This window comes from Polistes dominula, unplaced genomic scaffold (genome assembly GCF_049000335.1).
Source record: "Polistes dominula isolate Pdom_NZ unplaced genomic scaffold, Pdom_raw_medaka contig_23, whole genome shotgun sequence".
NCBI lineage: Eukaryota > Metazoa > Arthropoda > Insecta > Hymenoptera > Vespidae > Polistes > Polistes dominula.
In genome coordinates, this window is record NW_028300963.1 from 5,975,860 (window position 1) to 6,038,319 (window position 62,460).

Here is a 62,460-nt window from a genome sequence, read left to right on the forward strand (position 1 = left end):
TCAGAAAATTCCACGAACGGAACTTTCACGCCGATATGCAGACTACCCTCTATGTCCTTAAATGACAATTTTGGCTCATCGACGGTAAGAATCAAGTGTGAAGAATCGTACGTCATTGCGTACGTTGCATTTGATTCTGTACATCCGGCATCCGATGTAAAATGGGTGATTTACCGGGCTCGCGATGCAAGAAGCCATCGCATTCTCCCACATAGGAGAGGATTTTTTTGGTCCAATCTACGCGAAGGAAAGGAAGTACCGTAATAAGGGTCGCGTTAAAATATACAGGCGCATCTTCGTCTGTATGACTATAAAGGCTGTAGACATCAAATTAGTCAGCGACCTGACTATAGATGCTTTTTTAGCCGCTTTCCGGCGATTTGTGAGTCAAAGAGCTTTTCCAACTCACGTTTATTCTAATAACGGAACCAACTTCGTCGGGGCTAATAACCAGTTAAGGGAGTTATATGCCCTGATTGAGTCGGACAAATATAAGACAAAGGTCCATGATTTTGCGGTAGATCATGGAATATCATGGCATTTCAATCCACCTCTCTCACCTAATTTTGAAGGTTTGTGGGAGGCTGCAGTCAAATCTTTCAAATATCATTTTAGGCGAAACGTGGACGAACTTTTCTTCGCATACGAAGAGTAGACCACATTTTCGATCAAAAACGAAGCCATTTTTAAATTTACACCCGCTATGTCCCATTTCGTCAGACCTAAATGACTCAACAGCACTAACGCCTGCACATTTCTTTTAGATTAAAGAAACGTTTACGACATTGTCGGAGGAAAATTATATTAAGACTCCAGCCAATCGATTCTCTTCATAGAAACTCATTACAAGGAAAGGCCTAGAATGGATCCCACTACAGCATAAAATCAAAGAAATACCACCGTCATTCTTATTAACAAAATTCAACTATACATGAGATGGCCGTTAGGCTGGATCGTGAGCATACATCCAGGAGAAGATGATATAGTACGAGTGGTCACCTTGAAGACGGTCCACGGAGTTGTCAAGAACAATGCGACAACTATTTGTCCATTGGTAAACCATCCTTAATTTTTCATATTGTCTTTAAGACCCAACTATTCCCTTGTACGTACAAGAAGATCGCCTAGCCAGCGATTATCCAGATATGCTGAGCAAGTCAGCGGAGATAGGCTGAGCGATTCAACGAATATGTCGCGCGTCTTATGCTATAAGCAATGAAATGAACATGTTCAATAACCTATACAGCTAGCGGTATATTTAACTGATTAAGTGACCTAGGTCGAAAGTATTGTAAAATTGATTGTAACAAGCGCACAACACCAACACATGTATCATGAATATTATTGATCGTTACACTCTCAACGGGGGGAGTATGTACGATCCGAAATGTTCGTACGATAATTAGATGTAGTTAAATCGCGCGCGTCCGATTCTATCGATTAGAACTATAGATCGATACTCATTGTGAGCATCGATACTAGTAACTATCAAAGCGTTCTTTTTTTCCATCACTGGACGCCTGTAAATATATATCTAAATCTAAGGAGTTAAGTTAAATTAGTTAAGAAACGTAAGCGAAGCGAGGGAGAGGTGAGATCTTTCCTTTGTATACATTTCACATCGACGGTATTTTCCCGCGTGGCAACACCGCGTGGTGAACTCTCCTTGTTATAATCAAATATTATCCAGGGTTTTTATGCCGCAAGGCTTTTCCCTGACGAGCCAATAAAAAAGGCATTGTTTCTTTGTTTGGCTCAACCACGTGTTTGATTAATTTTATTCTAATCCCTTCTTCCTCATCCCCAGCAACTAATTACCAGAGGACTCTTAATTGAGGAATTTGGTCATAACAAGAAACCTTAAAAAAGATATTTTTTGAATAAAAGTATAATTACAATAGACGATACGTAATAGAGTTTCAATTGCAAAAGCAAATTGCATAAATGAATATTTCAAATAAATATAATCGTGCTGGTAAATCCATTCATTCTTAATGAATATTTTTATATTTACTTTTAAAGAAATTATTTGTAACTTATTCTACTCTGTTTAATCTTTGGGTTTCTTAAAAATAAGTAATTATTTTTATAATTTGAAGATGTCATAGATAACCTGGATCCTGCTTCCGCATCACCGTAATAACCTACTTTTTTCTTTTTTGTTGAATTTGCCTATGAAAGCAATATTTATAATTGTCTATGAATTTACCAAGTATTACTAATTAAAAACACTTTTTAAAAAATATTAAATAAAATTTAAATTTATATTTCTTGCGTATAAATAATCTTTATTATTATAAATTCTTCTCTCTATTTTACTGTAATATTAAAAGTTTGATTTTTCATTAAAAATATTCATTAGGTATTTCTAAATGATTTACATTAGATAATAGTATATTTTTTTTCATGTCTGTTTAAAAGATTTCTAAGACAAGAAAAAAGAAATTAAAGTCATCATTCATCGGAAATTTTGAAAAAGATATGTAGGACTTATTATGATAAATAGTATTTAATTATTTATACATTTTAAGAAATAATATTTATATGTAAGTATCTATAGTATAACATAATACACTTGTAACACATTCCTAATGGCACAGAATCATAAAGGCACCCGCTGGTTGCCTTCATTGAACATATTTACCTATCATCTCTCATCATAAGTTTTCGCTACTTCTTACGTTCCTTCTCGATGTCTCCAGATCATTCCTGATAAGCCAAAGACTAGATCTTCCGATACTTCCGGACCGAGAATATTCGAGAGACTTCAGCACTTTCATAATGCACAAAGCAATATTATCAGGTGGTGTAATATTTCAAACACGATAAAACGCACTTTTATTAAGTAATTAACGTTCACATTTGCATCCCATCCACATTTGATTGCCGAACGCACACAATAAGGTCATTTTCCGACGCCTATCGATACTCCCAGAAATATTTTGGCATAAACACGCACACGTACTATTTATCTCTCATCTTTTCTCTCATCTTAATATATATATTTTATGTATTAGTGCATTGACAATAAAGGTATGCGTTTTTATGCATACTATATGCATTTAAATGGCAAAAAAAAATTGCATAAGTGATTATTTTGTTAAGACGTATCTGAATGTCTATAAAAAAAGCGGGCTACAATAAATAGTTTATTCTACAAATGAAGTATCTGTCGACAATTTCGCTGGTATAGATACATTAAAAAATATAAAATTAAAAGTGTTGCAAGATACTGCAGTTGTGTTCCAATTTCTGAAATGTCTTAAAGATTCTCCAGCAGTAACGATTTCAATGATTATATGGCGAATTTAATAAATAGAAAAGATTACGTGTCTTTTAATTAGACAAGATAAAAATTAGGTTAAAATCAGCTTAATTCTTTTTTTTTTTTGCATTTTATATTACATCAAAGTATGTTCATAATGGTTTCCATAAATTATTATTTTTATATCATTCGACTAAAGTACCATTAGGCTAGGAGCTAGCAACCGATTTTGGAAAATGACTTTCCCTACAGAATTGTTTTTCTAGAAAAGGTTGGAACGGTGTCGGCAAAAGAGTAGCCCTATCATCAGAAGGCGATCAGAAAGATTAAAGGGAGGGCTCGGCTCCTAAATTTGTTAATTTTGATAATAGAAAAAATAACTAGAGAAATGGGTAAAAAATTTACGTAGATATCCAGAAACATGAGAGAAAGCATGGAAAAAAATGTCAGAAGTGTAAATCGATGACAAAAGGGGTGTCGGAAGCTGGAAAAGTTGTAAAAATTTTTGAAGATTTACATAAAAAGAAAAATTTTTGACAACTTGTGTGTGTCTTGTTTATGTATAGAGAAAACTATGTGCAAAATGTCGGAAAAAAAGTGGAAGCATTCGTGAGGAATTGGGGTGCAAAGTATGAGAGCGCGAAACGGGGTGCGGCGCGCCGACTTAGGGACTGCTCCAGTTTTTACCCCGTACATGACTCATGCTACTTCTGACGATTTACCTGAATGTTTATAGAGGTACAAAGAACGTACTATTAAAATGTCAAAAGTCATTTGAGAGGAATTCATACATTCACTTAACTTTTAATTTAAATTTTAACAGAATTAATTTGGTTTTGTTGTTAATTGCTGTCAAATTTGTTTTATTTTTGTACGGGCTTAATTGGTTCAAGTTTCACTATCAATTGAACCCGCAAATAAAGTGCATTAGCAATTCAGAAAACGTATAATGCAATAAAAGCTGAAAACAAGAAATTAAATGAAAGAATCATTGGCAACAGACTAGGGGAAGTGGAAGAGGAAGATATAGAGGAAGAGGAAGAGAAAGAGTAAGAAGATGATGATTTGGGCGAGATGATATGAAGTTTAATTACATTTCTACAAATATGTTTTTATATATTGCTACCAAAGTAATAATTATATTTATTAAGAAAACTCAAAATTTATTAAAATTATATCCTATTTTTATGTCTAAAAGTATAGAGATTGACTGTGTCGTAATAGTAATGTGGAAAAAAAAGTAATATGCAGAAATATATTGTACTTTTTTAAGTAGAAAATAATAAGTTGTATTTATTCAAGAGGTAATATTAAATTATATGTTAATTTAGAATAAGATAAGTGAAACACAATCAACACTTCGTTCGATACCGTTCTTCTTCTCTTCTCGCGGTAAAAGTCTTATCCGTTGTTTTTATTCTCGTCTATTTAAGCAAACTTTAAAGCGTTCGTAAACATATTAACTGTCCTAACGATATCTCGAAAGTATATATTTAGATTTCAAATTCTAAACGCTATCATCTATTCTAGCGTTAACAAAATATAAAAACAAAATCGTTGAGTGAAATTATTTCCCAAGAAGAAGAATTTTCAGTTCTATCGTATTTGCTTCTATTTATAGTTTTTATTGAATTTCGTTTTTGTTATCGTTTCTGCGATGTTGATATTTATTCGCCGTTGCAACGCTAACCGTTAAAGTAATAAGAAAAATCATTTTATTCATTTAAAAATATCAAGAAAATATACTATTTAATATAATTAAATGTATGTATAAAATAAATATTAACATTTATCTACTTATATAAAAAAAAAAAAAAAATATATATATATATATATAAAGTTTAATACCTTGAAGTTTCTGCTTTTTAGCTTCAATTCTAATAAAATTTTTTTATTTTTCAAAAAAAAAATTATCAAATTGTTTGTGGGGTTCAGACATAGAACAATAACTGATGATGATGAATTATATGATACTTTATTAAATTATAATGATGTTAAGCGGTATTAACATAAGTTTACAAAAAGTCACGTATTTACAAGAAATACAGAATACAAAAGAGTTATGAATATATGACCGACTGACTGACTGATATACTGATAAACTAACTGATAAAATACGCAGACGAATATAACAGACTGAAAGTATAATTAGTGAACTGAGAACTAAGGACTAAAATAAGGAATTGATTACAGACAGACGGATATACAGACTGATACAGACTAAGGACTTGATAGACTAAGGAACTGAAGACTAAAGACTTGCTTTCTTACTTTCTTTCACATATTTATATCATAAAAGAGTAACAGACACCCCTTAGGAAAGTGAAGGAGATTATGAATATTATCGACCAATAGCAGAAGGATCCACCCCACCCCCTCTTGCCGTAGTCAACCGATTGGTATAGCTTTCGTTTTTGATAATGATCGTAGTGAAAATCATGCATAAAGTAACTTTTTTTTTAAACAACGAAATATATCGTTTCTTCTTATGTCGCATGTGTTTACTTAGAAATCCAAAACAACCCGAAGGACCCGATACTGCACAAAGGTTTTCGTCGCGCTTCGTTTCACTAGGATCGATAGCGTATTCAAACAGGAAATAAAATAAAGAAAGAACTAAATATTAATTTTATCGTCTACAATAGCGTATTTGAAAAGGAAATAAAATAAAGAATATTATTTTTATCGTCTATATCTTCAGTCTATTACCTTTTTGTATCTCAGAATGTTAAATGATTTTATTTAAATTGTTTCTTGATACTCCAAACAATTGTTTTATTACATTTGTACTTAATTGTAACTATTTATTGCTACCAAAGGAATAGTTTTATTTTTAAAAAAGATATAAAATTTACTAATATTTGATCCTTTTTTTACGTCTAGAAGTTTTCAGAAGAAAATTCGTGGTAAAGTGAGAATAGGTAATCAATTGTCGGAAGCTTTTAGTATTCATAGCGGGCTAAAACAGGGGGACGCATTGTTACCTCTTTTGTTAAACTTAGTACTGGAATTTGTAGTCAAAGAACTGCAAAAAAGTATAGATATTCTGTATTAGAACGAGACAACGCAACTGTTGACATATATGGACGATATTGCTTTGCTAGGAGACAATAAAAAGTCGTTAATTATTAACGCGAAAATAATAATATGTAAGAAAAGAGATTTGGGATTACAATAAGACGTAGAAAAAACCAAATATATGGTCACTGATCGACTTCAAAATGTTCTTAATTCTGAAACTTTGGTCGTCCGGAATAACATTTTTGAACGGGTGAGCAACTTTCGGTAGGTATTTAGGATCGATCATAAATAAGACGAACGAAATTAACGAAAAATTAAAGAAAAGAATAATTCTAGCTATTTCATATTTTTATTCGATCAATTAATTATTCAGCTTGTGATTGCTGTCTAGGCGTCTAGAAATCAGGATATAAAGGACAATCATCCTATCGGGACGAAAAGAAATGTAGATTTTTGGAAAATAAAGTTCTTCGTAAAATTTTTGGTTAAAAATGCGATGGGAAAACGAGCGAAGAGAAGAAACCCTCAAACGTAGAAGTAGACCGAATGTAAAACAAACCCGACACCATTAATGTCGTAAAATCAAGCTGAATAAGATGGGCTTGTCCCGTGGCCCTCTGTTCACCACCTCATGTGTGAGGATCGAACAGTGCATAAAATACTGATCGGTACCGAACAGGGAAAAACAAGTAGATAGACCGAGACATAGATGGGAGGACAATATTAGGAGTTATCTTAGAGAAATAAAGTCTACGAGACCGCGAATTGAGGGGTCAAGCTAAGCGTCGGGAACACTGGCGGGATTTTGTATTTGCAATAATAAAATTTCGTTTTCCTTATCTAGTTATTAATAATAATTACAAATTATCATCCTGTGGAAAGAGATCTTAAATTTTTCTTATGCTATAGTCTTTCATATAATATTATTAAACAGCTTTGCTTGTAAGACTAGTTGATTGTCGAGGAGTTAACTTGTATTTTTAAATGCATGTATTGAGATAATGTATGTCTAAGCTCCGTAGTTGCAGTCTCATGCAAACACACACACACACACACACACACACACACGTTGTATATGTATATATATATACAACGCGTAATAGCCAAGAGTGGGGGCTACGAAGCAGCGTACAAAGAGGAGACCAAGAATAGGAAAAACTATACAGCTATATTCTATTCCATTCTTTCGTAGGTTCAATCCTATAAGTTTGTCTTCTTTTCTCTTCTTACTTATAATAGTATCGTCGGGCCCGTTTCATTGCTGCACTGGATTTCCATGATACACTGTGCCTCATTGCCGTGTTACTCCGCGCCACGTTGCAATTTTTCAAATCATCTTCATTCTAAAGAAGTTGTCACTTCAAAAATAAGAAGTCAAGCTGATGAGACTCGATCCAGCGATCTATAGGATACGAGTTTATGTCGATACGCGTTACGCTAAAAAATATTTACATTTTAGTCCCTTAGATTGAGTTATAAGAATTTATTATGTTAATTGACTAATGCTTTCAAAGATTAAAATGTCGAGCGTAGCAGATATAAAAAAATCAGTATTGTATTTTGTTTTTTAATTACAATAGAATTTTAAAAATTTATTTGCCGCTGAAAACTTTAATATATAGAAATGTTGTTAAAGTATTAAAAATTTACAATATGTATTAATCAATGAATTTTATTTTGTGAAAATTTGTTGTTTTCTGCATCGGTTTTACACAGTTATAAGACCTTGAAAAAAACGTCCTACCTAGCAGTGCTTATTGGTTTGTGAATTTAAAAGAATAAAATGTGCCTTTAATCGTTTACGTAATACATCGTACGTAAACTTTTATATTTTTAAAAAAGAACAATGGAAATTCCCAATGTCATTGCAAGGCCTAAGAAAGACATTTTCTATATAAGACTACATCGACAATGCGTCTTGCGTAAAAGTATTTACATTGCTAAACCAAATCGCACGAGTAAATATTTGAAATTAATTTATTCGTGCGGTTACATCAAACATATGTTTAATAAAATAGCTTCATAGTAAAGTTGATCTAGATCATTCTTTATTTTTTTATAAACTACATTTGATTATGTTGTTATTCTATATTAGATATTAATAGTGCGTCATCGTTCTTATCTTCTAATTTAATTGTAATTAGAAGTGCAATACTTACAACTGCAGTTATTCTTACTAAGTAAAGTATTCCTATTAGATAAATGAAAATAGCATTAAGAATATTAATTATGAATTGAATTTATAATAAATGTTATTAAACGGTTTTCATTATTATACATTTTTATTTTATTGTAATATGTACAAGCTTTGATAAGGCATTAAAAATGTATGATAAGTATTTTTGAAATAACTACATAGAAATATATTGATTTTCTTCTCCTTTTTACAAATTTATAAGACCTTTTCGAAATACTCCTACTTAACAGCTTTTACATGTTTCTGAATTTAAAAAAAGGAAGCACTTTAAATTGTTTAACCTTTACACTGTATGAAAACATGTTATAATTAGAAAAAATACAATAGGAAGTCACAGGTCATCGAAATCGTTGGGAAAGATATCTTTAAAACAAACAAAAATCAGTTTGCTCTATTTAAAAACTTTTCTATTTTATTGAAAAATTATTATAAATTTCCTAAATACGCAAACATTATAATTGAATAATTAAAAAACACGTCTTTAGATATTTATAAGAACAATATTCTACAGTGTTGTTTAATTCTTTTTCTCCGAAGTATCTTGTAAACATATTCTTTTTTTTTTTTTTTTGTAAAATATTGCTGAAAATACAATTATTAAATTCTATATATTTTATATTTATAATTATAATACTTACAAAATAAATAATAATTTAATATTCATTTTTCAATAAAATAGAAACATTTTTAAATAGAAAAAAGAAAAATAGAAATTTAAATAATAAAAATAAAAAAAAACCACGCACCTTCTTTCTTTATTTCGACCGTCGGTTCGTTTGGACCTTATACTTTTATCGCATACCTACGTGCTTATCTCTGTTTATTCTTTTACCTTTATATCGCTCGTACCTACAAACATTTCAAGTATCAAAAGAATACGTGTCCACGCTTTGTGGTATGCAGTCGCACACAAACGCACACATATACAACCAGAAGCGATAACTACGAAGCATAGCATAAAGAGGAGACCGAGAATAGGAAAAACTGTATAGCCATATTTCGTCTCTCTCTCGCAGGCTTAATCCTATATGTTTGTCTCTCTTTCTCTCGTTATTAAGTATAGCCGCCGTTTCATAGCTTCGTTACAACATAGCTGCGTTTCTTTACTTTTCAGATCACTCCCATTCTAAAGAAGTTTTCACTTCAAAGACAGATCACAAACCTACTTTCTTTATTTCGACCATCTGTTCGTTTGTACCCTATACTTTTGTCGAATACCTACGTGCTTATCTCTGTTGATTCTTTTACCCTTTTATCGGTCCTACCTACAAACAGGTATAGGATCGAAATTATATGTGTCCACTCTTTGTAGTATGCTGACGCACACAAATACACACACATATACAACCAGGAGAGATAACTACGATGCATAGTATAAAGAGGTGACACACACAGAGAATAGGAAATACTGTATAGGTATATTCTGTCTCATTTTCTCGCAGGCTCAATCTTATATGCTCGTCCATTTTTCTCTTCTTACTTCTGTTTCGCCTTGTTTTCGTTATGCCGTAGCGTTACATTTTTTCAAATCACTCCTATCGTAAAGAAGTTTTCACTTAAAAAAAAGTGATTGAAATAGATGCTTTTGATTCTTATTAGGGTTTAAAGTTGTTCGTTTTTAAATAAATGGAAAATTAAGATCTTATTTTTTTTTTTTTTTTTTGAATAATTTATTATAGTAACAAACATAAATATAATAAGTATATTTATTCTAATAAAGTAATTATTTTAAAGAAATTTAAAAAAAAAAACGTTTGAAAATAAACATGGTAATTAATATTTCTAATGATTGAAGCTACTCTCATATTCTATGGCCTTTAAATTGTCCCTTTGAATATAACTTCACAATAATTTCTTAGCCAACTTTTTTATTTTATTCGAAACATAAATTAAACTCGTTAATTTAGTTCGTCTGTCCTTTTATTTTATTTATACGAATTACAGTTATTTACAAAATTTTGTCTTTTGTGAATTTCACAGTTGTAGATAGTATAGAATGTTAATAGATATTTTTAATACATGTGTGCGAAGTGAGGTATTCTATGGCTTAAAAATCGAAACACGAGCCAAAGAAACGGCGCGTTTAAAACCGTAGACCGTAAGTGGTCTCCATTTGCTGGATGTTGGTTGTTTAATAAGCTTTCACCGCTCGTTCTTGTTATTAATTGAAATTTTGGATTGGACCAGCCTGTGATCGCTGCCTATTGAAAATTTATTCAGCACAGTTACATCCCGCACTATATCCTTTCTGTTAGATATGATAAAGTCGATTTCATCCTTTGTAGAACCGTCAAGGCTGGCCCAGGACCATTTTCACTGTGGATTTTTGCGATAGAAGCTGTTCATTGCAAATAGGTTATGTTGTAGAAGAAATTCAAGAAGCGTTTGACCTCTCTCATTCCTTTCTCCAAATCCATGGATTCCCAACGATATTTCGGTTTCGTCTTTCTTATGCCCAAATTTAGCGTTAAAGTCCCCTATTAGCATGCTGTAGTTGGTAAATTCTTGCTGTATTGCGGTATTTATATCATCATAGAATACTTCCACCTCAGTGTCCTAATGTGCTGATGTAGGTGCGTATACCTGGATAATTTTTAACGAGTATCTAGTGTTTAGTTTGTATATGAGGTACATTACTCTATTACTGATACTGTGGATCTTGGTGACATTTTGTATATGCTTTTTGTGTACTAGGAACCCGACTCCTCCTTCGTCTATGTGTTGGCCTTCTCTGTAGTATAGCAAACGGCCTGAATGAAGTGTTAGTTGTTATTCGTTTCTTCTTCTATGCTCGCTTATTCCTAGTATATCCCATTTGATATGGGAGAGTTCTTCCTCGAGTTCTTGTAGTTTCTGGGTCTTTTATAACGTTCTGGTATTTAAAGTAGCAATGGTCAGTTCCGGCGGAACTACGTTTTTAAATACATTATGCAAGTTATTTAAAGGTTGCCTACAAGCTGAGACAACACCTTCTCAATGGGATCGGGCAATAATTATAATACTTTATAAGAAAGGAGATATCACCAACCTGCAAAATTACAGACCCATTAGCTTACTGTCGCATATATATAAGCTGTTTATGAGAATTATTTGCAAGAGGTTAACAAATAAATTCGACCTATATCATCGAAAGTGAGAGGAAGATTGCATGGACAACCATTGCACAAAGCTGTGTAGAGAAATACAATGAAACGAAACACACAATCACTAGGTTCGCGCCGAACTTCCTACTAAAAAGCGAAAATGTAAATATTCTACTAAAAGAATTAAAATTAAAGTTTACAGAGGATGATCTAAAAAGAGACAGGGAACAAATCTTGAGAAATACGATTAAATCTCATAACTATAATAAGAGAATCTTTGATCTCCATAGAAAAGAACTACAGTTAGAAAGGGGAGACCGGGTTTACGTAGACAATGGAAATTGCCTAAACAAGAAAAAACTAGATTAACTAAGAATTGAACCATATAAAATAATAAAGAAGATTTCCAATTCAATCTACGAAGTCAACACCGGACATAAGAAAACAAAATCGAATCTCTTCGATATCACAAAGCTAACTCCGGCGGTAGATGGGCACGGAACAATTACTTCGAATATACGTACGTAATTGTTCCTCTTCAAGGGGGGTGGGGGGTGGTGATGTAAAGATAACCGCGACATTCGTGCAACCGTGTCATCGCTTCTCTTATGGTAAAGATCTTCATTACCGACGTTGAACCGATGATGATGTAAGAATAGGGCGTTGGCGTGATAATGACAGAAAGGATAAAAGAGTTTGCATAAGTAGAGATAAAGGAATATAACAGAGAAGATAAAGAAATTTTATAAGAGGAAAATAGAAATTGTAGGAGAATAAAAGAATCCTGGAATAAGAGCTTTAAACGTTGTTTCTTTTGTTTTACGGATAAGAGTTGGAAGAGAAATGAATTAACAAATATGTACATGGTGTAAATAAATCTTTTGTTCTACAGAGAAACGCAGTTGAGTTTTATTCTATTCTAACCTAAAATCGGAATAAGAAAAATCATATAACATGCATATTAACCCCACCAATGGTCCCAATCTTTCTCGGAATCTCTAGACTATTCTCAACCGATTAAACAAAAGACTTCTTTCTGATTTCCGGTTCGAGAATAATTGAGATATTTCGGGGCACCTACAAAACGATAACATCAGCTGATATCGCCATGCACGTTCGCTTTTCTTTCCTGCCACACACATTTGTATTCATAACGCTACATGTACTCACACTCATTCTCATATCGCTGCGTGCACTCACACTCATATCCATATTGCTACATATACTTTCAAATCTTTCAACGTTTCATGCATACCATACACTCGCACTCTTCATCTTTCTTCCACACTTACATATATATATATTTAATCCCACTCGTATACAATGTACACAATTCATATTATCAATTTGCATACAATACAACAAGAAAAAACATAGTCACCGTGATAATGTTCGTTTTGCAATAACATGGCTAATTGAGTTAATCTAAATTTTACACTGTCTCATAGCAATTCTTTATCGTAAACAATTACCTTTTTGACTACGATACACTCTCGAAAAAAAAAAAAAACAGCAATTTAGACGGCGTACAGTAGTCCCAGACTTATAATATGTAGCCAAAAAATAACAATATAGTTTAATATTTTAGAAAATTAGTATATGAATTTTTTTGGAGTAGTTGACTACAAATCTAAAATTAGTTTTTTGAACAAAATAATGGGAGACATACAACCGAGGATAAAAACTATGTTAATTTGAATGAAAGTAATGTTATTTGTGGCAAGATCGTTATTTTAAACGTGTCTCCTTTTTTATCGTAATTATCGGTAGGATTGTTAGATGTGTGCTAGATAGGTAAACATGAATTACCATTCACTGAATTATTATGACTTACCTCGTGTTTAAGACTCAACATAATAACTTATAATGTATTATATATATATATATATATAGAAAGTGATTTATCAATAAAAGTTATTTATATTCATTAATCTTTTTGTATATTATTTATTTAGTGGTACGAAGGAGTAGTAATACCACAAATTTTCCAAGTGTTGCTGGTGGGTTGCAAACGAACAGGCGCACATTTTTATAGTTATATTAATAATTACAAATTAAAAGTACAAATAATATTATAATAATATTATATAATAAATTATCCTCGAGACTTGTATATTTGAAGGTTTCACTTTAAACTTGTGTGATATGCGCACATGTTTTATTTTTTAATTATATATAATAGATATATAGAAATTATATATATATTGTACTTCTTTGCATGACGTAGTACACCTTCCTCATATGCTAGATTCAATTATTTTCAACCTTTCTTTCTACACGTAGGAAAATTCCTCTTCTTTTACATATTAAATATTTTACTATATATGTACATTGTTTTATGAAATGTATTTTTAATAAGTAATTTATATCTATGATACTGAATGTTAATTAACATATTGTTGATCGGAAATTTTTTGAAGAACTTATTCTCACGTCACCTTCCTATTATTTGTAATTGGATTGAAAAGTTAATGAATTTTTCTTTTTCGTATGTAAACAATATAATAATAGTACAAGACAGTTTTTAATATTGAAATATCTATTTGCGTTACGTTTTTATTTTAAACAGCGTGATATGAAAAAAAAAAAAAGAACGTAATACGAGTTGACACGTGTCCAGGCAACAATGCTTATTGCAAAAAACTTATTGCTAAATACGATTAATTTACATGGAATAAGATTGCATATAAATAGTATAAAAGAATGTGAAGTTTATTCGTCATTTATTCTTTTTTTTTTAATATAAATTATTGAAAAGGCTGCATACCTGTATTAGAATTAGAAGAGATACGCATTACACAGCGTGAAATTACGAATTTAAAATATATTCAAAAACGTAAGCACACACAGTTGAAATTTATACAAATATATTCAACGATGAATTGACTGATATTAGTACGGCTTTATCTTATTGAACAAAATTTCTTTAATTTGTTAATAAAACAAACTATATATTATAAATATGTTTATATATATATTTTTTTTATTTTTTTATTTTTTTATTTTTTTTTTATATTAAGTTATACTCGTTAATGATGCACAATCAACTATTATCCCAATAATATTAAATAATAATAATATTTGAGTAGTATAAATAATAATAAATAAAAATAAAATTTTGTAATAAATAATAATTCATTAGAAATAACATATATGAGCCGTAATATTGTTTTTACAGTCAGTAATATTTTTTATTTAAATGCGATAAAATTTAATGTGTGAAAGCAAGTAAAATAAGTTAAATAAATAATTGTAAATGTAATAAAGTTTTGTTTAATCGAGTACGAGGTAAATAAAACAAATGGAATTGAAAAAAAACAAAAATTATTCTGTCACGTTAGTTTTGTAGAAATAGTAACGGCTAATGTCAAAGGTGTGTCACAAAAGGGTCGAATATGTAACAATTTAGTGCAGGGGTAGGCAACCTTTTTCAGCAACGGACTTATCCTAATTTTGAAATTTTTTGTCGGGCCAAAATCACATTTCTTAATAGTATTTAAAATTGCATTCATATTGTAAACATTACATTAAAAAAACACGAAATGTGAAAAAAAAATAGATTACATACAAAAAATAAGAAAAGAATAAAAAACCAATATACTTATATACTTGAAGATTTTAATGCAAAGTTTGCGTTTGGCGGGCCGCGAGTTGCTCAACACTGATTTAATGCATTTAGATATCACAAAAAAAAATTAATGACGAATAGATTTCCGTTTAAAATAGTACATTATTTGAATTGTTAATAAAATTTAAATGTTATTTAAATTTATTCTTAGAGTTCAATAAAAAGAGACAAAAGATTCGTACAAATCGCTTATATAAAAGCTTCATCGAGACAAACAGAGTTCATTTCGATAGTATTGTTCTTGTCGAATTATTCTAATAATATGACGTTAAAAGATTTTGACGATGATGCGGTTGTCATCTCTGGAATATCTGGAAAATTTCCAGAGAGTGATAATATTAACGAATTAACAGAAAATCTATTGAATGGAAAAGATTGCGTGTCCTCGGATCATACAAGATGGAAATTCAGTAAGTATAAATTAAATTAATTGTTACCTAAAATTATTAACCTGTCTGTTTACCGGGGAGTTGCCTTTTAAATTACGTAACTGTTTTTATTATTTACTTATTATTTATTATTATTTATGCCTATTATAACAGTTGGGCCTAAAAGGCTGTAGGCTAACATAGTAAAACACATTTTTTTGATAAAAATCAATTTTTTTATCCAATATATCGATTGCCTTCGAGAGTCTGAAAATTAGTTAATTAGTTTCGGCGATTACCTTCTCATCAGTGCTGAATATTTTTCCCTCGAGCATTCTTTTGAGATCTTAAAACAGGAAAAAATCATTGGGGGCCAGATTTGTTGAATACGGTTGATTGGGAAGTAATTCAAAGCCCAATTCATACAACTTTGCAATCATTTTTTTGATTGATTGTGAGCAAGCGCGGCACCAACTTTGCACACAGCTTTTGCATGTCCAAGTATTCATGTATTATATGTCCTACACGTTCCTTTGATATCTTTACAGTCTCAGCTAACTTAATGAACTTTACTTTACGGTCATACAAAATTATTTTCTGATCTTTCTTGATATTTTCGTCAGCAACAGCAACTTTCGGTCGTCCGCTGCGTGCATATACTCGACCCTCATTTCGTCTCGTTTAAGGGGATATTCTGGTCTAGAAATTTGAAAAAATTGAGTTTTTTTTTCCTATTTTTAAAGCTTCAACTTTTTAAGAATATGTCCTCAAGAGGATTTTTCAAAATTCCATTTATTTTCGGAGATATAGCTGTTTTAGTGACGCGACATCCTATATCCTACCCTTATTAAGCGAAACTTTGAACGCGTTTTTTTCGAAGCTGTTTTTTTTTTTCACAATTATCAAGATATCTCAAGTTCTACTCAACCGATTTGCTTGAAATTTAGTAAGAGTCTTCTCTATGCATTACTCTATCGTGCAATATAAAATCTTACAAAATTTTTAATTTTTACTATTTTTAAAAAAATCGAAAAAGTAAAAAAAGTGGTAAAAATAATGTATCTTGTTTCAAACAGCTGTAATTTAGCGATAAGAAAAACATTTTTCAATTCTTTTAGTTCGAACGATAGCGGCATTATTCTAAATTAATAATCCGTTTTAATTTTTTATTTCATATTACCAGGAGAGCTGCAATCTTGACATTTGTCGCGTCCCGTTTTTTTTTCTTTTTTTTTTGGGGGGGGGGGGGTCCCTCCACTTCATTAGCCTATATCTTTTTCAATTTTGAATTTTTTCACTATTTTTTTTTTTTTTTTTTTCCATGTATTCTCGAAATATTTATGAATATCTTGTAACATTGTAGATAGTGAAAATATTATTCGTCTTTTTGGAATTACACTTGAAAAAGTACCTAAAATTAATGCCTCTAGACCAGAATACCCCCTTTAACTTAGCAAATAACTTCTCAACGGTTGATTTTTCTGGTGCAGAGTCCGAATAATGTTTATCAAGCCAAGCCTTGACCTAAAAAGTATTTTTTTTTTTTTTCAATAATTAGCAATGTTTTATTAAAACACGAAAATCTTTTTTATTCATCTTTTTGAAAACAATAAATGCTGCTTCACTCAAAATTTTCACAAAAAAACTGCATCTTACGAACCAACTACTCGACAACTGCAAAATTTTTACTTATATCTTTTAAAGGTTAGTACTAACAAAAAATCATATGGATTTAATCCTAGTAATGCCATTTATGCATTAGCCTACGGACTTTTCAGTCCAACTGTTATATATGCTTATTATTATTATTATTATTATATATATATACGCCTAACCGAACTAAACTAACTAAATAAATACGCCTACGCCTAAGTTATTTAAATTTTAAAAACAAATGGCATAAATATCAATTTTAATTAGACCTTTGCCGAGGGCTACATAAACAACAGCTACAATTTATAGCTTTAATTGATAAACAAAGTCGTATTTGAATGTAGCTTCTGTATAGATACATATATTTACTATTTATTATTATTTATTATTATTTATTATTATTTATTATTATTTATGCTTAAAATAAATTAGATGACTATGAGCAAGTAACACTATGAAGACACTAACACGTTCCGTGTTAGGTGTACATATCACCAGTGGTACACTTACTATTAGACATATTTATTTAATGCGCTGATAATTTATGTTAACAATTGCTAAATTTTAATTAAATTGATTGTTAATCGGATTGGTTCGATGATAAGAAACTTGAAACTATTCGACTATTATTATTTATTACTACTAATTAATTCAAAATTTACATATTTTAATAGTCATCCAAGACCAATCGCAAACGCGTTTACATCACGTGGAGCTATATATACGACTAACTACGGTAAAATAAAAAGGAGTCATTCGAAGAAAGTCGGATCGATTCGGATATGTTTGTCTTTTTTTTTCTTTTTTACTAAATATCGTGGCCGTTACAAAGCCGTCCGCCGTTCCGTTGTCTCACCGCCCATCGCTCCCTTGCCGCGCAAGCCCGACGACGGTCTGTAACATCACCGCTGCGTTTCATTTCTTGAAGTGAAAACTTCTTTAGAATAGGAGTTATCTGAAAAGTAAATAAACGGAAACGCAGCTATGAAACGGCTGCTATACTAAATAATGAGAGAAAAAGAGACAAACATATAGGATTGAGACTGCGAAAGAATGAGACGGAATATAGCTATACAGTTTTTCCTATTCTCCGTCTCCTCTTTATGCTATGCTTGGTAGTTATCGCTCCTGGTTTTATATGTGTGTGTTTGTGCGCGACTGCATACTACAAAGCGTGGACACGTAATCTTTCGATACTCGAAATGTTTGTGGGTACGAGCGATAGAAAGGTAAAAGAATAAACAGAGATAAGCACGTAGGTATGCGACAAAAGTATAAGGTCCAAACCAACCGACGGTCCAAATAAAGAAAGAAGGTGCGTGGACTGTTTTTACTTTACCAAACGTGTAATTTCTTTTCTATTTAAAAATGTTTCTATTTTTTTTTATTGAAAAATTAATATTTAATTTATTATTTAGAAAATATTATAATAAATAATTATGAAGTACTTAGAATATATAATAATTGTATTGTCTGAAATATTTAAAAAAAAAAAAAAAAAAAAAAAAAAGGATTACCAGATAGATCAGAGAAAAAGAATTAGAGAATACTGTGGAATAAATGAGGAGCAGCTGACAAATTCCTATTCAAAAGCAAGTAAATTACTGTCACATTTTTATATTTTTCTTCTTTACAAAATATATTTGATGCATAAAGACAAAATATGTCTATTAAATTTGATTTCCATATGTTTTTATGAAAAATATCCAAAGAGATCTATTGACCCATGCATATATGAAACTTATATTACAAATTGTGATTTTAAGAAAGTGATATTTAAGAAACTTATACTATTTTTTGAATAAAATAAAAACATTTTAAAGATGTTGAACGCCTAGTGTGAATCGGTAGAGCTTACCACGGAGCTGAAATTTGAGACTCGTAGTGTACACAGTTGGATAAGCTGTGAGAGCGATATGATTCAATGCATTTTTTAGATTTTTCGTTGTTCAAATCTTTATTTAGACGATAGTATTTAGAAAGATAAACTTGTGGTTAAAGAATAAAGACAAGACACGTTATAAATAATAAAGGATCTCGAAGTGTGGTAGGCTATTGAGATGGAAAAGCATTTCTCGAAAAGATCTCTATTATTAAATCTTTCATTACATCTGTACCAGATCCTTCGTTCAGTCCAGCAGTATTTTCCATATGTATTTCGTAACATTTTTATTTTGTCATTCCTAAAATGTTTGTGAATGATGAAAACCATCCTAACAAATAAAATTTTCTATCTGAGTTTCACAAAAAGGATATTCTATATTTACTTAGTTTACGACGCATTATATTTTCCTCGATAAATATCCTACGATTTTGGTGTCTATCTACGACTATCGCACTTAACATTCCATTTTTATTGCTTGAATTTGGAAAAGTGTACTTTTTATCAGCTATTCCACCAAGAGACCATACCGGTGATCTTTATTATATATGGTAATAATATTATATTATATAAATCCTACAATTATCTTACTCTTGAAACTGTGCATTCGTCTCATTCTCTCGAAACGTAGATTTTTGAAGGTTTCACTTTTAACACGTGTGATCTGCACACATGATTTTTTTTCTAGATCCTATGTCTAAAATACCATCTTGTTTGGGAATAATTTCTGGTTTAACGAAATTCGACAATGTCTCTTTTGGAATTAGTACATTCCAGTCAAATAATATGTCGCCAGAGTCAAGAATTGCAATTGAAACTACGTTTGAAGCAATCATTGATGCTGGAATAAATCCTGCAGAGCTACGCGACAAGAAAATCAATGTTTACGGGGTATTGAGTTTATATGAGTCAGATGTTAATGCTATAAACATTAAAGGAAAGGTAAGTTAATAGATTCATATAATGGATTCCATACAAATGTAAATTAACTTTATGTATAGTTCGCTTTATTTTCATAATAGAAAGATGGATATTCTTTAACTGGTAATTGCCGTGCTATGCTATCAAATCGGATTTCATTTGTTATGAGTCTAATTGGATCAAGCTGTAGTATTGATTCAAGTTGCACATCAAGTGCAGTAGCAATTCAAAAAGCTTACCAAGCTATTAAAGCTGGAGAATGCGATAATGCGATTGTATGTGGTGGAGTCTTAAGTTTATTTTCTAAAACATCCTATCAACTCTCTGAATTAGGTAAAATAAGAGTATGTCAAGAATAATTACTTCCAGTACTTACATATAAAGAAAAAAAAGGCAACTGTTTCTTGTAATTTGATCATATAAATAATAATGAAAATTTCTACATAATCAAATGAATATTTTCCTAATTTATAAATAATTTTGGGTTGTATAAATTTCGTGATTTAGGTTTGTTGTCATCCGACGGGCTAAACAGGTCTTTCGACAAAAATGCTTCTGGATTCTTAAGAAGCGAGTCAATAGGAACTATTTTCTTACAAAGAGCTAAAGATGCAAAGCGAGTATATGCTGAGGTCGTTAATATTTGTGTTAGTTACACTCCAGCAATTTCAAGAAAAACTTGTATATTTTCTACAGCTGAATTTCAAGCTCAAATAATGAAACAGACATTGAAACAATGCAGTTTAAGACCTAGCGATGTAAATTACATCGAGGCTGATGGTACAGCAATCAAATCAATGGATCTAGAAGAATTAAAGGCGATAGATCTTGTTTATGGTCAAGATCGAAGTTATTCTAATCCTCTCTTAATAGGATCTATTAAATCAAACATTGGTTATACATTTAATAATAATACATTAAATTCGATAATCAAGGTAAAATAACTGAAAAGACAAAATTAAATTTAACACAATACAAATTTATTTTCATATTCTACATTATATTCTCTTTGTAATTTCTAGGTACTAATTGCTATGGAGACCGGAGTTATACCACCGAATCTTCATTATTCCGAGCCTCCGGAAGAAGCTCAATGTCTTCAGGAGGGACGCGTAAAAGTCATTACAAAACCAACAATTTGGACGGATTGCTACGCTGCTGTTAACACAGCTGCATTAAATGGTTCCTTCTCACACATTATCTTAAAACGCCATTCAAAAGAGAAGCTGGGTAGAAAGCTTTCACAAAATAATATGCCACGGCTTTTTGTAGCTTCTTGTCGAACTCAGGAAATGATAACATCGATCTTTAATACCGTAGGTTATTTATTTTACGACAAAACTAATTATACAAAATGATTGTTAATAATATGGTATACCTACGTGTTTAGTTGAATTCGAACAGAGGAGATGATGAATTTGCTCAGTTAATTAATGATATTACTGAGAAACCATTTCCTCAATCATTGTATTCTGGATATACAGTAATTCCAGAATCTGAAGTAACTAATTCAGAACAATCGATAGAGATGATTGATAATAATTTGTCACTTCAATCTCGACAGATATGGTTTGTTTTTTCGGGGATGGGATCACAATGGACTGGAATGGGTAATACAAATTTTACATATAAATAATAAAAAAGATGTTACTTGATAGCTATTAAATTTCAAAATAAATCTTTTTTAGGTGAGTCACTGATGAAAATACCAATCTTTGCTGAAGCAATAAAAAGGTGTGATGATGTTTTAAGACCTCGAGGTTATGATATTATGCATATTATATGTGACAAAGATCCAACTATATACGATAATATTATAAATTGCTTTTTAGGAATAGCGGCAATACAAGTAATAATATATATTTAATATTTACACTTTATTATTTTTTATTTCTTCTTATCTTTGTATAAATAATTTCTCATGATTGTTACACAGATTGGTCTAGTGGATATTTTATATGCTGTTGGCGTTAAACCGAATTACATGATCGGGCATTCTGTTGGTGAGCTTGGTTGTTCTTACGCAGATGGTTGCTTTTCTGCTGAAGAAATGATTTTAAGTGCTCTTTCTCGAGGTTTGGCTTCTTTAGAAAGTGACTTAATACACGGAACGATGGCTGCAGTTGGTCTTGGCTACCAACAAATTCGAGATATTTGCCCTGAAGACATTGACGTTGCATGTCATAATGGACCAGAAAGCTCTACAATAAGTGGACCAACCGAATCAATAAATGTTTTTGTAAAAGAATTACAGGTAATTCTTAGCAGATTTTAAGTAGATTTTTTAATAGACAGTCATAATAATAAGGTTTTTTTTTTAATAGAGTCCTAATTTTTCATTTTTAGAATAAAGGAATATTTGCTAAAACCGTTCCAACTAATAATATTGCATATCATAGTCGTTACATTTCTCCAGCTGGTCCAAAGTTGTTGGATTACCTAAAAAAAGTCATTCCTTTTCCAAAAGAGCGCAGTTCTCGTTGGATATGCACGTCTATTCCACAAAACGAATGGCTTTCGATGAAAGCTCAATTTTCTTCACCTGAATATCATACAAATAATCTTCTTTCTCCTGTTTTATTCGAAGAAGTAATAAAACTTATTCCAAGGAATGCTATAACCATTGAAATTTCACCGCATGGACTGCTACAGGTTTATTATTTAGAATAAAATATTTATTGTATGTTATTTTACCTATATAACTTATTACATTTTATTCATCAGGCAATTCTGAACAAATCGTTAAAAGAAAACTGCATTAATTTACCATTAACAAGACGGGGTAATAAAGATAATTCAATCTTATTACTATCAACATTAGGAAAGCTTTATAATCTTGGGTTACCCATTACGCCAGGGAAGCTCTATCCGAGTATTTCCTATCCTGTTTCTAAAGGAACGCCTTCGATCTCTTCACTTATCCAATGGGAACATAGTTCTGATTGGTGAGTATATAAAATAGACTTTTCTAAAATGAATTGTACAAACTACTATTTCATATGTTGGACAGGAACGTGGAAGGTGATAAAACGTATGAAATTCAACAAGCCGAAGAACTGATAGATCTGGAATCAGATAAATACAAATTTTTACGAAACTTTAAAATGAACGATAAAGTTACTATTTCTTTAGCTGTCTATTCGAAATTAGTTTTAAATGTTTACTTAAATTTAAATCCACACAAGCATGACAATTCTTTTATACTGGAAAATATTATAAATCACAATGAATTACTAAAAATACCTGAGAACAACAAAATACATTTAATAATTATGATATTTAAAGGTAAAAATTGTAATCATCAAAATATATTATTTCATAACTATGTTTGAAAAAATGTAAAATTTTAGGCTCAGGAAAATTTGAAGTTAAATGTAAAGAAGGAATCATGTTAGCTTCTGGAACTATACGAGTAGCAGAAACTGGAAAAGAAGTTATTCCTGAAATTATTTTACTGAAAAAGGAAACAGAATTTTTAAACGAAGAAGATATTTATTTAAATCTTCATTTACGTGGTTACCAGTACGAAGAATCTTATAATATTATTAGCAGACTTTCTACATCGTGTACCAATGGAACGTTTAAATGGAGCAGTGATTGGATGTTATTACTAGAAGGATTAATTCAAGTGCATATTATCAGCAGTAGGAACAAAAATATGTTGATACCGAGTAGGATAGAAAAACTCGTCATCGACTTGGCACAATTAACTGACAAAATGAAAGAAAATAATGGTAAGCATTTGAATGTTAATGTTAACTTTTTCGTGGTTATTAAGATGAAATATAGACCAAGAGTTGTGTGTAAAACTCTTCAAATTCTCTAACAGATAAATCAAAATTAGAATGTATTTATACTACTTTATGATCATATTAGGAGTAAAACGAAATAAATTTAATTTTCATTTATTTATAATTAAAGAATAAACAATTAAAATTTATATTATTTATTGAATTTTGCCTTGATATTAAATTATTTACAATTATTTCGTTATTTGTAATAATCGGCAGTCTTTTCGTAACGTTTTCGTACTAACAGTTATAATTGTAAAATAATAAAAAATTTATTAAAACAAAAGTCATTGTTAAGAAAGAAGGCAATATCTCTAATTTTCTTTTAAACCATATTCAAGTAATTTCTGCATTAAACATTCTCGTAAATTATAATTGTTATTTTATTGAAATACATTTTTTTAAACAATTATTTAAATATTTTTTTTGGTAAGTTCCTCCACACAAAAAAAAACGACATATATCATAGTCTAATAAATTATACAGTATATTATGATTTGTTTTCACAGAGCTATCTATGAAATTCGACAAACAGATAAATGTGATAGCTTGCCCCGGAATTGAGATGATTGGGATTCAATTTCAAGAAATAATATTTGACAACAGTCATTGGGAAATTATCGCGGATGAGCTTCGATTTATCCAGAATATAGATAAAACAAAGATGAATATTGACGACGTATTAAACGTAGTACTAGGAATAATTTCCACAAATATTAGCAAAAAAAATATAGAAAAGATATTGGTAATAAATGACTCAGAAAACAAAAATGAAAACATTTTGGAGTTTCTCGAGAATATCATACAAAGGACGAGGAAAAACCTCAATATAAAATTAATTAGCAGAGAGTTCCTTAATCAGACAATGAATGAGGATTTTATTTTGACGATTATAAATAATGCGCATTTTAAGGATATAAGAAAATTCATTAGTACTCTTGGTAAAGAATCATTTTTATTGACAATCATAGAAACAGAAGAGAAAGATAATGTGATTTCTGCATTAGCAAGTGTTGGATTAAATGTCATCTTAAAAATCAACATTTCTCTTTGTCGTATTGTTCTACTTTTACGTAAAGAAAGAAATTTAAGAAAAGCGATTGTTTTAAATAACCAAGAAAACTGTCTAGATCGGTTAAAGATCTGTTTACGAGATTCAAAATATGACAATGTTTTATTTGTGGTTAACACTATCCAGGATAATGATTTATTTGAGATACTTCAAGGTATAAGACAAGAACCGGGATATAAGAAACTCCATATTTTCGATCTACAAGATGCAAAAGCACCAAAATTCTCACTTCAAAATGAATTCTATGAATCACAAGTAAAACTCAATCTTCGTGAAAACGTCTTAGCGCCAAATGGGGAATGGGGCACATACAGATGGATGCCATTGCCAGTGAAGCTCACTTCTTCTTTTCGTAAGAAAGCAAAAATTAATAAACCAATTTCTTTAGAATGGACGGAAGACCTACCATTGTCTAGAAGAAAAAATGAAAGTGTCGTAAAAGTAGAGTTTGCAGCATTCGACTTGAGTGTTTACGAGTACTATTTAAATAGTGACGTCAGCTTAGAATCACAAATATTTCTTACAGAATATTCAGGAAGAGATGAAAAAGGTCGTAGAGTAATGGGGCTTGTTAATAATTTAACTATAAGTAATGAAATTTTACCAGATCCAGATTTAACTTGGATTATTCCAGACACTATGAGCTTCGAAGATGCTGCAACGATTCCCCAAGCTTATTTGGCAGCTTTTATTATTTTACATTCAGATAAATGGAGGTTAAAAACAATTAAAACTGTATTGATACATTTTGGTGCTAGTGATATAGGACAGGCTCTTATAAATTTATCTTTATTATATAATTTTGATGTTTACACTACTTATAAAACGGAAGCAGAAAAACGAGTGATCGAGACAATACGACCAAGCTTACCACAGACTCATATTATAAATGTTAATAATTATAAAAGTTATATTCAAAATATTACAAAAGGCAAAGGTTTTGATTTTGTAGTTGCAAACTTTTCCATCTTAGACAATATGGCAGATTGTATAGATATTGTTAAAACTTTAAAACATTTAGTAATGATTTACGATTGTAAAGGGCCTAGTTACAATCCGATACCACTATCTAATTTTATACGATTCCTAAGTATGTACGGCTACTGTTTACAAGACCTTATTAAGTTGCCAACGAAAATTAAGAGAGAAGCAGCAGATCTGATGAGAACAGCTCTTAAAATGGGCAGCTTAAAACCAATTATATCACGAAGACTTTTTCTTCAAGGAGCAACGGAAGAAAGAAGCATTGATGCTTGTGAACGTTATGGAAAAGTAAATAATTATTTATACTGTTTATCTAATAAAATTTAATTTTCTTTTTTGACAATTATATTAAAAATGCATTTTTTTGCAGGTTTTAGTCAACTTGCAAGAAGACAAAACACTTTCCAATATCATTTCTCAATTTTGGTTCTATAGTGATAAATGCTACCTTGTCATCGATGGTTTCAATATCTTTGGCAAAATTCTGATCGAGTGGATGATCGAACAAGGAGTTAAAAAATTAATCATCGCTTCTGATATGTCTATAGAGGGTCACGAATGTGCGGTCCTTAAATGGCGCGAAAATGGAGTAACGGTCATTGTCCGACATGAAGATGACTTAAGCAATGTCACATGTATTGAGAAATTATTCAAAGAAGTTTTAACTATAGGTCCACTAGATGGCATATTTGATCTACAAAGAACGAAGATTGATTCTTCAATTTCTTCGTTAAAATATTTCAAAGTTACTGAAATACTAGATGAATATAGTAGAAAGTTTTGTCTGTCTCATGTTAAATTATTTATTTTCTCTTCGTTCGACTTAAACGGAGATGGATTAAGAGACACTAATATTGAAAAATTATGCAAAAAAAGAAAAGAATCTTCCCTTCATGGTTTAATTATTTTATTGCCTAATCTTTTAGAAAATGCAGTAGCTGACAATAAATATAAAAATGTATATTACAAAAAAATGTCATTACTTTTAAAACGATTAAACTCTATACTATGCACAGAATCTTCAATAATCGCTGTTCGCCATTTAATAAAAGATAATTCCGTAGATGGCAACGAGAAAAATATTCTTGTTGGGGAGACCGAAAAGGAGGTAATTTATTTTATTTTTATGGTATAAATTTCATTATTCACTTTTTGTTTCCATTAGCTAACGATAGTATTATTATTTTAAATATTTTTATTAAATATAAGCTTTACATCTTATTAATCATGATTGTGTTTAAAATTATTTAGCTACGATTTGAAGAAAACAATCTACAAGAAGAGGAAGTACGTCAGTTCGAAAAATACATATATAACTATGATTAAATAAATACATAATATTTTAAGGAAATAATGCAAGTTACTGTACTTAAAGTATACACGATCAATACGTTTAATTAATTTTCTCTTTGTATCTTAAAAAATAAATAAACAAAATTATACTGTTTTTCGATTTTTATGGCTCTTTCTCCTCTTTTTGCGACTAGTTATTCTAAGTTATTCACTTGTTCCATGAAACACATTTTCTACTGTCTTATACGTATGTAGGTACATAGCTTTGTCCAAGCAAAAAAGTTTTCACTAAAAAAATGTTCTGCGATTAATTATTTTAGAGATGAAGAAAAAAAAAACTAATACGACATGTTGCTATTAAGGTTGTCTTTAACATTTAACGATAACTATCGGTCAATTTTATCATTTATAAACTTTTATGAAACTTTTACATTGTTACGTTCTTTTGTCTACTACCAGTATTTTATGCGCCGTTCAATCATCCCCTATGCGTTCCACGTGACATGCCCATCTTAATTATCTTGATTTTACGACGTTAATGATGTCCGTCTTGTTATACAGTTGATCTACTTATACGTTATGGAGTTTTCTTCATTCGTCCGTTTCTTCATCGCGTTTTGCACGGTAGATGTGGCAAAAAACTTTATTTTTTTAAACCATAAATTTTGTTTTGTCCCGCAACGTAAGCGACATCATTTCAACACCATAAGGGGTTATGCCTAGTTAGAATTTTCAAAAAATCAATTTTTTTTTTTTTTTTTTTTTTACATTCTCAGAATGTACATATATTTAAATATATTCTCTGAAAATTTAAAGCTAATCCGATAAATATTTTCGGAGATATACTTGAATTTGTAAGGCCATGTCAGAGTGTAAAGTTGTGCGTTCTGTTCTGTTAGGTACCAAATTTTTTGTAGACTTTCTGTGAAACAGATCTTGCGATAAGCCTATGAAATAAAATATCATGAAATACGATAGGTAGCAGAGATAAGATATTGTTTACCTAAATATTAAGTATTTTCTGCGATAAGTCATTGTACGATCCGAAATGATCGTACGGTAATAATCTATAAGTTAAATCGCGCGCGTCCGATTCTATCGATTTAAACTATAGATCGATACTCATTGCGAGCATCGATACTAGTGACTATCGAAACGTTCTCACAGTTACCCCCACATCTCGCATCCCAACTTCTCACATCTCTAGTGCGTACGCCCTGCTGGGCCAGTACAAAGGGGCATTTTTTCTATTTCACGACCGGACGCCTACGACGACACATCTTCAACAACTAAGGATTATAGAAGCCATATTAGACAAAAGATTTAAGAATTCACAAGGGACAACGAAGAGAATATCCTAATCTTTAAGACTTGTGAAAATAAGCCCATTCAACATCGCAACCCTTAAGGTCGTGATCGCTATACTTGAGGAGTGCAAGAGGTGAGATCTTTCCATTATATATGTGGGGAGTGTTGAATATCAAAGAGTAAACACAGATAAGAAGGTAGGCGACGAAAGACTATCGAAATAAGGGAAAGACGGTGCTTGAACCACTCTTTGTAAGCGAAGAAGTTGTGTGTGTGGGTCCGTGTGAGTTTAGAAGGTTTTCGAGTGGTGTCGGTGATTTGTTTATTGGACCGAGCTGGACGTTGGGAAAATTCGAGAAAGTTTCGAGAATGTTTCGTTCCTCGGAGATGGAGGGTGGGGGAGAAATCTCTTAAGGAGAGGACGGTCACGCGTGAGCGGCGGTTTTTTCGGGGGTAGGACAGAGAGAACCGAGCGACGATAGCGAGCGATACGATACGAGAGTGATTAGCGAGCGAAGAGTGAAAGAATAGCGAGTGAGTAGTGACTGTGTGAGGTCTGAGTGAGTGTGAGTAGTTGCGAAGCGTACTTATATTGTAACTGTAATAAGCAATAACTTGTGAAAATAAAGAATATCTTTTATATCTCAAGTAGTGTCGGCAACACGGGGGGATTAGATATCCTTAGCCGGATACAGAACGATTGATTTCCCTACAAATTGGGGGCTCAGCCGGGATCTACATCAAAAGTCCGGTGCTACGGAGATACAGAAGATATAGAAAAAGCGGTGAACTTTAGAGTGAAGTCTTGAGTTTGGAAATGGATACCAATTCATACGGTGAATTAACGGTGATGCAGCTTAAAGAGCGGCTTCGGGAGTTGAACCAACCCACGGCGGGTTCGAAAGCGGAGCTGATGTCAAGGCTAATGGACATTGAGTTAAGCGGTGTGCGAATTCCAAGAAATTCGGGAAAGGAGCTTCAGGATGAAGCGCATGCAATCTGTTCGAGAAAGGACAAGAACTACGGGGCTGCCCTCTCCGGCGCAATCACGAGCGCTGAGGAACGAGAAAGTTTGCTTCGTCAGGAGATAAAACAGTTGCAGCAGAAGATTGAGGAGCTCTCTCAACAATCAATGACTGCTCCGGTCGAGAACAGAGTTACGGTGGAACGAAATTCAGTCGCGATGAGGCGCGAGGAATTAAGTCGCCCGCAGATAGGATTGACGACGGTCGCGGAGATGCTAAGTTATTACGACGGTGAGACTCCCTACGATCACTGGGAACGGCAGTTCCTTGCCTTAAAAAGGATACACCATTTATCTGACGGAGAAGCGACAGTGCTGTTTAGGCTACGTTTAAAAGGGAAAGCTGCAGAGTGGTTTCACTCGAGAGCGGAATATGCTGACATGATGAACGAGGAACTACTATATGAAATAAGGAAGATGTTTCGACATCTCCCTTCTTGTGTCGATAGGAAAAGGGAGTTTATGCGACGACAGTGGAAGCATGGTGAACGCTTCAGTGAATATTTCCATGATAAGGTGATCCTGGGGAACTGTGCGTCCGTCAGTGAGGAAGAACTGATCGAATATCTGATCGACGGAATCCCTGACACGACCTTGCAGAACACGGCGAGGATCAGGGGATTCCGAGACAGATCCGAACTTTTTTCTGCATTTGAGAAGATACAGCTGCCGACGGGGCCCGAGGCTAACCGGGCACGGAGGAGACCGGAAGAAGTCGAAGGAGAGTCAACATGGCGCAGACCTATGGAAATGGTGGGGCAGCAAAGACCGAGTGGACAACAACGAGTCTTCGACGGCTGTCACAATTGCGGAGAGAGAGGACATCGAGCAGCATTCTGTCCGTCGAGGGAGAAGGGCACGAGATGTTACAGCTGCCAGGGTTTCGGTCACATTTCTGCTGGATGTCCTAAAAGGGCACCATCGGTGACGATGGTTCGGGTCGGTGAGGATTCCTCGGCAGATAAGCAGTATGTGAAAAAGGTTGTTACGATAAACAATGCGGAAATTCCTGCGCTAATAGATACGGGCAGCCAGATCACGTTAATAAGGGAAAGCGCCTACGCTGATATTGGAGCTCCGCGAATAATAAACGAACGCGTCAGTTTCAGGGGTGTGGGTTCAGAATTGTTTAAAACGCTAGGTCATTTTACGGCCACTATCGAGGTTGACGGGGAAGCGTATGAAACTAAAATACACTTGGTATCTAATTCGTGCGTGCGACATGATCTTATCTTAGGGGGAAATTTCCTAAAAGGCGTGAGATTGGTGGTAGACTCGGGAGACATAGAGGTCGGGCGTTCGAGTAAAACGCAGCCAACAGCAGACGATCTGCCAGACGTGTTTAATATAAATGTTTGCGAATTGGAGAGCGAAGTAGATTTATCTCATCTAACGGTTCCTGAAATTAGAGAGAGCGTGACCTCGTTAGTAGAAAGCTATAGGCCGGAGAAGAAGCGGGAGGTGGGAGTAGAAATGACAATCGTTTTAACGGACGAAAATCCCGTTTACCAGCGGGCAAGGCGTTTATCTATGGCGGAGCGTGACGAGGTAAACAAACATATCCAGGAATGGTTGCGCGACGGTATCGTACAACGGTCGATTTCGGACTACGCGAGTCCGGTCGTGCTAGTACGGAAAAAGGATGGCTCGTCGCGATTGTGTGTAGATTACAGGCAACTTAATAATAAGATAGTCAAAGACCGCTATCCGTTGCCATTGATAGACGATCAGTTAGATGCGTTGCAGGGGGCGAACGTGTATAGCACGATTGATCTCAAGAACGGGTTTTTCCACGTTGCGATAAAACCCGAAAGCCGAAGGTATACATCATTCGTTGTGCCGGATGGACAGTACGAATTTTTGAAGGTACCTTTTGGCTTATGTAATTCGCCAGCAGTTTTCCAAAAATTCGTAAACGCAGTATTCAGAGAATTGATTAACGAGAAGATTGTATTAACGTATCTGGACGATGTAATTATACCTGCAATAGATGTGAATTCGGGCATTGAAAGGTTAGAGCTTGTTTTAAAGATTGCGAGTGAAGCTGGATTGGTAATCAATTGGAGAAAATGTCAGTTATTAAGAAATAGGGTAGAGTTTTTGGGCCACGTAATTGAGAACCATACAATACGGCCGTCTGATCACAAGACGGATGCGGTGCGTAAATTTCGAAAGCCGACAACCTTAAGGGAAGTTCAAAGTTTTTTGGGACTTACGGGATACTTTAGAAAATTTGTGGATCATTATTCATTGATCGCCAGGCCACTTACGGATTTACTCCGAGGCAACCAGGGGTTTCGGTTCGACGACGAACACGTGCGAGCGTTTAAAAGGCTGAAAGAAGTGTTGACGGACGGGCCGGTCTTGAAACTATATAGGGTGGGTGCAGAAACGGAACTCCATACGGATGCGTCAAGTTTCGGGTTCGGAAGCATACTGTTACAACGTGATGGCGACGATGGCGCCTTACACCCGGTATACTATGCGAGTGGAAAGACGAACCCAGCGGAAGAAAAATACGCTAGTTACGAGTTGGAGTGTTTGGCAATAATAAAATCGCTGCGCAGGTTTCGTGTATATTTACTCGGTATACCTTTCAAAATTGTGACTGACTGTCGTGCGTTCGCGTTAACGATGAAAAAAAAGATTTATGTGTTCGCGTAGCGAGATGGGCATTGTTACTCGAGGAGTTCGAATACACGATTGAACATCGATCAGGGACTAGCATGAGACATGTGGACGCGCTCAGTCGTTACCCACTGCCCGAGTGTATGGTGTCATACGAGAATAGCGATAGCGTGAGCGCCCGGTTAAAAAGGGCTCAGGCGGCGGATGAGTGTATTAGCAAGTTGATGGAATCAATCCAGAAGAGTCCGATCGACGGCTACTGTATTCGGGGTGGTCTTCTGTTCAAGGCTGTCGATGACGATTACAAGTTAGTGGTGCCCCCCTCGATGCAGGGTAGCATAATTAGGAAAGCGCACGAAATCGGACATTTTGCAACCGGCAAAACAGAATCTTTAATTAGACGAGATTATTGGTTCGCGAACATGAGAGCGAAGATAGAGAAAGTGATCGGAAATTGCATTAGCTGCATCCTAGCGGAACGTAAGGGCGGAAGGGGTGAAGGGCTTTTGTATCCGATAGAGAAGGGGGAGGCCCCCCTAGATACGTACCATATCGATCATTTGGGGCCTTTGGCTTCAACTAAAAAGAGTTATAAGCACATCCTGGTAATCGTGGATGCATTCGCGAAGTATGTGTGGCTATACGCCACCAAAGGCACCACGAGTGCCGAGGTCATACTCAAATTAAGTAAGCAATCGGTAGTTTTCGGGAATCCCCGTCGGGTAATATCTGATCGCGGTACGGCGTTTACATCGAGCGAGTTCCGAACCTATTGTATGGAGGAGGGTATAGAGCAGGTAACCATTACGACGGGGGTGCCGCGGAGCAATGGACAGGTGGAAAGAATTAATAGGGTTCTGATACCAGTTTTGACGAAGCTAGCGGCTCCTCACCCGGGGGACTGGTACAAATACCTCGATCGGTGCCAGAGATTCCTAAACGCAACACCTAGCAGGAGCACGGGGGTGACTCCTTTTAAGCTTATGTTCGGGGTGGAAATGAGATTACGGGGGGATCCACCGCTGAAGGAGCTCTTAGAAAACGAGTGGGTTGCGTTATTCAACGAAAATCGATGCGAGTTGAGGAGACAGGCTAAAGAAAGTATTGAAAAAATACAGCAGGAAAATAGGAGAAATTTTAACAAAAATAGGAAAGACGCTAGAGCCTATATGGACGGTGATTTAGTAGCGATAAAGAGAACCCAGCAGGGACCGGGGGCAAAATTAGCGGCCAAATACTTCGGCCCGTATAAAATAGTCAAAGCATTGCGAAATGACCGGTACGTAGTTCAAAAGGTGGGTGAAGGTGAGGGACCGAGGGAGACTAGCACGTTGGCCGAAAACATGAAAGCGTGGATTGACGATGAGGAGTTCCCAGAAGAGTTCTCTTAAAGAAAAAAAAGAAGTGTAATACTTAGTAAGGAATAAAGGTTAAGATTTAACGATAACCACTTTTGTTTGCGTAGTAATATAAGCTTTTGCATGATTTGATTATAAGGGTAATTATTCTGTTTATTACTTCATTGGTAGCACTGTGTAGTTATGTAAGATTTTGTGCAATTATAGTGCGAGATGCGAGCGATTGAACGAACCAAGAATGTGAGCGTGGGTGCAAGTCAAAGAGCGCGAAGCGAGAAAAAGATGTAAGTATGTATGTGTGGCGTGAACTGTTGTGCCGACAAGGAGGGAATAAATATCTGAGGCCAGATATCCTTTTTCAAGGGGGGTGAGTGTGGGGAGTGTTGAATATCAAAGAGTAAACACAGATAAGAAGGTAGGCGACGAAAGACTATCGAAATAAGGGAAAGACGGTGCTTGAACCACTCTTTGTAAGCGAAGAAGTTGTGTGTGTGGGTCCGTGTGAGTTTAGAAGGTTTTCGAGTGGTGTCGGTGATTTGTTTATTGGACCGAGTTGGACGTTGGGAAAATTCGAGAAAGTTTCGAGAATGTTCCGTTCCTCGGAGATGGAGGGTGGGGGAGAAATCTCTTAAGGAGAGGACGGTCACGCGTGAGCGGCGGTTTTTTCGGGGGTAGGACAGAGAGAACCGAGCGACGATAGCGAGCGATACGATACGAGAGTGATTAGCGAGCGAAGAGTGAAAGAATAGCGAGTGAGTAGTGACTGTGTGAGGTCTGAGTGAGTGTGAGTAGTTGCGAAGCGTACTTATATTGTAACTGTAATAAGCAATAACTTGTGAAAATAAAGAATATCTTTTATATCTCAAGTAGTGTCGGCAACACGGGGGGATTAGATATCCTTAGCCGGATACAGAACGATTGATTTCCCTACATATATATATATATATATATATTTCACATCGACGTTATTTACCGCGTGGTAACACCACGTGGTACACTCTTATTGTATAATCAAATATCATCCAGGGTTTTTATGCCACAAGGCTTTTCCCTGACAAGCCAATAAAGCTTCGCATCTTTTATTGGCTCAATCACGTGTTTTATTTTACACCTTAACCTAACCCTTTATTCTCCACTTCATAGCATATACAAAATTGCCAGAGGACTCTTAGTTGAGGAATTTAGGCTATAACAGTCATTATGTGAAATGTAACTCTAGTGACGGAAAATTAAAATTTAAAACTGCATCTCCCCGTGGATTTGCTTTTAAAATCGTTGTAGTGTGTGATAAGTGTGAAAATCGTGTTAATGTTCAATAGAAAAACTCAAAGTTCGTTATAGAAACTATATAGGTGATGGCGATTCAAAAACATATTCTGGGATTCTGAAAGCTGCTCCTTACGGTGAAGTCAAAGTTGTCAAAAAAGAATATATCGTGCATGTTCAGAAGTGAATGGGTACACGACTCCGCGAGCAAGTAAAACAAAATACAGAAACAGTTAAAAAAGGTGGAAAAAAAATTAAAAAAAAGTACTTTTAGGGAAAGGTAAACTAAAAGTAAGCTTTTAAAACTAAAGGTAAGCGCGTAGGTATGCGACAAAAGTATAAGGTCCAAACCAACCGACGGTCGAAATAAAGAAAGTAGGTGCGTGGACTGTTTTTACTTTACCAAACGTGTAATTTCTTTTATATTTAAAAATGTTTCTATTTTATTAAAAATTAATATATATAATTATTTATTTCGCACATATTGTAATTAACAATTACGAAATATATAGAATATAATAATATTATTGTCTGCAATATTTTACAAAAAAAAAAAAAAATTGGTTATCAGATACATGAGAGAAAAAGAACTAGAAAACATTGTAGAATATTTTTCTTATAAATATCTAAAGACATATCTTTTAATTATAATGTTTGCGTATTTTGGAAATTTATACTAATTTTTCAATAAAATAGAAAAGTTTTTAAATAGAAGAAACTAGACACGTGACAGAAACAAATAAACCTTATTTACTTTATATTTCCAATAAATATACAATAATATAACTTATTTTACAAATATAGAAAAAAAAATTTTGCGATATAAAAAATGTTTAATATTATAAAATAAAACAACGGAAATGATAAATAGATATTAAAATCGTTGTTATTCAAAGCCCGATGAAACGAAAAATATACGACCAGAATTGTCCCCTTTTTTTACAGCATCTACAGGTATAAGTTGCAACACAGAAAGAAATACTTGTGTATGCTAACCCATGATAAAGATATTTCACATACACAGAAAGTATGAAAAGTTTGAAAGAAAAAATTTATCTACCTGAGTTTAAAAAAAAAAAATATTACATTTACTAAGGTTAAGACAGGGTATCTTTCCACCGACAAACATTCTACAATTTTGGGTTTGTATTTATGACTAGCGCATTCGATATTCTATCCTTATTATTATTATTATTAATTGGCGTTAGGAACTCGAAAGTCCATTGCCACAAATAATTAATCCCGCCATTGTTCCCGTCCCTGAGCACGATCCTTTCATTCGCGGTCTTCGTATCTTATTTCTTTCAGATTCCTTTCTAATATTATCCTCGATGCTCTATCTTCATGGGTACAATTTTGAAATGTTAGTTTTTCTCAGCTACGTACTCCCAAGGTTGGATCGTTTCCATGAGAACAGAATTATAAAAAACAGAAAAAGTCCGTTGAAATTTGAACTATATTCCTAATCATTATTATCGGCTCAATAATATTCATGCCTATAGTTTTGCAAAGAATATGAGCGTGTTGTCATCATTCCTACTAACATCTCAAATCCTTTTGTTAAAGATATCTTACTCTGTATATTAAAAAATTACAAAATACATCAGAGAAAAAAATTAGACAACACTATAGAAAACATTAGAATCAGATGAAAAAATCCATTCGGAAGCAAATAAATTACTGTTACATTTTTCTTTTCCTTCTTCATAGAACATATTCGATTCATTAGGATTTAAACAAGTCTATTAAATTTCATATTTATATGTTTTTATAAAAAATATACAAAGACTTGTATTGACCCAGGAATACAAAAAAATTATATTAATAATTATAATATTCACGTAATAAAGAAATTTATGTTAATTTTTTATTCAAATAAAAACATTTTTGACTGGTTGAACGCCCAGCGTGAATTGGTGGAGTTTACAACGGGTCCCAAACTCGAGACTTGTTGTCAACACAGTTCGATAAACTGAGAGAGCAATACGATTCAATGCGTTTTTTTGATTTTTCGTTTTTCAGATCTTTATTTAGACGAGAGTATTTAGAAAGATAAGTTTTTGGTCCAAAGAATAAAGACGAAATATGTTATAAATAATAAGGGTCTCGCAGTGTGGCGCAGGCTACAGAGTTGAAAAAACATTTCTAGACAATATCTCTATTAGATCTCTCATTGTATTTTACCAGAACCTTCGTTGTGACCAGCAATATTTTCCATATGTTTTTTGTAATGTCTTTATTTCGTCTATCCTAAAATGTTTGTTAGCAGCGCAAGAATGTAAATGAAAACGGGAAATTGAAAACCATACTAAGAAAAAAAATTTTATACCTGAGTTTCAAAAAAAAAAGGATTATTTATTTTGACCTAATTTCTGACGAATTATATTTCCTTTGATAAACATCTTACCAATTTGTTGATTATTTATAACTATCGCATTCAGTTTTTATTGCTTTAATTGTGAAAAGTGCACTTTTTATCAGCTAATTCACCCAGAGACCATACCGGTGACCTTTATTATATAAAGTAATAATATTATAATAAATAAATCTTACAATTATTTTACTCTTAAAACTGTCCATTCGTCTCATTCTCTCGAAACTTCGATTTTTGAAGGTTTCACTTCTAACACGTGTGATCTGAACACATGATTTTTTTATAACTTTTCTGTTATTTCTCGCTTTTTATTGTTGAATATTTTGACATTCCAGGAAGCTATTCTTAAGATATTTTTCCGTTTCCATCTCGCTGTCCTTTTTCGTGCCTAGGTCGTTTTCTGTGTATCAGTCCTAATCCGAAGTAATTGTACGGGTCTGTGGGCGTGTTATATGTTTTACGTAAAGCAGAGAGCTAACCTAACCTTACAACCCTTATCTTTTATCAGGGCTTTGATCCGGCAACATAACCACTTAGCTAGATTCATATTGTTTGAAATAAATAGGAAAAAATATTTTTCGAGCTTAAAGTCTATTATATTAATTTTAACTTTCGTAACACACCAATGTAAGTTTATTAAATAGGAAAAAGAGCATAGAGTTTTTGTCATACAAAAAGATGAATTTTTTTTTTTTTTTGGCAAATATAATTTCTTTTAAATTATTATATTAAGCGGATACAGTCTGTCTAATACTACCTGTTTTAAAAATGAACATAATTATTCTTTATTTCTTTTTTTCTATTTCTCTTTTTACTTCTATATGTAAACTTATATAATAATGTTTTATTTTATAAGAATTAATTGGCCGCTAAGAACTTTTACTATAAATGCCATTGCTGCCTTTTGCAGATGTTGTCCAGAAATAAAAACGATTTATTTGCTGATAAGAGTAAAGAAACAGAAGGATCCGCAAACTCGATTTAAAGAATATTTCAATGATATTGTAAGTAAAGTTACATGCTTTGTACTAATTATTATGCGAATAAAAGTTATCACCGATATTACAGTTTATATTTAAATCTTTAGATTTTTGATAGATTGAAGAGAGTGCAAAAAGATGTCGAAAATAAGATTATTCTGATAGAAGGAGACACGAGTCAATTGAATATAGGATTGTTAGAGAGGGACCGCGAACGTATTAAAGATACCGATATAATTTTTCACAGTGCCGCATTCATACGTTTTATGGACAATATTCGTTTTATACTTAACACAAATATCAGAGGAACAAGGGATCTTCTCTTGCTTGCACAAGAAATGATAAGCTACTTTTTTGTTAGTTAAATCATCCGTATAGAAATGCGTATGTTTATGCACAATTCCTTACTAGATCAATTTATTTTTATATAGACATGAGTTTAATTTGAAAAATAAAATGTTCTCATTTTATAATAATTTTGTTCTTCAGGGCTTTGTTTTCGTTTCAACGTCTTATTCGCACTGTGTATACAATAAAATCGAAGAAAAATTCTATAAGCCACCTATGAAGACAAAAGACATAATTAGATTGACAGAGATTTTGACTGAAGATCATTAATTAGATTTAATTACCCCAAAGTAATAAAACATAAAACCTATTGCATTCCTCTAGTGATAAGTCAATAAGCATATTCGTTTATTTTACAAGCTACTGGGTAAGTGGCTCAACACTTACGCATTTTCAAAGGCAATCTGTGAAGATACTGTACGGCAATATTCTAATGGAATTCCGACTTGCATCGTTCGACAATCTATTGTTGTTTCCACGAAAAAGGAACCAATTGCTGGTTGGATAAGCAATTTGTATGGATTTACGGGTGTTTCTGCTGGTACTTCGAGAGGTGCTTTACGAACACTGTATTGTAATGAAAACTTAATTTGCAACATGATTTCTGCCGATTATGTTGTCAACAACATTATTGCTGCAGCATGGGACGTTGCACAAAAACGGTTATTTGTTTCTTCTTTTTTGAATTACCACAAAAATCAACTTTTTGTTCAACTTTTAAAATAAAGTTTACAGTGAACAAGAAAGAACTTTTATCATAAATTCATATCACGGAGTGTTAATCTTTCCAACAAAGATAAAAAATACTTACCCGTTGACGATGAGATTCCAGTTTCTAATGCTGTTTCCTCCGTTCAAAGACCAGCTACTTAGGGTATTATGGAAAATTATGTAAAAACTATCGGACTTGAAATCCCTTCGAAAAAAGTGTTCTGGTACGCCTCCGTATGGTTTAACTCGAACTATCATTTCCATTTTTTTTTTTTTTTTTTACAGATTTTTTGCATTCTACACGAGCAATTATAGCAGACTCCTTATTATATCTCAGCGGAAGAAAGCTAATGTAATGTATAACGATATCTAGATTTATTATATTTATATATATATAAATTACGTGTCCAGTAAGTATCCGCAATGGACTTTTATACTACTAAACCGATTTTTATGAAATTTTTTGTGTACATTCGGTAGGTATAAGACTAATCGGTCTTATATTTTTTATACCCCTGAGTGATAAGGGTGATCCACCTTAATTATTTTTTCTTTGGAAGGTAAAATTAGTCGATGTAAAGCACGTGGTGATCTCATGTTCCCGCGCATGCGCATTCGGCTATGCACCGCGCGTGAGCCGTTTATCTTATAACGACGCTATTTAGTGAACAGCTACGATATTAAGAAAAAAGAGAAAAAGATGACAAATATTATGTGCGTGTATTCAGATCTATCTATATTCATTACCTTTATGATCGAGGCGATAATATTTATGACTTCTAACACTTCTGACACTAAAAATTGAGTGTTAACAAGACTTTGTCGTTGCATTTGCATACAAGCGATATCAAAGCAACGTAAGTTAATAAGATTTTCTAATTTTTACTTAAAAGACATTATATTTTTTAATATATCAACTAAAGTTTTTTATTAAGCAAACTATTCATTTAAAAGATAAATAATGTTTTATTATAAAAGCAGTATTGTTGATCACATGTTCAATTTCTTTATTAATTTTAGCATATTTATCAAACCATAGCCTATCACTAACTCCAGAAGTCTTTATAGTTGATATATCTGCTCAGGTAAAATAATAAAAGAACAAATATATTATCAGTATTCTGTTTTTCATCATTAAGTACTTCAATTTGATCTATTTATGTGTATTTTTTCCAGTTTACAATGCCAGCTAAACGCAGAGGGTCAAATTGATGGACTAATGGTCCAGATGTATCAATTGAATTCAAACGCGTTCAATTTCCAATTAAATTGGCATTCACAATGACAATCAATAAGTCGCAAGGTCAAACAATGTCTGTTTGTAGCTTAGATTTGAGTAAACCGTGTTTTTTACACGGACAATTATACGTGGCATGTTCTCGCTTAGGTAAACCATCCAGTTTGTTTGTGTTGGCTAAAGATGGACTAACCAAAAATATCGTACACTCCATTGAACTAAAAGATTGATAATGTTTCTTTTTGTGTTCTTATGATTAGTGATTATGATATTATTATGAAATGTAAATATAAAATAGAATAATTAATGTTATTAAGTACAATGAATTAAAGAAATGGATGTTTCGTGTTTTGTTATTTGTATAGGTCGTCATTATTCACAGCGCTCCATTCTTCTTTCAGTCATAAATCACATCCGCACACATTTACAATAAGTTACTTACTTTTTATTAGAGTAGTTTATAGCGCGATTATTTATTATTTTTTTATCGATATTAAGATATCTAGGTTTTGTAAGTATTCAAAAGTCTCTATAGTTGACGCATTTTAATTCAATTATTTTAATTAATTTTTTATTACAAGTTTTTTTCAAATTTACATACGACATAATGTTGCTTTTTCCATTTTTTCCTATTACCATATTGTCATATATTCATATATTTTTATAAAAACAACTTTTTAAATAAATATACTCAAATATGATATGATGTAAATGTAAAATTACAAAATTGATCTTTTTTTGTGCTTAATTTAAACTCAACGAAATTCTAAGTGTATTATAATTAGACTTCATTGAGAAGTTTAAAAATAATATTAAATGAACGTATTAGAAAACTAGGCTGTGTTAGCATAAAAGAGAACAGCATAACAGAGAAAACGAAGGAAAAAAAACAGAAAAAAACAGAGAAAAAAAAGATTTTAAATATTTGAAAAAATAATGTCTCGTTTTTGACTGAAACTTTTGCTCTAAATTAATAAAATAAAAAAAAAAAAAAAAAAAAAAATAGCAATAATTATTTAAAATTTTTTTCCTTCGTTTTAATACCTGACAAATATATATATATATATATATAAGAAGATTTTGTAAAAATTTAAGATCGATCGGTTAAGCCATTTCTGAGAAATCGAAATCACCGACTTGGAAAACACCATTTTGAGAAAAACGCGTTTAAATTTTCAAAAGTAGTTTACACATAGTTAAAATTTTTGTCTTCAACTTACATGGTATCATTATTCAAGGGCCATAAGAGGGACCTTTTGTCATATCGGTAGCTTCTAATAAGTCCAGCTTGTGTTGTCGTCGAGCCATTCTTCTTTCTCGCGTGCTCCCATGAAAGTCATAATGCACTCATAAAGTACAATAATGATTATGTACCTTCATTAAAAATTCCAGCTACATAGTAAGCCGCTATTTCAACAACGTTAGAGTCACATGGAACAATTTTTGGAGTTATTTTCCATATTAATTGATTATAACTCTCATTATTGTTTTGTGTAAATCCATTAACACACCTTTCCCATAATTTTACGTTGCTAAGGTCTTTATAAATTGGATATATAGCTTTAGCAACATCAGCTGATAAAGTTGGATAATCATAGGTGTAAGAAGTTAATGTGTCTGTTGCTAGCCCTTGCTGCCAACTACATTATGAACCTTCTCCACCTGGGCACATTTCGTGTTGAGGCTTCTAATCAGTTAAACAATAATGATAATATGTTCCCCAAATTGCATTATACATATTATTCACAGAATCACAATTTCTCCTTATTGCCAAGCCATAGTAAACTGTCAGCTTATTTAATAGCTTAGCCGTGAGTTTACCTTTCCCTAAAAGTACTTTTTTTGTAATTTTTTTTCCACCTTTTTTAACTGTTTCTGTATTTTGTTTTACTTGCTCGCGGAGTCGTGTACCCATTCACTTCTGAACATGCACGATATATTCTTTTTTGACAACTTTGACTTCACCGTAAGGAGCAGCTTTCAGAATCCCAGAATATGTTTTTGAATCGCCATCACCTATATAGTTTCTATAACGAACTTTGAGTTTTTCTATTGAACATTAACACGATTTTCACACTTATCACACACTACAACGATTTTAAAAGCAAATCCACGGGGAGATGCAGTTTTAAATTTTAATTTTCCGTCACTAGAGTTACATTTCACATAATGACTGTTATAGCCTAAATTCCTCAACTAAGAGTCCTCTGGCAATTTTGTATATGCTATGAAGTGGAGAATAAAGGGTTAGGTTAAGGTGTAAAATAAAACACGTGATTGAGCCAATAAAAGATGCGAAGCTTTATTGGCTTGTCAGGGAAAAGCCTTGTGGCATAAAAACCCTGGATGATATTTGATTATACAATAAGAGTGTACCACGTGGTGTTACCACGCGGTAAATAACGTCGATGTGAAATATATATATATATAATGGAAAGATCTCACCTCTTGCACTCCTCAAGTATAGCGATCACGACCTTAAGGGTTGCGATGTTGAATGGGCTTATTTTCACAAGTCTTAAAGATTAGGATATTCTCTTCGTTGTCCCTTGTGAATTCTTAAATCTTTTGTCTAATATGGCTTCTATAATCCTTAGTTGTTGAAGATGTGTCGTCGTAGGCGTCCGGTCGTGAAATAGAAAAAATGCCCCTTTGTACTGGCCCAGCAGGGCGTACGCACTAGAGATGTGAGAAGTTGGGATGCGAGATGTGGGGGTAACTGTGAGAACGTTTCGATAGTCACTAGTATCGATGCTCGCAATGAGTATCGATCTATAGTTTAAATCGATAGAATCGGACGCGCGCGATTTAACTTATAGATTATTACCGTACGATCATTTCGGATCGTACAATGACTTATCGCAGAAAATACTTAATATTTAGGTAAACAATATCTTATCTCTGCTACCTATCGTATTTCATGATATTTTATTTCATAGGCTTATCGCAAGATCTGTTTCACAGAAAGTCTACAAAAAATTTGGTACCTAACAGAACAGAACGCACAACTTTACACTCTGACATGGCCTTACAAATTCAAGTATATCTCCGAAAATATTTATCGGATTAGCTTTAAATTTTCAGAGAATATATTTAAATATATGTACATTCTGAGAATGTAAAAAAAAAAAAAAAAAAAAAATTGATTTTTTGAAAATTCTAACTAGGCATAACCCCTTATGGTGTTGAAATGATGTCGCTTACGTTGCGGGACAAAACAAAATTTATGGTTTAAAAAAATAAAGTTTTTTGCCACATCTACCGTGCAAAACGCGATGAAGAAACGGACGAATGAAGAAAACTCCATAACGTATAAGTAGATCAACTGTATAACAAGACGGACATCATTAACGTCGTAAAATCAAGATAATTAAGATGGGCATGTCACGTGGAACGCATAGGGGATGATTGAACGGCGCATAAAATACTGGTAGTAGACAAAAGAACGTAACAATGTAAAAGTTTCATAAAAGTTTATAAATGATAAAATTGACCGATAGTTATCGTTAAATGTTAAAGACAACCTTAATAGCAACATGTCGTATTAGTTTTTTTTTTCTTCATCTCTAAAATAATTAATCGCAGAACATTTTTTTAGTGAAAACTTTTTTGCTTGGACAAAGCTATGTACCTACATACGTATAAGACAGTAGAAAATGTGTTTCATGGAACAAGTGAATAACTTAGAATAACTAGTCGCAAAAAGAGGAGAAAGAGCCATAAAAATCGAAAAACAGTATAATTTTGTTTATTTATTTTTTAAGATACAAAGAGAAAATTAATTAAACGTATTGATCGTGTATACTTTAAGTACAGTAACTTGCATTATTTCCTTAAAATATTATGTATTTATTTAATCATAGTTATATATGTATTTTTCGAACTGACGTACTTCCTCTTCTTGTAGATTGTTTTCTTCAAATCGTAGCTAAATAATTTTAAACACAATCATGATTAATAAGATGTAAAGCTTATATTTAATAAAAATATTTAAAATAATAATACTATCGTTAGCTAATGGAAACAAAAAGTGAATAATGAAATTTATACCATAAAAATAAAATAAATTACCTCCTTTTCGGTCTCCCCAACAAGAATATTTTTCTCGTTGCCATCTACGGAATTATCTTTTATTAAATGGCGAACAGCGATTATTGAAGATTCTGTGCATAGTATAGAGTTTAATCGTTTTAAAAGTAATGACATTTTTTTGTAATATACATTTTTATATTTATTGTCAGCTACTGCATTTTCTAAAAGATTAGGCAATAAAATAATTAAACCATGAAGGGAAGATTCTTTTCTTTTTTTGCATAATTTTTCAATATTAGTGTCTCTTAATCCATCTCCGTTTAAGTCGAACGAAGAGAAAATAAATAATTTAACATGAGACAGACAAAACTTTCTACTATATTCATCTAGTATTTCAGTAACTTTGAAATATTTTAACGAAGAAATTGAAGAATCAATCTTCGTTCTTTGTAGATCAAATATGCCATCTAGTGGACCTATAGTTAAAACTTCTTTGAATAATTTCTCAATACATGTGACATTGCTTAAGTCATCTTCATGTCGGACAATGACCGTTACTCCATTTTCGCGCCATTTAAGGACCGCACATTCGTGACCCTCTATAGACATATCAGAAGCGATGATTAATTTTTTAACTCCTTGTTCGATCATCCACTCGATCAGAATTTTGCCAAAGATATTGAAACCATCGATGACAAGGTAGCATTTATCACTATAGAACCAAAATTGAGAAATGATATTGGAAAGTGTTTTGTCTTCTTGCAAGTTGACTAAAACCTGCAAAAAAATGCATTTTTAATATAATTGTCAAAAAAGAAAATTAAATTTTATTAGATAAACAGTATAAATAATTATTTACTTTTCCATAACGTTCACAAGCATCAATGCTTCTTTCTTCCGTTGCTCCTTGAAGAAAAAGTCTTCGTGATATAATTGGTTTTAAGCTGCCCATTTTAAGAGCTGTTCTCATCAGATCTGCTGCTTCTCTCTTAATTTTCGTTGGCAACTTAATAAGGTCTTGTAAACAGTAGCCGTACATACTTAGGAATCGTATAAAATTAGATAGTGGTATCGGATTGTAACTAGGCCCTTTACAATCGTAAATCATTACTAAATGTTTTAAAGTTTTAACAATATCTATACAATCTGCCATATTGTCTAAGATGGAAAAGTTTGCAACTACAAAATCAAAACCTTTGCCTTTTGTAATATTTTGAATATAACTTTTATAATTATTAACATTTATAATATGAGTCTGTGGTAAGCTTGGTCGTATTGTCTCGATCACTCGTTTTTCTGCTTCCGTTTTATAAGTAGTGTAAACATCAAAATTATATAATAAAGATAAATTTATAAGAGCCTGTCCTATATCACTAGCACCAAAATGTATCAATACAGTTTTAATTGTTTTTAACCTCCATTTATCTGAATGTAAAATAATAAAAGCTGCCAAATAAGCTTGGGGAATCGTTGCAGCATCTTCGAAGCTCATAGTGTCTGGAATAATCCAAGTTAAATCTGGATCTGGTAAAATTTCATTACTTATAGTTAAATTATTAACAAGCCCCATTACTCTACGACCTTTTTCATCTCTTCCTGAATATTCTGTAAGAAATATTTGTGATTCTAAGCTGACGTCACTATTTAAATAGTACTCGTAAACACTCAAGTCGAATGCTGCAAACTCTACTTTTACGACACTTTCATTTTTTCTTCTAGACAATGGTAGGTCTTCCGTCCATTCTAAAGAAATTGGTTTATTAATTTTTGCTTTCTTACGAAAAGAAGAAGTGAGCTTCACTGGCAATGGCATCCATCTGTATGTGCCCCATTCCCCATTTGGCGCTAAGACGTTTTCACGAAGATTGAGTTTTACTTGTGATTCATAGAATTCATTTTGAAGTGAGAATTTTGGTGCTTTTGCATCTTGTAGATCGAAAATATGGAGTTTCTTATATCCCGGTTCTTGTCTTATACCTTGAAGTATCTCAAATAAATCATTATCCTGGATAGTGTTAACCACAAATAAAACATTGTCATATTTTGAATCTCGTAAACAGATCTTTAACCGATCTAGACAGTTTTCTTGGTTATTTAAAACAATCGCTTTTCTTAAATTTCTTTCTTTACGTAAAAGTAGAACAATACGACAAAGAGAAATGTTGATTTTTAAGATGACATTTAATCCAACACTTGCTAATGCAGAAATCACATTATCTTTCTCTTCTGTTTCTATGATTGTCAATAAAAATGATTCTTTACCAAGAGTACTAATGAATTTTCTTATATCCTTAAAATGCGCATTATTTATAATCGTCAAAATAAAATCCTCATTCATTGTCTGATTAAGGAACTCTCTGCTAATTAATTTTATATTGAGGTTTTTCCTCGTCCTTTGTATGATATTCTCGAGAAACTCCAAAATGTTTTCATTTTTGTTTTCTGAGTCATTTATTACCAATATCTTTTCTATATTTTTTTTGCTAATATTTGTGGAAATTATTCCTAGTACTACGTTTAATACGTCGTCAATATTCATCTTTGTTTTATCTATATTCTGGATAAATCGAAGCTCATCCGCGATAATTTCCCAATGACTGTTGTCAAATATTATTTCTTGAAATTGAATCCCAATCATCTCAATTCCGGGGCAAGCTATCACATTTATCTGTTTGTCGAATTTCATAGATAGCTCTGTGAAAACAAATCATAATATACTGTATAATTTATTAGACTATGATATATGTCGTTTTTTTTTGTGTGGAGGAACTTACCAAAAAAAATATTTAAATAATTGTTTAAAAAAATGTATTTCAATAAAATAACAATTATAATTTACGAGAATGTTTAATGCAGAAATTACTTGAATATGGTTTAAAAGAAAATTAGAGATATTGCCTTCTTTCTTAACAATGACTTTTGTTTTAATAAATTTTTTATTATTTTACAATTATAACTGTTAGTACGAAAACGTTACGAAAAGACTGCCGATTATTACAAATAACGAAATAATTGTAAATAATTTAATATCAAGGCAAAATTCAATAAATAATATAAATTTTAATTGTTTATTCTTTAATTATAAATAAATGAAAATTAAATTTATTTCGTTTTACTCCTAATATGATCATAAAGTAGTATAAATACATTCTAATTTTGATTTATCTGTTAGAGAATTTGAAGAGTTTTACACACAACTCTTGGTCTATATTTCATCTTAATAACCACGAAAAAGTTAACATTAACATTCAAATGCTTACCATTATTTTCTTTCATTTTGTCAGTTAATTGTGCCAAGTCGATGACGAGTTTTTCTATCCTACTCGGTATCAACATATTTTTGTTCCTACTGCTGATAATATGCACTTGAATTAATCCTTCTAGTAATAACATCCAATCACTGCTCCATTTAAACGTTCCATTGGTACACGATGTAGAAAGTCTGCTAATAATATTATAAGATTCTTCGTACTGGTAACCACGTAAATGAAGATTTAAATAAATATCTTCTTCGTTTAAAAATTCTGTTTCCTTTTTCAGTAAAATAATTTCAGGAATAACTTCTTTTCCAGTTTCTGCTACTCGTATAGTTCCAGAAGCTAACATGATTCCTTCTTTACATTTAACTTCAAATTTTCCTGAGCCTAAAATTTTACATTTTTTCAAACATAGTTATGAAATAATATATTTTGATGATTACAATTTTTACCTTTAAATATCATAATTATTAAATGTATTTTGTTGTTCTCAGGTATTTTTAGTAATTCATTGTGATTTATAATATTTTCCAGTATAAAAGAATTGTCATGCTTGTGTGGATTTAAATTTAAGTAAACATTTAAAACTAATTTCGAATAGACAGCTAAAGAAATAGTAACTTTATCGTTCATTTTAAAGTTTCGTAAAAATTTGTATTTATCTGATTCCAGATCTATCAGTTCTTCGGCTTGTTGAATTTCATACGTTTTATCACCTTCCACGTTCCTGTCCAACATATGAAATAGTAGTTTGTACAATTCATTTTAGAAAAGTCTATTTTATATACTCACCAATCAGAACTATGTTCCCATTGGATAAGTGAAGAGATCGAAGGCGTTCCTTTAGAAACAGGATAGGAAATACTCGGATAGAGCTTCCCTGGCGTAATGGGTAACCCAAGATTATAAAGCTTTCCTAATGTTGATAGTAATAAGATTGAATTATCTTTATTACCCCGTCTTGTTAATGGTAAATTAATGCAGTTTTCTTTTAACGATTTGTTCAGAATTGCCTGATGAATAAAATGTAATAAGTTATATTGGTAAAATAACATACAATAAATATTTTATTCTAAATAATAAACCTGTAGCAGTCCATGCGGTGAAATTTCAATGGTTATAGCATTCCTTGGAATAAGTTTTATTACTTCTTCGAATAAAACAGGAGAAAGAAGATTATTTGTATGATATTCAGGTGAAGAAAATTGAGCTTTCATCGAAAGCCATTCGTTTTGTGGAATAGACGTGCATATCCAACGAGAACTGCGCTCTTTTGGAAAAGGAATGACTTTTTTAGGTAATCCAACAACTTTGGACCAGCTGGAGAAATGTAACGACTATGATATGCAATATTATTAGTTGGAACGGTTTTAGCAAATATTCCTTTATTCTAAAAATGAAAAATTAGGACTCTATTAAAAAAAAAACCTTATTATTATGACTGTCTATTAAAAAATCTACTTAAAATCTGCTAAGAATTACCTGTAATTCTTTTACAAAAACATTTATTGATTCGGTTGGTCCACTTATTGTAGAGCTTTCTGGTCCATTATGACATGCAACGTCAATGTCTTCAGGGCAAATATCTCGAATTTGTTGGTAGCCAAGACCAACTGCAGCCATCGTTCCGTGTATTAAGTCACTTTCTAAAGAAGCCAAACCTCGAGAAAGAGCACTTAAAATCATTTCTTCAGCAGAAAAGCAACCATCTGCGTAAGAACAACCAAGCTCACCAACAGAATGCCCGATCATGTAATTCGGTTTAACGCCAACAGCATATAAAATATCCACTAGACCAATCTGTGTAACAATCATGAGAAATTATTTATACAAAGATAAGAAGAAATAAAAAATAATAAAGTGTAAATATTAAATATATATTATTACTTGTATTGCCGCTATTCCTAAAAAGCAATTTATAATATTATCGTATATAGTTGGATCTTTGTCACATATAATATGCATAATATCATAACCTCGAGGTCTTAAAACATCATCACACCTTTTTATTGCTTCAGCAAAGATTGGTATTTTCATCAGTGACTCACCTAAAAAAGATTTATTTTGAAATTTAATAGCTATCAAGTAACATCTTTTTTATTATTTATATGTAAAATTTGTATTACCCATTCCAGTCCATTGTGATCCCATCCCCGAAAAAACAAACCATATCTGTCGAGATTGAAGTGACAAATTATTATCAATCATCTCTATCGATTGTTCTGAATTAGTTACTTCAGATTCTGGAATTACTGTATATCCAGAATACAATGATTGAGGAAATGGTTTCTCAGTAATATCATTAATTAACTGAGCAAATTCATCATCTCCTCTGTTCGAATTCAACTAAACACGTAGGTATACCATATTATTAACAATCATTTTGTATAATTAGTTTTGTCGTAAAATAAATAACCTACGGTATTAAAGATCGATGTTATCATTTCCTGAGTTCGACAAGAAGCTACAAAAAGCCGTGGCATATTATTTTGTGAAAGCTTTCTACCCAGCTTCTCTTTTGAATGGCGTTTTAAGATAATGTGTGAGAAGGAACCATTTAATGCAGCTGTGTTAACAGCAGCGTAGCAATCCGTCCAAATTGTTGGTTTTGTAATGACTTTTACGCGTCCCTCCTGAAGACATTGAGCTTCTTCCGGAGGCTCGGAATAATGAAGATTCGGTGGTATAACTCCGGTCTCCATAGCAATTAGTACCTAGAAATTACAAAGAGAATATAATGTAGAATATGAAAATAAATTTGTATTGTGTTAAATTTAATTTTGTCTTTTCAGTTATTTTACCTTGATTATCGAATTTAATGTATTATTATTAAATGTATAACCAATGTTTGATTTAATAGATCCTATTAAGAGAGGATTAGAATAACTTCGATCTTGACCATAAACAAGATCTATCGCCTTTAATTCTTCTAGATCCATTGATTTGATTGCTGTACCATCAGCCTCGATGTAATTTACATCGCTAGGTCTTAAACTGCATTGTTTCAATGTCTGTTTCATTATTTGAGCTTGAAATTCAGCTGTAGAAAATATACAAGTTTTTCTTGAAATTGCTGGAGTGTAACTAACACAAATATTAACGACCTCAGCATATACTCGCTTTGCATCTTTAGCTCTTTGTAAGAAAATAGTTCCTATTGACTCGCTTCTTAAGAATCCAGAAGCATTTTTGTCGAAAGACCTGTTTAGCCCGTCGGATGACAACAAACCTAAATCACGAAATTTATACAACCCAAAATTATTTATAAATTAGGAAAATATTCATTTGATTATGTAGAAATTTTCATTATTATTTATATGATCAAATTACAAGAAACAGTTGCCTTTTTTTTCTTTATATGTAAGTACTGGAAGTAATTATTCTTGACATACTCTTATTTTACCTAATTCAGAGAGTTGATAGGATGTTTTAGAAAATAAACTTAAGACTCCACCACATACAATCGCATTATCGCATTCTCCAGCTTTAATAGCTTGGTAAGCTTTTTGAATTGCTACTGCACTTGATGTGCAACTTGAATCAATACTACAGCTTGATCCAATTAGACTCATAACAAATGAAATCCGATTTGATAGCATAGCACGGCAATTACCAGTTAAAGAATATCCATCTTTCTATTATGAAAATAAAGCGAACTATACATAAAGTTAATTTACATTTGTATGGAATCCATTATATGAATCTATTAACTTACCTTTCCTTTAATGTTTATAGCATTAACATCTGACTCATATAAACTCAATACCCCGTAAACATTGATTTTCTTGTCGCGTAGCTCTGCAGGATTTATTCCAGCATCAATGATTGCTTCAAACGTAGTTTCAATTGCAATTCTTGACTCTGGCGACATATTATTTGACTGGAATGTACTAATTCCAAAAGAGACATTGTCGAATTTCGTTAAACCAGAAATTATTCCCAAACAAGATGGTATTTTAGACATAGGATCTAGAAAAAAAATCATGTGTGCAGATCACACGTGTTAAAAGTGAAACCTTCAAAAATCTACGTTTCGAGAGAATGAGACGAATGCACAGTTTCAAGAGTAAGATAATTGTAGGATTTATATAATATAATATTATTACCATATATAATAAAGATCACCGGTATGGTCTCTTGGTGGAATAGCTGATAAAAAGTACACTTTTCCAAATTCAAGCAATAAAAATGGAATGTTAAGTGCGATAGTCGTAGATAGACACCAAAATCGTAGGATATTTATCGAGGAAAATATAATGCGTCGTAAACTAAGTAAATATAGAATATCCTTTTTGTGAAACTCAGATAGAAAATTTTATTTGTTAGGATGGTTTTCATCATTCACAAACATTTTAGGAATGACAAAATAAAAATGTTACGAAATACATATGGAAAATACTGCTGGACTGAACGAAGGATCTGGTACAGATGTAATGAAAGATTTAATAATAGAGATCTTTTCGAGAAATGCTTTTCCATCTCAATAGCCTACCACACTTCGAGATCCTTTATTATTTATAACGTGTCTTGTCTTTATTCTTTAACCACAAGTTTATCTTTCTAAATACTATCGTCTAAATAAAGATTTGAACAACGAAAAATCTAAAAAATGCATTGAATCATATCGCTCTCACAGCTTATCCAACTGTGTACACTACGAGTCTCAAATTTCAGCTCCGTGGTAAGCTCTACCGATTCACACTAGGCGTTCAACATCTTTAAAATGTTTTTATTTTATTCAAAAAATAGTATAAGTTTCTTAAATATCACTTTCTTAAAATCACAATTTGTAATATAAGTTTCATATATGCATGGGTCAATAGATCTCTTTGGATATTTTTCATAAAAACATATGGAAATCAAATTTAATAGACATATTTTGTCTTTATGCATCAAATATATTTTGTAAAGAAGAAAAATATAAAAATGTGACAGTAATTTACTTGCTTTTGAATAGGAATTTGTCAGCTGCTCCTCATTTATTCCACAGTATTCTCTAATTCTTTTTCTCTGATCTATCTGGTAATCCTTTTTTTTTTTTTTTTTTTTTTTTTTAAATATTTCAGACAATACAATTATTATATATTCTAAGTACTTCATAATTATTTATTATAATATTTTCTAAATAATAAATTAAATATTAATTTTTCAATAAAAAAAAAATAGAAACATTTTTAAATAGAAAAGAAATTACACGTTTGGTAAAGTAAAAACAGTCCACGCACCTTCTTTCTTTATTTGGACCGTCGGTTGGTTTGGACCTTATACTTTTGTCGCATACCTACGTGCTTATCTCTGTTTATTCTTTTACCTTTCTATCGCTCGTACCCACAAACATTTCGAGTATCGAAAGATTACGTGTCCACGCTTTGTAGTATGCAGTCGCGCACAAACACACACATATAAAACCAGGAGCGATAACTACCAAGCATAGCATAAAGAGGAGACGGAGAATAGGAAAAACTGTATAGCTATATTCCGTCTCATTCTTTCGCAGTCTCAATCCTATATGTTTGTCTCTTTTTCTCTCATTATTTAGTATAGCAGCCGTTTCATAGCTGCGTTTCCGTTTATTTACTTTTCAGATAACTCCTATTCTAAAGAAGTTTTCACTTCAAAAAATGAAACGCAGCGGTGATGTTACAGACCGTCGTCGGGCTTGCGCGGCAAGGGAGCGATGGGCGGTGAGACAACGGAACGGCGGACGGCTTTGTAACGGCCACGATATTTAGTAAAAAAGAAAAAAAAGACAAACATATCCGAATCGATCCGACTTTCTTCGAATGACTCCTTTTTATTTTACCGTAGTTAGTCGTATATATAGCTCCACGTGATGTAAACGCGTTTGCGATTGGTCTTGGATGACTATTAAAATATGTAAATTTTGAATTAATTAGTAGTAATAAATAATAATAGTCGAATAGTTTCAAGTTTCTTATCATCGAACCAATCCGATTAACAATCAATTTAATTAAAATTTAGCAATTGTTAACATAAATTATCAGCGCATTAAATAAATATGTCTAATAGTAAGTGTACCACTGGTGATATGTACACCTAACACGGAACGTGTTAGTGTCTTCATAGTGTTACTTGCTCATAGTCATCTAATTTATTTTAAGCATAAATAATAATAAATAATAATAAATAATAATAAATAATAATAAATAGTAAATATATGTATCTATACAGAAGCTACATTCAAATACGACTTTGTTTATCAATTAAAGCTATAAATTGTAGCTGTTGTTTATGTAGCCCTCGGCAAAGGTCTAATTAAAATTGATATTTATGCCATTTGTTTTTAAAATTTAAATAACTTAGGCGTAGGCGTATTTATTTAGTTAGTTTAGTTCGGTTAGGCGTATATATATATAATAATAATAATAATAATAAGCATATATAACAGTTGGACTGAAAAGTCCGTAGGCTAATGCATAAATGGCATTACTAGGATTAAATCCATATGATTTTTTGTTAGTACTAACCTTTAAAAGATATAAGTAAAAATTTTGCAGTTGTCGAGTAGTTGGTTCGTAAGATGCAGTTTTTTTGTGAAAATTTTGAGTGAAGCAGCATTTATTGTTTTCAAAAAGATGAATAAAAAAGATTTTCGTGTTTTAATAAAACATTGCTAATTATTGAAAAAAAAAAAATACTTTTTAGGTCAAGGCTTGGCTTGATAAACATTATTCGGACTCTGCACCAGAAAAATCAACCGTTGAGAAGTTATTTGCTAAGTTAAAGGGGGTATTCTGGTCTAGAGGCATTAATTTTAGGTACTTTTTCAAGTGTAATTCCAAAAAGACGAATAATATTTTCACTATCTACAATGTTACAAGATATTCATAAATATTTCGAGAATACATGGAAAAAAAAAAAAAAAAAAATAGTGAAAAAATTCAAAATTGAAAAAGATATAGGCTAATGAAGTGGAGGGACCCCCCCCCCCCCCAAAAAAAAAAGAAAAAAAACGGGACGCGACAAATGTCAAGATTGCAGCTCTCCTGGTAATATGAAATAAAAAATTAAAACGGATTATTAATTTAGAATAATGCCGCTATCGTTCGAACTAAAAGAATTGAAAAATGTTTTTCTTATCGCTAAATTACAGCTGTTTGAAACAAGATACATTATTTTTACCACTTTTTTTACTTTTTCGATTTTTTTAAAAATAGTAAAAATTAAAAATTTTGTAAGATTTTATATTGCACGATAGAGTAATGCATAGAGAAGACTCTTACTAAATTTCAAGCAAATCGGTTGAGTAGAACTTGAGATATCTTGATAATTGTGAAAAAAAAAAACAGCTTCGAAAAAAACGCGTTCAAAGTTTCGCTTAATAAGGGTAGGATATAGGATGTCGCGTCACTAAAACAGCTATATCTCCGAAAATAAATGGAATTTTGAAAAATCCTCTTGAGGACATATTCTTAAAAAGTTGAAGCTTTAAAAATAGGAAAAAAAAACTCAATTTTTTCAAATTTCTAGACCAGAATATCCCCTTAAACGAGACGAAATGAGGGTCGAGTATATGCACGCAGCGGACGACCGAAAGTTGCTGTTGCTGACGAAAATATCAAGAAAGATCAGAAAATAATTTTGTATGACCGTAAAGTAAAGTTCATTAAGTTAGCTGAGACTGTAAAGATATCAAAGGAACGTGTAGGACATATAATACATGAATACTTGGACATGCAAAAGCTGTGTGCAAAGTTGGTGCCGCGCTTGCTCACAATCAATCAAAAAAATGATTGCAAAGTTGTATGAATTGGGCTTTGAATTACTTCCCAATCAACCGTATTCAACAAATCTGGCCCCCAATGATTTTTTCCTGTTTTAAGATCTCAAAAGAATGCTCGAGGGAAAAATATTCAGCACTGATGAGAAGGTAATCGCCGAAACTAATTAACTAATTTTCAGACTCTCGAAGGCAATCGATATATTGGATAAAAAAATTGATTTTTATCAAAAAAATGTGTTTTACTATGTTAGCCTACAGCCTTTTAGGCCCAACTGTTATAATAGGCATAAATAATAATAAATAATAAGTAAATAATAAAAACAGTTACGTAATTTAAAAGGCAACTCCCCGGTAAACAGACAGGTTAATAATTTTAGGTAACAATTAATTTAATTTATACTTACTGAATTTCCATCTTGTATGATCCGAGGACACGCAATCTTTTCCATTCAATAGATTTTCTGTTAATTCGTTAATATTATCACTCTCTGGAAATTTTCCAGATATTCCAGAGATGACAACCGCATCATCGTCAAAATCTTTTAACGTCATATTATTAGAATAATTCGACAAGAACAATACTATCGAAATGAACTCTGTTTGTCTCGATGAAGCTTTTATATAAGCGATTTGTACGAATCTTTTGTCTCTTTTTATTGAACTCTAAGAATAAATTTAAATAACATTTAAATTTTATTAACAATTCAAATAATGTACTATTTTAAACGGAAATCTATTCGTCATTAATTTTTTTTTGTGATATCTAAATGCATTAAATCAGTGTTGAGCAACTCGCGGCCCGCCAAACGCAAACTTTGCATTAAAATCTTCAAGTATATAAGTATATTGGTTTTTTATTCTTTTCTTATTTTTTGTATGTAATCTATTTTTTTTTCACATTTCGTGTTTTTTTAATGTAATGTTTACAATATGAATGCAATTTTAAATACTATTAAGAAATGTGATTTTGGCCCGACAAAAAATTTCAAAATTAGGATAAGTCCGTTGCTGAAAAAGGTTGCCTACCCCTGCACTAAATTGTTACATATTCGACCCTTTTGTGACACACCTTTGACATTAGCCGTTACTATTTCTACAAAACTAACGTGACAGAATAATTTTTGTTTTTTTCAATTCCATTTGTTTTATTTACCTCGTACTCGATTAAACAAAACTTTATTACATTTACAATTATTTATTTAACTTATTTTACTTGCTTTCACACATTAAATTTTATCGCATTTAAATAAAAAATATTACTGACTGTAAAAACAATATTACGGCTCATATATGTTATTTCTAATGAATTATTATTTATTACAAAATTTTATTTTTATTTATTATTATTTATACTACTCAAATATTATTATTATTTAATATTATTGGGATAATAGTTGATTGTGCATCATTAACGAGTATAACTTAATATAAAAAAAAATAAAAAAATAAAAAAATAAAAAAATATATATATAAACATATTTATAATATATAGTTTGTTTTATTAACAAATTAAAGAAATTTTGTTCAATAAGATAAAGCCGTACTAATATCAGTCAATTCATCGTTGAATATATTTGTATAAATTTCAACTGTGTGTGCTTACGTTTTTGAATATATTTTAAATTCGTAATTTCACGCTGTGTAATGCGTATCTCTTCTAATTCTAATACAGGTATGCAGCCTTTTCAATAATTTATATTAAAAAAAAAGAATAAATGACGAATAAACTTCACATTCTTTTATACTATTTATATGCAATCTTATTCCATGTAAATTAATCGTATTTAGCAATAAGTTTTTTGCAATAAGCATTGTTGCCTGGACACGTGTCAACTCGTATTACGTTCTTTTTTTTTTTCATATCACGCTGTTTAAAATAAAAACGTAACGCAAATAGATATTTCAATATTAAAAACTGTCTTGTACTATTATTATATTGTTTACATACGAAAAAGAAAAATTCATTAACTTTTCAATCCAATTACAAATAATAGGAAGGTGACGTGAGAATAAGTTCTTCAAAAAATTTCCGATCAACAATATGTTAATTAACATTCAGTATCATAGATATAAATTACTTATTAAAAATACATTTCATAAAACAATGTACATATATAGTAAAATATTTAATATGTAAAAGAAGAGGAATTTTCCTACGTGTAGAAAGAAAGGTTGAAAATAATTGAATCTAGCATATGAGGAAGGTGTACTACGTCATGCAAAGAAGTACAATATATATATAATTTCTATATATCTATTATATATAATTAAAAAATAAAACATGTGCGCATATCACACAAGTTTAAAGTGAAACCTTCAAATATACAAGTCTCGAGGATAATTTATTATATAATATTATTATAATATTATTTGTACTTTTAATTTGTAATTATTAATATAACTATAAAAATGTGCGCCTGTTCGTTTGCAACCCACCAGCAACACTTGGAAAATTTGTGGTATTACTACTCCTTCGTACCACTAAATAAATAATATACAAAAAGATTAATGAATATAAATAACTTTTATTGATAAATCACTTTCTATATATATATATATATAATACATTATAAGTTATTATGTTGAGTCTTAAACACGAGGTAAGTCATAATAATTCAGTGAATGGTAATTCATGTTTACCTATCTAGCACACATCTAACAATCCTACCGATAATTACGATAAAAAAAGGAGACACGTTTAAAATAACGATCTTGCCACAAATAACATTACTTTCATTCAAATTAACATAGTTTTTATCCTCGGTTGTATGTCTCCCATTATTTTGTTCAAAAAACTAATTTTAGATTTGTAGTCAACTACTCCAAAAAAATTCATATACTAATTTTCTAAAATATTAAACTATATTGTTATTTTTTGGCTACATATTATAAGTCTGGGACTACTGTACGCCGTCTAAATTGCTGTTTTTTTTTTTTTCGAGAGTGTATCGTAGTCAAAAAGGTAATTGTTTACGATAAAGAATTGCTATGAGACAGTGTAAAATTTAGATTAACTCAATTAGCCATGTTATTGCAAAACGAACATTATCACGGTGACTATGTTTTTTCTTGTTGTATTGTATGCAAATTGATAATATGAATTGTGTACATTGTATACGAGTGGGATTAAATATATATATATGTAAGTGTGGAAGAAAGATGAAGAGTGCGAGTGTATGGTATGCATGAAACGTTGAAAGATTTGAAAGTATATGTAGCAATATGGATATGAGTGTGAGTGCACGCAGCGATATGAGAATGAGTGTGAGTACATGTAGCGTTATGAATACAAATGTGTGTGGCAGGAAAGAAAAGCGAACGTGCATGGCGATATCAGCTGATGTTATCGTTTTGTAGGTGCCCCGAAATATCTCAATTATTCTCGAACCGGAAATCAGAAAGAAGTCTTTTGTTTAATCGGTTGAGAATAGTCTAGAGATTCCGAGAAAGATTGGGACCATTGGTGGGGTTAATATGCATGTTATATGATTTTTCTTATTCCGATTTTAGGTTAGAATAGAATAAAACTCAACTGCGTTTCTCTGTAGAACAAAAGATTTATTTACACCATGTACATATTTGTTAATTCATTTCTCTTCCAACTCTTATCCGTAAAACAAAAGAAACAACGTTTAAAGCTCTTATTCCAGGATTCTTTTATTCTCCTACAATTTCTATTTTCCTCTTATAAAATTTCTTTATCTTCTCTGTTATATTCCTTTATCTCTACTTATGCAAACTCTTTTATCCTTTCTGTCATTATCACGCCAACGCCCTATTCTTACATCATCATCGGTTCAACGTCGGTAATGAAGATCTTTACCATAAGAGAAGCGATGACACGGTTGCACGAATGTCGCGGTTATCTTTACATCACCACCCCCCACCCCCCTTGAAGAGGAACAATTACGTACGTATATTCGAAGTAATTGTTCCGTGCCCATCTACCGCCGGAGTTAGCTTTGTGATATCGAAGAGATTCGATTTTGTTTTCTTATGTCCGGTGTTGACTTCGTAGATTGAATTGGAAATCTTCTTTATTATTTTATATGGTTCAATTCTTAGTTAATCTAGTTTTTTCTTGTTTAGGCAATTTCCATTGTCTACGTAAACCCGGTCTCCCCTTTCTAACTGTAGTTCTTTTCTATGGAGATCAAAGATTCTCTTATTATAGTTATGAGATTTAATCGTATTTCTCAAGATTTGTTCCCTGTCTCTTTTTAGATCATCCTCTGTAAACTTTAATTTTAATTCTTTTAGTAGAATATTTACATTTTCGCTTTTTAGTAGGAAGTTCGGCGCGAACCTAGTGATTGTGTGTTTCGTTTCATTGTATTTCTCTACACAGCTTTGTGCAATGGTTGTCCATGCAATCTTCCTCTCACTTTCGATGATATAGGTCGAATTTATTTGTTAACCTCTTGCAAATAATTCTCATAAACAGCTTATATATATGCGACAGTAAGCTAATGGGTCTGTAATTTTGCAGGTTGGTGATATCTCCTTTCTTATAAAGTATTATAATTATTGCCCGATCCCATTGAGAAGGTGTTGTCTCAGCTTGTAGGCAACCTTTAAATAACTTGCATAATGTATTTAAAAACGTAGTTCCGCCGGAACTGACCATTGCTACTTTAAATACCAGAACGTTATAAAAGACCCAGAAACTACAAGAACTCGAGGAAGAACTCTCCCATATCAAATGGGATATACTAGGAATAAGCGAGCATAGAAGAAGAAACGAATAACAACTAACACTTCATTCAGGCCGTTTGCTATACTACAGAGAAGGCCAACACATAGACGAAGGAGGAGTCGGGTTCCTAGTACACAAAAAGCATATACAAAATGTCACCAAGATCCACAGTATCAGTAATAGAGTAATGTACCTCATATACAAACTAAACACTAGATACTCGTTAAAAATTATCCAGGTATACGCACCTACATCAGCACATTAGGACACTGAGGTGGAAGTATTCTATGATGATATAAATACCGCAATACAGCAAGAATTTACCAACTACAGCATGCTAATAGGGGACTTTAACGCTAAATTTGGGCATAAGAAAGACGAAACCGAAATATCGTTGGGAATCCATGGATTTGGAGAAAGGAATGAGAGAGGTCAAACGCTTCTTGAATTTCTTCTACAACATAACCTATTTGCAATGAACAGCTTCTATCGCAAAAATCCACAGTGAAAATGGTCCTGGGCCAGCCTTGACGGTTCTACAAAGGATGAAATCGACTTTATCATATCTAACAGAAAGGATATAGTGCGGGATGTAACTGTGCTGAATAAATTTTCAATAGGCAGCGATCACAGGCTGGTCCAATCCAAAATTTCAATTAATAACAAGAACGAGCGGTGAAAGCTTATTAAACAACCAACATCCAGCAAATGGAGACCACTTACGGTCTACGGTTTTAAACGCGCCGTTTCTTTGGCTCGTGTTTCGATTTTTAAGCCATAGAATACCTCACTTCGCACACATGTATTAAAAATATCTATTAACATTCTATACTATCTACAACTGTGAAATTCACAAAAGACAAAATTTTGTAAATAACTGTAATTCGTATAAATAAAATAAAAGGACAGACGAACTAAATTAACGAGTTTAATTTATGTTTCGAATAAAATAAAAAAGTTGGCTAAGAAATTATTGTGAAGTTATATTCAAAGGGACAATTTAAAGGCCATAGAATATGAGAGTAGCTTCAATCATTAGAAATATTAATTACCATGTTTATTTTCAAACGTTTTTTTTTTAAATTTCTTTAAAATAATTACTTTATTAGAATAAATATACTTATTATATTTATGTTTGTTACTATAATAAATTATTCAAAAAAAAAAAAAAAAAATAAGATCTTAATTTTCCATTTATTTAAAAACGAACAACTTTAAACCCTAATAAGAATCAAAAGCATCTATTTCAATCACTTTTTTTTAAGTGAAAACTTCTTTACGATAGGAGTGATTTGAAAAAATGTAACGCTACGGCATAACGAAAACAAGGCGAAACAGAAGTAAGAAGAGAAAAATGGACGAGCATATAAGATTGAGCCTGCGAGAAAATGAGACAGAATATACCTATACAGTATTTCCTATTCTCTGTGTGTGTCACCTCTTTATACTATGCATCGTAGTTATCTCTCCTGGTTGTATATGTGTGTGTATTTGTGTGCGTCAGCATACTACAAAGAGTGGACACATATAATTTCGATCCTATACCTGTTTGTAGGTAGGACCGATAAAAGGGTAAAAGAATCAACAGAGATAAGCACGTAGGTATTCGACAAAAGTATAGGGTACAAACGAACAGATGGTCGAAATAAAGAAAGTAGGTTTGTGATCTGTCTTTGAAGTGAAAACTTCTTTAGAATGGGAGTGATCTGAAAAGTAAAGAAACGCAGCTATGTTGTAACGAAGCTATGAAACGGCGGCTATACTTAATAACGAGAGAAAGAGAGACAAACATATAGGATTAAGCCTGCGAGAGAGAGACGAAATATGGCTATACAGTTTTTCCTATTCTCGGTCTCCTCTTTATGCTATGCTTCGTAGTTATCGCTTCTGGTTGTATATGTGTGCGTTTGTGTGCGACTGCATACCACAAAGCGTGGACACGTATTCTTTTGATACTTGAAATGTTTGTAGGTACGAGCGATATAAAGGTAAAAGAATAAACAGAGATAAGCACGTAGGTATGCGATAAAAGTATAAGGTCCAAACGAACCGACGGTCGAAATAAAGAAAGAAGGTGCGTGGTTTTTTTTTATTTTTATTATTTAAATTTCTATTTTTCTTTTTTCTATTTAAAAATGTTTCTATTTTATTGAAAAATGAATATTAAATTATTATTTATTTTGTAAGTATTATAATTATAAATATAAAATATATAGAATTTAATAATTGTATTTTCAGCAATATTTTACAAAAAAAAAAAAAAAAGAATATGTTTACAAGATACTTCGGAGAAAAAGAATTAAACAACACTGTAGAATATTGTTCTTATAAATATCTAA

General features: G+C 32.0%; 3 protein-coding genes, 1 long non-coding RNA gene and 1 pseudogene across 4 annotated transcripts; 2 read left to right on the top strand and 3 right to left on the bottom strand.

Annotated features, from left to right (window-relative positions):
- The first annotated feature begins 15,419 nt into the window (after positions 1–15,419).
- Positions 15,420–27,312, top strand: LOC149032563 (fatty acid synthase-like). Its single transcript, XM_089172589.1, has 15 exons — positions 15,420–15,604; positions 19,786–20,039; positions 20,120–20,351; positions 20,526–20,953; positions 21,041–21,334; positions 21,409–21,628; positions 21,707–21,867; positions 21,955–22,272; positions 22,365–22,670; positions 22,743–22,963; positions 23,029–23,303; positions 23,369–23,752; positions 24,319–26,153; positions 26,236–26,973; positions 27,117–27,312. Exons 1-15 carry the CDS (start codon positions 15,457–15,459, stop codon positions 27,189–27,191), a joined length of 5,889 nt encoding a protein of 1,962 aa, XP_089028715.1. The 5' UTR covers positions 15,420–15,456; the 3' UTR covers positions 27,192–27,312.
- A 14,313-nt stretch (positions 27,313–41,625) lies between these two features.
- LOC149032564 (uncharacterized) lies at positions 41,626–42,130 on the bottom strand (annotated as a pseudogene).
- Positions 42,131–44,124: 1,994 nt separating this feature from the next.
- LOC149032565 (fatty acid synthase-like) lies at positions 44,125–55,977 on the bottom strand. Its single transcript, XM_089172569.1, has 15 exons — positions 55,830–55,977; positions 51,397–51,650; positions 51,085–51,316; positions 50,483–50,910; positions 50,102–50,395; positions 49,808–50,027; positions 49,569–49,729; positions 49,164–49,481; positions 48,767–49,071; positions 48,474–48,694; positions 48,134–48,408; positions 47,685–48,068; positions 45,284–47,118; positions 44,464–45,201; positions 44,125–44,320 (listed from the first exon to the last, which is right to left on the bottom strand). The coding sequence occupies exons 9-15, from the start codon at positions 48,896–48,898 to the stop codon at positions 44,246–44,248; spliced, it is 3,660 nt and encodes a 1,219-aa protein (XP_089028695.1). The 5' UTR covers positions 48,899–49,071; positions 49,164–49,481; positions 49,569–49,729; positions 49,808–50,027; positions 50,102–50,395; positions 50,483–50,910; positions 51,085–51,316; positions 51,397–51,650; positions 55,830–55,977; the 3' UTR covers positions 44,125–44,245.
- On the bottom strand, positions 49,143–55,977 carry LOC149032566 (fatty acid synthase-like). Its single transcript, XM_089172774.1, has 8 exons — positions 55,830–55,977; positions 51,397–51,650; positions 51,085–51,316; positions 50,483–50,910; positions 50,102–50,395; positions 49,808–50,027; positions 49,569–49,729; positions 49,143–49,481 (listed from the first exon to the last, which is right to left on the bottom strand). Exons 1-8 carry the CDS (start codon positions 55,975–55,977, stop codon positions 49,143–49,145), a joined length of 2,076 nt encoding a protein of 691 aa, XP_089028900.1.
- Positions 55,978–58,417: 2,440 nt separating this feature from the next.
- On the top strand, positions 58,418–60,182 carry LOC149032567 (uncharacterized). Its single transcript, XR_016176595.1, has 2 exons — positions 58,418–58,689; positions 59,915–60,182. It is a non-coding gene; the product is annotated as an uncharacterized LOC149032567 (long non-coding RNA).
- Positions 60,183–62,460: the final 2,278 nt, after the last annotated feature.

What these genes read in the sequence shown, in the direction of transcription:
- LOC149032563 (XM_089172589.1), top strand. Translation starts at nt 15,457, where the DNA reads ATGACGTTAAAAGATTTTGACGATGATGCGGTTGTCATCTCTGGAATA. An exon ending in TGGGAACATAGTTCTGATTG is followed by an intron (nt 22,964 to 23,028) that starts GTGAGTATATAA and finishes TATGTTGGACAG; the next exon opens with GAACGTGGAAGGTGATAAAA. An exon ending in AATAATTATGATATTTAAAG is followed by an intron (nt 23,304 to 23,368) that starts GTAAAAATTGTA and finishes GTAAAATTTTAG; the next exon opens with GCTCAGGAAAATTTGAAGTT.
- LOC149032565 (XM_089172569.1), bottom strand. Translation starts at nt 48,898, where the DNA reads ATGAAAGCTCAATTTTCTTCACCTGAATATCATACAAATAATCTTCTT. An exon ending in CACCGCATGGACTGCTACAG is followed by an intron (nt 48,695 to 48,766) that starts GTTTATTATTTA and finishes TTTATTCATCAG; the next exon opens with GCAATTCTGAACAAATCGTT. An exon ending in AATAATTATGATATTTAAAG is followed by an intron (nt 48,069 to 48,133) that starts GTAAAAATTGTA and finishes GTAAAATTTTAG; the next exon opens with GCTCAGGAAAATTTGAAGTT.
- LOC149032566 (XM_089172774.1), bottom strand. Translation starts at nt 55,977, where the DNA reads ATGACGTTAAAAGATTTTGACGATGATGCGGTTGTCATCTCTGGAATA. An exon ending in CATTAAATTCGATAATCAAG is followed by an intron (nt 50,396 to 50,482) that starts GTAAAATAACTG and finishes TGTAATTTCTAG; the next exon opens with GTACTAATTGCTATGGAGAC. An exon ending in TAGGAATAGCGGCAATACAA is followed by an intron (nt 49,482 to 49,568) that starts GTAATAATATAT and finishes ATTGTTACACAG; the next exon opens with ATTGGTCTAGTGGATATTTT.